This window comes from Macaca mulatta, chromosome 15 (genome assembly GCF_049350105.2).
Source record: "Macaca mulatta isolate MMU2019108-1 chromosome 15, T2T-MMU8v2.0, whole genome shotgun sequence".
Classification (NCBI taxonomy): domain Eukaryota; kingdom Metazoa; phylum Chordata; class Mammalia; order Primates; family Cercopithecidae; genus Macaca; species Macaca mulatta.
In genome coordinates, this window is record NC_133420.1 from 100,719,450 (window position 1) to 100,791,538 (window position 72,089).

At 36.8% G+C, this 72,089-nt stretch overlaps 1 protein-coding gene across 4 annotated transcripts; it reads right to left on the reverse strand.

Moving 5' to 3' along the window:
* Positions 1-2,423: 2,423 nt before the first annotated feature.
* Positions 2,424-51,934, reverse strand: PTAR1 (protein prenyltransferase alpha subunit repeat containing 1). 4 transcript variants are annotated; one of them, XM_015117787.3, is made up of 8 exons: positions 51,830-51,934; positions 42,829-42,998; positions 33,857-33,923; positions 27,494-27,598; positions 25,486-25,699; positions 16,599-16,903; positions 11,619-11,653; positions 2,424-11,534 (listed from the first exon to the last, which is right to left on the reverse strand). In XM_015117787.3, the coding sequence occupies exons 1-8, from the start codon at positions 51,913-51,915 to the stop codon at positions 11,311-11,313; spliced, it is 1,206 nt and encodes a 401-aa protein (XP_014973273.1). In that variant the 5' UTR covers positions 51,916-51,934; the 3' UTR covers positions 2,424-11,310.
* Between the last annotated feature and the right edge of the window lie 20,155 nt (positions 51,935-72,089).

A 72,089-nucleotide genomic window follows, 5' to 3' on the forward strand; every position in this document is an offset into this window, starting at 1 on the left:
TTAATCTTTTGTCTTTAGCTCTTTTTGATTTTTTTTTTCTGCTGGCATTCCACAGTCTTGGTATGATGTTTTTTAATTTATCTGCTTTGAATAAGATTTTAATATATTTTCCAACATTTTTAGTTGTGTTCAGTATGAAGGTTGGTCCTGCTATGATTAGAAATGAGATTTAAATTAAAAAAATAATAAAGTTAGAATCTTATTTACATACTGCTTTGTAACCTACTTTTAAAAACTTAACTTACTATGAGGTTTTTTCCTTGTAATTATAAGTTCTGTTTTTATGAGTGCATAGTATACCTCTACAGGAAAACACTAATTTACTCAATCGATTGTTGCACATTGTAGTTCTTGGTGATTTTCTACTATAATAAATGCTACACAAGATGATTTTTTTATTCACGTGGAATAACTGAAATTAAGACTTATATCAATGCCACCAACTAGATGTGTCCTCACTTAGTTATAAACAAGAGACAACGTGATAGTTTTTGCTCCGAGGAATGTCAGTAGATGGTATGACTACACAACTTACTTGAAAATAAAACAAATAGGGGTGACTGGTGTTACACCCATCCCATGTGGTCACTACCTTTCAGTATTTTCTCAACAATGTATCTAGTGAGGTCACTAGCAATTTTTAAAAATATGAGAATATAAAATATGACAGAGGGTCAATTCAGCCTAGTTAGCTTCCCTACACAGACCTTTTGCTGATCATGCTGCTGTAGTTATTGTGAGAGGTATATGAGAAATCTAATACGAGACATTTGTATATCATCAGACTTTTCCAGTACTAAAAGTGTAAATTCAGAAATACCATTCTGTCTGTTGCTCACATCATTAAGAAGAGGTAAAGCACTCAGAACCCCGACAGCCAGGATTACTCTAAGAATCTGTGAAATCAAAAACAAGATGTAAATTATTGCTTCCTTTTTTTAAAGCTAAGGTGGAGAGGCAAGCAACCTTTCAAATTCTACTTCTGTGACACTGTACACATATAATGATACTACTGCGTTTCTCTTAAAGAAAAGGCACACTGTAACTTAAAGCTGATGCCCAACAGGGCCATTCTGGAGTAAGTTACTAGTAGACAAAAGCTATGCTATTTAAATATCTCATAAAAAATACCTTTTCTTTTTTTAAGTAATAGAGTACCAAAAGCAAAACGTTGAGTTTCCAACATGAGGAAAATTGTGCTATCTGCTAAATGTAGACCAATGACAAAAGGGTTATCATATTTAATAAATTTAATTGGCTAGTGTATCATCTTGGATCTGTTATTGTTCATCTTTCATTTCAAAAAGCATGTTACTAACCAAATCAATTTCCCAGGGAAGCACTTTACTAATACGGATTTTTGTCACACTTCTTATGTAATTTGCTTTAATTCAAATTAAGCTAGTTTTCTTTCCTAGCTTATCAGTGCAAAAACACTACTGCTTTTTTTTTTTTTTTTTTTAATGTTTTATTTTTTTTGGAGACGGAGTCTCATTCTTTCACCCAGGCTGGAGTGCAGTGGAATGATCTTTGTTCATTGCAACCTCTGCCTCCTGGGTTCAAGCCATTCTCCCGCCTCCGCCTCCTGAGTAGCTGGGATTACAGATGTGCGCCACCATGCCCGGCTAATGTTTGTATTTTTAGTAGAGACGAGGTTTTGCCATGTTGGCCAGGCTGGTCTTGAACTCCTAAGCTCAGGTGATCCACCGGCCTGGGTCTCCCAGAGTGCTGGGATTACAGGTGTGGGCCATTGCGCCTGGCCAGTACTGCAATTTTAAACAATTGTAGTACTTTGCCATCATGCAAAATAAATTTGATATCCTGTTTCCTACCCAAAATATACATAATAGTAATGCATTATATAAAATATAATCCTAAATAGTCAAGGGATAAAGTAATATAGGTCTTTCCCATAAAACACTTCTGAAATAATTAAAATTTGAGTTAAAAAAAAGCATCCGCTTTATCAAACACCTTTTGGAGTCTATCTACGTATTATATTGTGTAAATAACGCTGCTATATCTGGCTTATACAGAAGTGAGACTCAGGATTGAGAAAACATACGATGTAACACTAAAATAACCGAGTAATTCTGTGTGCTCTACAGTTTCATTTGAAATAGGTGGGAAAAAGCACATCTAGTCATAATAACTTTCACAAGGCAATTAGTCACTGTTAATGCAATTTAAAAACAACTGTGGCAATTTCTCTAATTTGTTTCTGACATTTCTTTTATGTTCTAGACATAGTGGCATTTTTATTCTTTCTACAAATGTAGGTCATAAAGTTATTGGTTTCATTTACACAACAGTTCACACCTCCACCTCCCTACCACCATCAAAGCAAATAAAATGGAAAGCTTGGTAGACTAGATTCAAGTTTAAAGCACCAAAAGTAAAAACAAAATCACACTTAACACTCATTTTAGGAGATGAAAGGTTTACTTAGAAATTGCAAACATTTAGCAAAGATAAGACAAACACTATTTTCCATATTCTACAGAAATACAATAATTTATATCTGGCTTGGTACATGGTCACATAAGAACAAATCTAATGGAAAAAGAATATTTTATTCTACTTTTCTGACACTTATCACAATGTGATAAGTGCCAGTAAGTCCTGGAAGACAGCTGCAGAGGAAGATTAGAATCCCAGGGCTGTTTGTTAATATACATGATTATATTGTAAGAATAATATAAAAACAAAATAGGTAAGATATACAATTAACATGCAATTTAAGCTATATTATTTTGAAGAAACAGGACAGAATTTAGTGAACGCAACTTGAAAATTTGTTAATAATGTATTATAATCAGCATATCACAGTATTTTACATGGTATGGAATTATTCCTCCTTAAATAATGCTTGGCAAATTGGAACAGGTTGATCCTACTTCTAGAGCATATTAAAATGAAGATGAAGGAAAACAAGCGGATAATTCTATTAGATGCTTTTCTAACTATTTTGAATTTTTAAAGTACCATAAATACATGCCTACCTCACCATCTCCAAAGTTAAAATAAAGTCATACTTTGTACTCTATGAATCTGTACTGTCCGGTATAGTAGCCCTTAGCCATATGTGACTATTGAGCACTTAAAATGCGGCCAGTCAGAATTGAGATGTGCTGTGAGTACAAAATACACTCAAATCTAAGACTCAGTATGGAAGAAAAAGAAGATAAGGTGTTTCATTAATAATCTTTTATATTGATTACATGTTGAAATGATATTTTTAATATACTGGGTTAAATAAAATGTTATTAAAATTAATTTTGCGTGTTTCTTTTTTAATATGGCTACTAGAAAATTAAAAATTATGTTGTGGTTCACATTATATTTCTATTGAACAGTGTGGATATAGATAATCTATAGTCATTATATTAGCCTTAGAATTTAGCATCATACTTTAAGCACTCTGGGGTACTAACTCGAACTCCCAGAAACCCATAAGCACACTCTGCATATAAATTATTGCAAAATTCACTCTTATCTCTCTGCAAGATATGCATTTTAAGTGAAAAAAGAATTCACAAAATATTGAATCCTTAACAAATGTCAATTAGTATATGGAGAGAGCTAAAGGACTTCAATGTAGACTGTTATACTGGGGAAAAATAGATCAAGAAACATAGCAGTGCAACAGAGGGAAGACCATTAGTCTCTTCAGTAAAGTAAGTTAGCCAAACTTACCTTTAATGGCCAAGGCCTGACCCTGCACCACAGATTATATACATAACTTTTCCATTTAAACATAAACTGTAAGAAAATCTTAAAACAATATTGATGGCAGCTAACTTAAATTTTCAAGCAATGTAAAATTAACAGGCATGGTGAATTCTAATGGCAGAATATAGTAGCTGAGAACTTCTTTTAAATGAAAGCTCCTCCATGTTAAATTATGCAATTGACTAGTGTCCAAAAAATTTGAGTAAAAAAAAAAATTAGACGCTATTAAAAATCATAACTGGCCTTTGATATTTTTTCTTCCTCTCCTTTTTAAATCTTTTGTAGTGTAAAAGTATTTGGCATACTTATAATACCTTGTCTTTTATTTTTTCTAACTCAAAAACAATAAGTTAATCTAAGAATGCATTCCATTATTTTCCTAAAAACAACATATGCCAAAATACAATACTCACAGTGCTCACCTCAGTCAGCAGCCAGCATCATAGTCATGCATCAAGAACCTCGCCAGGAGGCAATGCCTAATTACATTTGTATTATACACTCTGTTCCTCACAGTTCAGGTAGGAATGTTTATTTGTGTTTTATAAAACTGTTTAATCTTTTTACATTAGGTAAACTCTGTCAAAAATGCTTTGAAAACCACAAATTAACAGATGCTGAAACTACTGTATCATTCATAAAAAGTTCTCCCTCATGCCAAAGATGTTCGGAGAAAACAAGCAGAAGTTTATTGTAACTTCACATTTTACCAGTACCACTCTTAAGATGCTAGAAACAAGTAAGATTTAAGGAAAAATAAAAAGAACCTAAACCCCGATAGTACTGGATATACCAATACAGAGACTGATTGCAGAAGACTACAGTAGTTCTCTCTAGAGTTCAGCGAACTGCTTAAGACATTTAATTACATTTATTAATATGCCTTGCATAAGAAAATACTACTTAAACTTTCACATCTCCTATCTTTCAACTATGTTGTGTATAAATAATATTTTTATTACATGTTACTAACTCCAGCCTAAATAAGCCTCATAAATCATGTCAAATGATATAATTTTAAAATTCCACACATATATTACTCTACAAATATACTCCTTGGTGAAAAGATGTCAACAGTCTCCTTTCTGAAAGCTGTTAGTTTGCTGTTAGATCAATCACTGACTAAGCATTTATTGAGCATCTACTATAACTGTACCCAGTCTTCAACTAATAAGAAAAAAATACCTGCTCCAAATGCAAGATGAAATAGTATTTGTAAGGGAGGATAATTTACAAACTTTTCTAATAGAATGCTCTTTGAATCAACATCTGAACATATGAAATTATGTGACAAATAAACCTAAATTTATTACGTATCACTTTATAAAGATAAATAAGCAATCGAAAGTGTGCTGCATAGTACCTTGAGGAAAGTGACTGCCATACATAAAATTAAGGCTGATTCCTTAAAGGTATGGAAGAAAAGCCAGAATGTTATTGTTTGTAAATGACTAAAGACTTAATATGAAAAGTTTACATAACTATCTCGTTAATTTGGGCAAATGAGCACTTATGTTAGGTTTCTAACTTTGCTGGAAGATGTTGCTCTAATAAAGAAAACTGCTTTAAATAGGAGCACTTTAAATAGGAGCATACACAAAAATAGAAATCCTTTGTAAATTTCACTTGCAATGTTGTGCAACTGTATATCTTTGCCTTGTGCATTTGAAACTGATTATGTATTTTATGCAAAATGGTATATTTTTCCCAAAGCTAAGAATATGGACAATGATGATAAGACAGCTAAGCTAGTTTTATCTTTCTAGCTTTTATAAACTCTGACTTGTTGAATTCCTACAATGTGCAAGGCAGTATGCAATGTGTTGAACATATATGAAGTCTACACATAAAACAGAGGGAAACTGAAGTCTTTGGAAGCAAAATAGTTGTCAATTTGAAAACCAACAGTAATCATTTTCCTCAACAGTATTTCTAAAAGTTGAGAATGATGTCAACGAAAACAAAATACAATTATTCCCACCTCTACCAAAGATGGAACTGTAATACAGAAATCATTTCCACAGAAGACACAAGAATGTTCATACTAGAGCCATAGGGACCAAAGCAGCAAGATGAACAACGAGGCAGTCACAGAATATCTACTAGCTACTGTACTGGTAATAGTTTATAAAAAATACGATCTATACTAAAATTTAAGAGCTAATAATATATTTAGCATATTTTTGCCTTTGCTTTTTGCCACTGAATATAAAATTTGTCCTAAATTTACTAAATCTTCTACACCCTGAGGAATAACAACAGACTAATAAAAGTAATGTCAGGGTTAGCCTTCTGGACCATTCTATTGTCCAGAAAGCACAAATTATATATAGCTAATATTCTTGGAAGCACAAAGTTTCATCAGCAGACTAAACTACTGCCCTGTATTGTTCTTAGCAAAGAGTTTGGTTTTACAGTGTTAACATGGCCTGGTGAGAGTAGAGAAGTCAAAGTTGGGAGCCTGAGGTTTCCTCTCCCACCTAAGATCCACAACTGATACACTGGTTTTCTGTCTTCACCATGAACATGGCATATTGCTGCCCTTTAGGAATATATTATTCAACAGTTCTCTGTAAAAGCACTTTGGAATCTTTAGCTATATATTTCTATGAAATTATAGTTGCTATCTTGAAATATGGAATTCCTATCCCTCCCTTCTCCAGATACAAACAGATAAAATGATACATTTAAAATTTCATCTATGCATTTACTTCTTTTCCTCCAGTATCTGAAAGAAAGCAAGTACTGTTTTCACCCTTTCAACTATATTACATTATGCCTGAATTTGAGAGGGAAGGAAGGTCCTAAAGTAAGGCAAAGGATTCATTTAGGACAACATTCTGGCCTTTATTTTAGGGCAGAGTGCCACTGTTTCCCGTTGGACACAGGTTTCAGACTAATCTATTTGTGCACACACCATCCTCTAAATGGGATGCCTCCAACCCCCAAAACATTAGTTGCCAGAAAGAAAGAACTAAATATTGGTAGGGTCCTTAAAATGATAACTAATGGAATAATCAAAGCATCCTGCCTGCTTATATCAGTCTCTCACTGAAGGATAAAATACCCTATGGGGCCATGCCTAGCGATGGGAATAAATAAAACAATGGGCCACAATCAACTGTTTGATAAAACTTCCATCCTGTTTTCTTAAACATTAAATATAATCTTGTTCCCAAAAAAGTAAGAAAGGCACTCAAATTAACACAGTCCTATAGTTATTTTTTAAAAGACACTATGTGATAATAAGGAATTCTTGGGGTTGATTTTTCTTCTTCATTAACTTCCCAGTGCCTCTACACATCTCTCCATTAACTGGGAGCTTATTACAGAGCATACCTAGGTGTGGGGAGGCAGCAACACATAAAGTGCTAGGGTTTGCACAGTTCTATTTGAGAAATTTATTCAAGACAAAAGGTTCAGTTGTTATCAGGTTCAAATTTTCTAGCACACTTTAAATATCTTTAAGTTTTAAAATATAATTTTCCAATAGCAAGATAATAGTTAGCTTAAAACAGCTTTTTAGAAAAAAAAATCATGTTACTTCCCTTTACAACTAAATCTTTAGCATCTTCTATAACTCAGGGGAACTAGGGTAGGGATTATTAGATTGTTATACAGTAGGTGGTATCTGCCATCTTGTGCTATATAACAGAAAATTATTAAACTGATAATTTGTTTGCTTCAATATTAAAAATTCTTTTTACACGCACATACATGTGTGTGTGGCCTAACAAGAATAAATTGGCATGACCTGAACATACCTAAGTGGCATATGATCTACTATGTATTTGCTTTCCTGCAAACTACTGCATAAAAATCCAAAAACTTTTGTTTCCATATCTTGTATCACATAAGCCCTTATTTGAAAACTTAAGTACTTTTAGAGATAACCTGTATGTATTTAACCCTACTAATAATTAAGCCTTTAAGTGAGAACTGTACCATAGGAATAAGAAATATGACTGAAAGTCTGGGCCCAGAGTTTCTTAAGACGTAATAAAATGCTAAAACCTAGAGAAGACAAAGGGGACATTAATATGTATCAAATCCCTAAGCTTACAAAGTACTCACACAGATTTAAGAAATACCTGAAAGAGTCACAGTTCAAGTTGTGGGGAAACAAGGAGAAGCATAAAATGATGATACGTGCACAGGTACAGATCAGTAAGTCACTGAAATCAAAGAATTTCTTCAGTTGACCAAAAGCAGTTCTGCCTCTGTGTGCAGGATCTGTCCTCTAATACCGCAAATGAACAGAAAGTGGTGTTCTTAATGCAAGTGGGTTCTTCAGCTCTACAATTTTTAGTATATGTTATAGTACAGTTAATTGACAATTACAGAGCTGCATTTCTTGGCTGGGATTTAACAAGTTTAAACAAGGTAATGAAATGAAGAAAAAAAAGTCTAAATCAACTTATTCTATAGGCGATAGCACTTCCCACGTATTACGAAACTAGAAAGCATCATTCATTCACAATCCATTGCACTAATCCATCAATTTCTCAATCATCACTCATTCTTATCACTCCCAAACAATCTTTCTCTTCTTCTGTTAGTCATTCATTAATTTAATAAATATTTAATGACTCCTCACAATGTGCAGGGCACAGTAGAATCTGAAAAACACCGTATTGCCAAAACAGGTACACTAAAGTACACTAAGGTACACTAAAAGTGGGGTGAAGGTGGTGGTGGAGACCGTTACAGAGCTTAATGCTTTGTGCTTGTCAGTAGTATTCTTAATCCACAGTATGGTACGATGACCCACTGTTCTTTCAGTGAAAGTTTAATAAAATACATGTCAATAAGCCATCTTTTCCTTTTAACAATTAGTTATAGAAAAATAAGTGAAGACTAACAAGTCCCAGAAAATAGACACATCCTTTCTACTACATGAGCTCAGTCAAAGACATTATCATGCTACAGCTAGCTGGTTTAAATATTAACCACTTAGGAAAAAAAACAACCATATAGGGCAATATTAGGATTTTCTGTGAATGAACAATTAAAAAATGCAAACTCTAGAAATAAAGCAGCACACAAAAGTTACATACTAACAGTATCCTTTGGGTATTTGTATTTTTGCTCTCTACTTAAAACTTTTAGGAAGAAACCAAGACATATTAAAGGACTGCACGGCTTCAAAAGAGTGGGTTAAGAGCCTTAGAAGATATGAAAATAGTTAACAGCAAAGATGGGCAAGATTATCAGTGGAAGGTACACAAAGGCATGGAGCACTATAAAAATTTAGCTAGTGTTTCATAGGGTATTGTCACTCATTTCCTGATATTTTTTCACATCAAAGCATAATAAGCCCTATTACTCAAAATGTGAAAAATGATTTTTAGGAAAAAAGGTAATACTGAGTTCGGCCAGAATCTGGCGACATATTTTAGTGGAATGGGTTGAACCACCCATGTCTTTTCTGTGTAGTTTGCCCCCAAACCCTCACAGGAGCTAAAAATCATAAACTTATGATTTTATCCATAGAGGTCTAGGTGGACCTTGAGGTATTTGATTCAAAATATGTTTTGTACACAAAGGACCATGGAATTATGTTCTTAATGGCATTTTTTCATCTAAATAATATAAAAGCTACAAAAAGGTAATTTTTGACTTGAGAGAAGAACAAATTCTGTCTACTGGGGCCAGGCTAGACAACGTTTCTGGCATTCTTAAGTCTCACTCACTTAAACAGTCTGCCACTCAACAAAACCAGTATGCCCAAGAAAAGGACATATTTCTGCTTTTTTAAGGCGATGTACCTAACTCAAGTCCAGGCTTTCTATAACAGTGAGACAGAGAGGTTTACTTTCCCTACATCTTTATCCCCACTTTGCAAATCACCTAGCCAGTAAAAAGCACAACAGGCAAAGCATGGTTGTCACACTTATTTCTGCCACTGTGACTCCCATTCTGCACAGAGACAGGACAACTGACAGCTTCCATCATTAGGGAAACTTTTGGAAGGGCCACTCTTGTTGATATTTCTGGTATATGAATGTATTTTAGATGAGGTATGAAATTCATTGCAAATAGGGGGTAGAAATCTTGAAGACACACCCCTGAAGTAAGAAAGGAAAGATATACAAAAATGACACATGAAAGTGACAAAAAATATGTAATGGATTGGCAAAACAGAAAGTATATGAAAAGAAGAAACACAGACCATTTACAAAAGGGCAAATATAAGAAAGCAGACATTACACGGCCCATTCCCCACCCTCACCCCACCTACCTGAAAAACTCAGCCCTTGTTATTGAAAACATAAGATACAGCTATAATGTGGATACTTTGGTACCTCATCCCTGATTAAGTTCAGTATAAAAGTGTTTTGTTTTGCACATACTATTCCTTCCCCTGGCATTTGCCAGTAAACTTTAATAGTCACTTCATGATAATTTTGTAGTCTCCATAGTGTATCCTCAATAATTTAGATTTTTAAAAAGGAAGATTTTTATGGATATATTTCTTTATATATTTCTCCCATTTGTTATAAGTAAATTTGAAATTAAAAAGTAGTAATAGCTAAAAACAGCATTCCAGGTTTTCAGAAAGAAAAAAAAAATCAACTGTATAAGGACTGACGTGTTTTGGCATATACCAAATTTGAGGTAAAAATAATCTATCAAAACTAGCAATAAAAATAATTTTCCTTTACTGCAATTACATAAACTCTTAAATTAGTTTTTTTTTTTTTTTAAATAACCATTTAAAAAATGGATTACATTGGAAGCATTTTTTTCATATAAATTCCAATACTTCTGACTTTGGTAATTGGGTAGAACAGGCTAGAGAAAGAGAACTAGTTTATATTTTTACACATTCACCCATCTAGCCATTTGATTCTTAAAACAATTACATCAAGTTATTCAGCATTCATACCAACATTTCAGCATTCATACCAACATTCTTAAGTTGAACTGCAACATAAATGTTTATTTTCAACTTGTTTTAGAGACAGGGTCTCAACTCTGTTGCCCAGGCTGAGTACAGTGGTGCAATCATGGCTCACTATAGCCACAAACACCTGGGGCTCAAGCAATCCTTCTGCCTCAGCTTCCTGCGTAGTTAGGAACACAGGTGCATAGCACTATGCCTAGCTATTTTTTTTTTTTTTTAACTTTTTGTAGAGATGGGGTCTTGCTATGTTGCCCAGGTTGGTCTCAAAGTCCTGGGCTCAGGCGATCCTCCTGCCTAGGCCTTAAATTTTTAATTTTTAAAATAATTTGCCTATGCAGCAATTGGACTGAGGTGGGTAGAGGTGTGTATGTGAACCAATCAGGAAAACCAAATGAGAAGCCCCACTTACAGAAATACAAAGGGTGAGAAGTTCCACAGAAAATTTAAGACACGTTGTTTAGCACGAAGGAACTATACAACTATTTTATCCCCACAGGAATGCCAGTTATTAACAAAATAAATAAAATGAAAGATTTACTATGGACTTTCAACCTAAAGATGAAGAACATATGGTTAGCCAATAATAGTAAATAGTTCATGCAACTATGTAAATAATAAAAGAAAGCAATATTGCACTAAAAGGGGAACCTTGTAGGACTAATTCACCTCTTTCATTGACTCAAAGTAACCAGCCATTTCCTGTATGCACTGGCAAACCTGGCTTGCTCCACGTTCCGACAGGTGGACAATATTTGATCAATGAACCTGTGCTCCATTTCTAGGCCTAGAGAGTCTGGAGCTGGTGTCCGCTTCAGGCGTTTGGTTTCCTGGGAATAGCCTTGCTTGCTAGAGTCATTCAGTCCATCCACTTCCATTGCCTGAGACAGTTGGGAGCCTGCTGGGATAAGGTGCAAGTCACTCAAAGTCCCCCCAGGGCTGTCTGCAGGTGACAACTGGGTCATGCTGTGAGGAAACCTACCATTTAAGTGATGCTGAAGGTAGAAAATATGCCGCCTGCGATAGAGAGGGGAAGGAAGAGAATAAAGAAAATCACATTTTTTTCACATTCCGGAAAAAAAAGTTTGCAATTTCAAAACATACAGTATTCAGTTCACTGTCCACTTCATAACCAAGTTATACAGGGGAAGGAGGAAAAACAGTAGCAATGATGTTCCAGGATATTTGGACAAAGAAAGTCTTATAACCCCAGCTTACAGGTTTGTTTGTGAGAAAGAATACGGTCCTAAGGTTTTTCATAAGCATTTACTGAGATGACAATGACTTGGAGATGGTGCTCTATGGTAACTATAACATAAAACTAGAAATATGTGATAGTCTTATTTCTGCTACAAATTATAAATATAAAACAAAACCAAAAACGAACCTCATTGATATCCTGGAAGAAAAGTGATTCAGAAATAAGGGGATTGAACAGTTCCTTTAGAGGCTGAATCTGTGGCCTCTATCAAATACTTTAATAAAAATAACGTATCTGTTGTAGGGGGTCTTATTCCCTAAAAGTCAACTGAACTTTACCCTAAATCCATCACCAACTACAGTTTTAAACATCCACATGCACTGGGGATGTGCTGAGCTCTGAGCAAAACATGTTAAAAGATACAGTTCCTGTTCTCCCTTTGAGAAGAGCAATTCTCCTGCCCTTAGAACCACCTAGAATTGTTTGTTAAAAATGAAGATTCCCGTGCCTAATCTCCAAAAATTTCAATTCAGTGGGGGCACATCTATGTACAATGAACTGTATAAGCTCTAGGTTGTTATATCTCATCATTCACATTGGCAACTCTAAGCCCTTAAAAGAGAATTCTATTCATTTTCCTTGCATATTCTGAAGCAGACAGGGAGCATATAATGTACCAGTTTTACAAGGGGTAAAACTTAAAGGCCAGATAAGCTGCCTAATGACAATGAGTCAGCAGTAGAAAACTGGCCTATGGCACAACTAGTTTATATTATGCTTTGCTCTAATGTGCTTTGCAGATATTGTTTTGTTTTTTTTTTTGGTTTTTTTTTTTTGAGACAGTCTCGCTCTGTCACCCAGGTTGGAGGGCAGTGTGGCACAATCTTGACTCACTGCAAGCTCCACCTCCCGGGTTCACACCATTCTCCTGCCTCAGCCTCCCGAGTAGCTGGGACTACAGGCGCACACCACCATGCCCAGCTAATTTTTTGTATTTTTACTACAGATGGGGTTTCACTGTGTTAACCAGGATGGTCTAGATCTCCTGACCTTGTGCTCCACCCTCCTGGGCCTCCCAAAGTGCTGAGATTACAGGCCAGATATTGTATTTTTTACAAACCGAAGGTTTGGCAATCTTATGTCAAGCAAGTCTATCAGCACAATTTTTCCAACTAAATGTGGTCACTTTTTGTCTGTGTCACATTTTGGTAACATTCCTAATATTTCAAACTTTTTCAAGATTATTATATCTGTTATGTGATCTGTGATCAGCGATCTTTAATGTTACTACTATAACTATTTTGGGGTGTCACAAACACACCCATATAAGATGGTAAACTGAACCAATAAATGTGTATGTTCTGACTGCTCCACCAACCAGCTCTTCCCCCATCTCTCTCCCTCACCCTAGGCCTCCCTGTTCCCTGAGATACAATATTGAAATTAGGCCAATCAATAACCCTACAATGAACTCTAAGTGTTCAAGTGAAAGGAAGAGTCACAGATCTCTCACTTTAAATCAAAAGCTAGAAATGATTAAGCTAAATGAGGAAGGCATGTCCAAAGCTGAGACAGGCTGAAAGGTAGGCCTCTCATGCCAAGTTGTCAATGCAAAGGAAAGTTTTTGAAGGAAATTAAAAGTGGTACCCCAGTGAACACACAAATGATAAGCAAAACACAGTCTTACTGCTGATATGGAGAACGTTTTAGTGTTCTGGATAGAAGAGCAGATCAGCCACAACATTCCCTTAAGGCAAAACCTAATCCAGACTAAGGCTCTAATGCTCTTTAATTCTAAGACTGAGAGAGGTGAGGAAGTTGGAGAAAAAGAGTTTGGAGTTAGCAGAGATTGGATCATGAGGTTTAACGAAAGAAGCCATCTCTATAACATAAAAGTACAAAGTGAAGTAGCAAATGCTGATGTAGAAGCTGCAGCAAGGTATCCAGAAGACCTAGCTAAGATCCCTGATGAGGGCAGCTATACTGACAAGAGATTTTCAATGTAGATGAAATACCCTTCTATTGAAAGATGCCGTCTAGGACTTTCATAGCTAGAGAGAAATCCATGCCAAGTTTCAAAGGACAGTCTGACTCTTGGTAAGGGCTAATGTAGCTGGTGACTTTAGGTTGAAGCCAGGGCTCATTTACCATTCCAATAATCTTAGGGCCCTTAAGAATTATGCTAAGCCTACTCTGCCTGTGTTCTATCAACAGAATAACGAAGCCTGGATGAAAAGACATATGTTGACAGCACGTCCATTTAAAGAATGGTTAACTGAATATTATGAGCCCACTGTTGAGAACTGCTGCTCAGAAAAAAAGGATTCCTTCCAAAATATTACTGCACACTAACTATGCACCTAGTCATGTGAGAGCTCTGATTGAGATGTACAAAAAGATTCATGTTGCTTTCATGACTGCTAACACAGCATTCATTCTATAGCCCATGGATCAAGGAAAAACTTCAACTTTCAAGTCTTGTTAAGAAATACATTTCATAAGGCTGTAGCTGCCACAGATAGTGATTCCTCTGATGGATCTGGGCAAAGTAAATTGAAAACCTTCTGAAAATGGTTCACCATTTTAGATACCAATTAAGAACGTTTGTGATTCATGGGAGAAAGTCAAAATATCAACATGAACAAAACTCTGAGAGAAGGTGATTCCAACCCTCATGGATGACTTTGAGGAGTTCAAGACTTCAGTGTAGTAAGTCACTGCAAATGTGGTAGAAATTACAAGAGAACTAGAATTGGAAGTGGGGCCTGAAGATGTGACTGAATTGCTTACAATCTCATGATAAAACTTGGATGGATGAGGAGTTGCTTTCTACGGATGAACCAAAATAAAAAGTGTTTTGTTGAAATAGAATCTACTCCTGGTGAAGATGCTGTGAAATGAACATTGTTGAAATGACAACAAAGGATTTAGAATATGACACAAACTTATTTGATAAAGCAGCAGCAAGGTTTAAGAGGACTCCAATTTTGAAAGAAGTTCTACTGTGGGCAAAATGCTGTCAAACAGCATCACATACTACAGAGAAATCTTTCATGAAAGAAGAGTCAAACTTCATTGCGATCTTATTTTAGGAAATTGCCACAGCCACCCCAACCTTCAGCAACCACCACTCTGATCAATCAGCAGCCACCAACACTGAGGCAATACCTTTCACCAGGAAAATACTGCAACTTGCCGAAGGGTTGGATGATCGTGAGCATTTTTTAGCAATCTAGTATTTTAATTAAGATACATAGTTTTTTTTTTTAGACATACTGCTGTTGCACACTTCTTAGACTACAGTGTAATGTAAAAGTAACTTTTATATGCACTGGGAAACAAAAAAATTGTGTGGCTTACTTTATTGCTTTATTCACTTTATTGCAGTGGTCTGGAACTGAACCTGTGATATCTCTGAGGTGTGCCAGTAGCTTAAAAGATCTATCTTCTCTCTTGAAAACATGAAATAAGTGACTTGGTTTTAAGAGAAAAAGAGCATTCTCTACTAATGAAGGTGCCAAAGAGGGGAGATAATCTTTTGTTATGAATATATTTAGTAAGGAAAAGCAGCTGACCAGGTCTCCTCAAATAACCTACAAGATAGACTAGACTGAAGAAAGAAAGAAAATCTCAATAACTTTAGAAATAGGCAATTTTAAAGAATGCCTACCTCCTTCCTGCCTAGTGCAGGCAAGTCTTTCATTTACAAATACAATGCTATGGCCTAAAGTAGAATCTGTATTTATGAAGATGAAGACGCCTCCAAATAAAGGAAGATCCAAAAGAAATGAAGCTGGGAAGGGATCACATACGTGACTTCATTCCAACATACTGTCAAATGTACTCACAACTGAAGTGGATAGATTGCTAACCCTTTTTCACTTTTTGCTACCAGACTTTCCCCTCTCTCAAAGATAAATTCTCTTACACTTTAAACAAAAAGTGTCAAGAGATTATACTTCAGGTAAGTTAATTTGCAGACCATCAGGGTTGGAAAAATGATAAAGCATACCTTATTCTCGGGGTCTAATCAAATCTCAATCCTGACTGTGCATCAATATTATGTGTTGAGTTTTTTCTCAAAAAAAAAAAAAAAAAGGCCAGACATGGTGGCTCACGCCTGTAATCCCAGCACTTTGGGAGGCTGAGGCAGGTGGATCACCTGAGGTCAGAAGTTCAAGACCAGCCTGGCCAACATGGTGAAACTCCATCTCTACTAAAAATACAAAACTAGCCAGGTGTGGTGGTGAGCGCCTATAATCCCGGCTACTCGGGAGGCTGAGGCAGGAGAATCTCTTGAACCTGGGAGGCTGAGATTGCAGTGAGCCGAGATTGTGCTATTGCACTCCAGCCTGGGCAAGAAGAGCGAAACTCTGTCTCAAAAAAAAAAAAAAAAAAAGAGAGAGAGAGAGATGGCAGCAATTCATCCTAGATATGCTAAGTATTAGTATCTCCAAGGAAGGAGTCCAAAAACTTTTGATTCTGTTTTATTTTGGAACTAACACAGGTTATTCTACTGCACAGTCAAGGCTGACTATCACCATCCTAAGCTGCAGGCAGAGATCTACATGAGCAATCTCTTATTAATGATGATGATGATGATGATGACCCAAAACCTCTTGTATTCACTCAGGCAAAACTCAACAATCAGATGACCATGTTTACCCAAGCAGGCAGGAATCAGGTGTAACTAACACCTTCTGCAGCTCTCATAAGGACACGCATAGTTTTGTGTAGAAAATAGATTTTCCCTTTTCTTACCTATGACACCAAAGGGTTTCATGTCCTGGGTAGGAATCAATAAGATCAGTGCTGAATTCAACTTCTTCTTCTAGAAGATGGTGAAGATTAATCCTTGGTTCCTCTGTTGAAACTGCTGCTTCTTCATCTTTTGGAAGAACTAGCGCTGGCTCACTTCTCAAAGGATTTTGCTCCATCACAGAACTGTCTATCACAGTTTGGCTAATCAAAGACTTTAGCAAAAACTGGCGGTAGTGAAATCCACTGTGGTCTGAAACGTGCATAGATGCCCAATGTTTAGTAGAAGACAGTTCATCAAGAAGAATCTTGTAAGAAGAAAAAAGGGAAGTAAGAAGAAGAGTTCCGAAAGGTTCTTCTTTCTCCATTATTGCCTCTGATTTCTCTTTGATTTGTTCCTTTTTTGACAAGACCATTCTTACCAATATTTTGTACACAATGTCCAGCACAGTGCTCTCACTTAGTGGAAGTTTAATACATGCAAATTTTCTCTTCCCCATATAAAAGTGATAGATTTTTTTTTTTAAGATTAAAGAATTTAAGAACTCATTTGTCATCCTTGCCTTAGACCTTGACTACTCACATTCTGATTGATACACACAGAGAAGGAAAGACAAATTCTAAAATAATGATGAGCATTAGGGTATTCATTTACAAGTAATGCTGATGTAAAAGGAAAAATATAAACTCAGATTACTTTCATATAAACTTTATTTTACATTTAATAAATGTGTATAATATCTAACTTATTCTGTCTTCAACAATAGGCTCAGTGAAATTATTTGTTCTTCAGTATAAGTGCCATGAGGGCAGAGACCATGTTTGTCTTGTTCACTACTTAATTATAAGGGATTAGTAGAAAAACATGATGCACTAATAATAAGAATGTTTCAAGAGCTCGTGACTTTAACTATTTGTCTCAAACTTATTTAACAATAATAAATGGGTTTTAAAAGAAATGAAATAAAATTCAGCAGTAAATTGTTTAAATCTTTGTGATACCAATATCTTGCAAACTGAAGAATTTCAAATGAAATGCTTTTTTAAAAAGCAGCACTTATGCAAAAATAATTTATTTGAGAGTGTCTTGGACAGGTAGCAAACATAAATCAGTGAAAGGTATATCAAGTGCCTACCACGTTCCATCAGAGGATTTTCAGACCAGCTAAGGAAAAAAGATACACATTTGTGAACAGTTAACAATATAGACAGCATAATGCTGAATGCCACCTTTACCTGTCTGTCAAAGGTCCCAGACAAATGCCTTCTCCTGTACCATGATCTTTTTTCCATTTCTTACACCATTTTTCTTCCCCGGGAATCTTTCCTTTTCCTGAACCCCCACAGTACTTATGTATTGTATCACATTTATTAAAGAATTTCAGTGCATCTCTTCATTCCCATTAAACTCAGTGAGTGGGGGCTTTAAGATATTTATTCATTGCTATTTGATACTTCAATCCTCCTATACCTACTGACATCAGAGTGGATACATAAATATTTTATGAAATGAATGAATGAACAATTTAATAAATAAGGCAAATAGTATAAAGGAGTAAGATTACTTCCAGCCAAGACAGTCAAGTTGTATCAGTGATATGTTTTAAACATCTCCTTTAAGTTCCAATGAGTTTATTCACAGCCACCTAAATTTATTACAGAGGTTAGAGCTGGCAAGTCTCTGAGAAATGGAAAACAGTATCTTTATTTGATTTTAAAAGGCGAGCAAAAAATAGCACCAGATAAACTCCTACCTGAAATAAAAACTAATCTTACGTTTATTACATTTTTGAAAAGTAAACCTGTAGAACATTCTGGCTATAATACAGCAGCTTTTTTATTTTGGCATGGCTTCTTAGTATGGATTGAAAAGAGTACTCTACTTATTTAAAGTGAACTTATATAATATGAAAAACATTTAGATTATTTCTAACTGGATATTTCTATGTATAAAATTGCAGTTTATTATTTAATTTTGAGGCAAAAATGGCACATAAATAAAAGATGTTCTGGCTGGGTGCGGTGGCTCATGCCTGTAATCCCAGCACTCTGGGAGGCTGGCGGATCACCTGAGGTCAGGAGTTGGAGACCAGCCTGGCCAACATGGTGAAACCCTGTCTCTACTAAAAATACAAAACTTATCAGGGCGCAGTGGTGCATGCCTGTAGTCCCTGTTACTTGGGAGGCTGAGGCAGGAGAATAACTCGAACCTGGGAGGCAGAGGTTGCAGTGAGCCAAGATTGCTCGACTGTACTCCAGCCTGGGTGACAAAACGAGACTCCATCTCAAAAAGGAAAAAAATATACATATATTTTCAACAAAATCACTTTCTTAAAAAAATTATTAGGCTTTTAAAGAGAAAATTCACTATATTCTTTTCCCTAAGACATAAAGATGCATATTAAATGAAAGAAGAAACTTTAACTGGAATTTCAGGGCATTTTCTTGTTAGAATAAAAAGATATAAAGATATAGGGAATGATTTTTTTTTAAAAAGACAGCAATTACTTTTAAGTGATCCAATTAACTTTTAAGTGATCTAAAGATACTATATAAAGATATGGCTTTAATGTACGGTACTGATGGGATAAATGACCTTTATGTGATATACCTTAAATATCTTCCTTTTCCTATTTCCATATGAAAACATGAGTAAGTGAGTAAATAAACTACAAGAAAACTGCAGATGCAGGGCTATGAAAAAGAGGGATAACATGTTAAAAATGAAAGACTACTAAAAATACATATGCTGTAGGTCCTGTAAACTTTTAAAAATAACATTTGGGCTTTCTTCTGATTATAAAAGTGATACAAAATGATCAATATAGAAAATTCCAATAATACGGAAAAATATAAAAAAGCAAACAAAAATCCATTATTTTGCTGGCCAGAGATCACTACTTGTAACATTCTGGCATAAAACAATCTTTCAGGTTTTCTTCTATGTATGCACATGCACAGAGTTTATTTTTAACAAAAATCTGGGATATTCTTTTGTACTAATTTTATTCCACTTCAATTATAAATATATTCCTATGGCATTAAATATTATTTTATAATTTTTAACTCATAAAATATTTCACCCTCAGGATTATCAGAATTTAACCATTCCCCTGTTTGTTTCTACTCTTGTTTAAGTAACACTCATATATAAATCTATGTACATATCTAATTATTTAGGAGAAATTTCTAGAAATATACTTGCTGGAACAAAGAAAAAAACTTTATAAGGTTCTTAGCACATACTGTCAAAGTGCCCTGCAGAAAGGCCATATAATTTATACTCCTATTGGAAGTACATGTTAATGCTTATTTCCTAAATTCATCATCAATACTTTAATCTTCACTAATTTAATAAGAATCACGTTTCATTTTAATTTACATTTCCTTAATTATCATTAAGGCTAAATATCTTTTCTTGTGTGATTACTTTTCCTTTGTTTCTTCATTTATGAACTGCCTATTTTGCCTAATTCCCTACTTTTATGAATTGTCTAATTTACTATTTGTGATAGTCATTATTTTTCTTATGAGTTTGTAAGAGGTCTTTACATATTAAAGATACTAAGTCTCTATTTGTCATATGTGTTGTAAATATTATTTCAGTATATTACTGCAACTGATTTTTAAAATTCTTTTCTTTTTTTTAAAGATTTGGAGTCAAGTAAAATTCTTTTTTTTCTTTTCTCCCTCAGGTCTATTGAAGTGTAAATGACAAATTAAAATTGTGTGTGTGTGTGTGTATATATATGTATATGTGTGTGTATATATGTATATATGTGTGTATGTCACATATATACACACATATACATACATATATACACACACACACATACATATATATGATGTACGGCATATTGTTTTTATGTATACACTGTGAAATGATTACCACAATCAAGTGAATTAACATATCCATCACCTCACATAGGTTATTTTATTTTTTGTGATAAGAACATTTAAGATAACGCTCTTAGAAATCTTTAGGTATACATTATTAACAGTAATTACCATGTTCTACCATTAGACCTCCAGAACTTACTCATCCTAACTGAAACTTTGTACCCTTTAACCAGCAACTCCCAATTCCCTACCATAACCCTACTCCTGCAATCACCATTCTACTCTCTACTTCCATGAGTTCAACTTGTTTAGAGTCCACCTATGAGTGACACCATGCAATATTCATCCTTCTGCGCTTGGCTTATTTCACTTAGCATAATGTGAGTCTCTTTTTTCTTCATATGTTTTTATTCCATTTAAAGTTCAATTTGGTATTTTAGATTAAAAAAAAAAAAAACCTAACTTTCTATTTTCTAAAAAGTCAATCAATTGTACCAGCATCACAAATTGAACAAGGAATCCTTTCTCTAATTATGTGAAATGCCATATTCATCATTAATAAATATGTACATATTATGTACTGGAATTTGTTTCTGGACTTTATATTCTGTTCCATTACTGAGTCTATTTTTGAAATAGCATCACAATTTTAATTATTCTGTCTTATTAAACATTTAAGTATCTAATGGTAGAGTGTTCCTTATCGTTTTTCCTAACAATTTCTCAGGTATTCTTTAAGCTTTATTCTCTCTAATGTACTTTAGAATCATTTCTGAAGTAAAAAAAAAATCAGTGTTTTTTAATATATTCACAGAATTGTGCAATCATTGCTGTTATCTAATTTCAAACGTTTTTACCACCCCACAAAACCCTGTTCCTATTAGAAGTTATACCCCATTCCCTCCTCCCCAGCCTCTGGTACCCACTAATCTGTTTTGCCTATTCTGAACATGTTATATAAATGAAATCATACAATATGTGGCCTTGAATCTGACTGCTTTCAATCAGCATGTTTTCAAGGTTCATCCACATTACAGCATGTATCAATAGTTCCTTCCTTTTTTATGGCCAATATTCCATTGCATGGATATTCCACATTTTGTTTTCCATTCCTCAGGTGAGGTGTTACTTTTTGGCTATTATAAATAATGTGGCTATTAATGTTCTCATACAAGATTTGGTATGGAATGTGTTTTCACCTCTCTTGGGTATATACCTAGGAGTAGAATTACAGTGTCATATATGGTAATGCATGTTTTTCTCCAAGAATATGATATATATAAACTGTAGTTTTATTAATATATAGTAATTCTATGTTTAATTATTTGAGGAAATGCCAAACTGCTTTCCACAGTGGCTATACCATTTTACATTCTTACTAGCCATAAAGAAGGGTTTCAGTTTCTCCACATCCTAACCAACATTTATTATTGTCCATATTTTGCTGTGAAGTGGTATCTCACTCCCTGTGGTTTTGATTTGCATTTCCCTAATAGTAAAGATGTTGAATATCTTTTCCTGTCCTTATTGGTGACGTGGGTATGTTTTTTTTGGAGAAATGACTATATGTGCTTTTTTTATGTGAAGCCCTATATTAACTTGTAATTTGCCAGTAGTAATAAACTACCTGACTATGAGTCTTTCCTGCCACACTACCCTCAAATATAAATATTTTAAAATTTACTTAAATGTCTGTTTAAGCATGCAGACATCAGAGAGAACATAAAATAGAAAATTAGTGTCATAATTCCACCCCATACTACTTTTAATCAATCTTTATTCTTTAACTTTTTTCTGACTAGAAAATGCTTTTATAAAAAATACAAGAAAAAAATCTATAATATTGTTGTGTGTATGTATAAATACCTGTTGAGCATTTATCATGTGCCAAGCACTGTTCCAAACACTTTAAAGTATTTGCAGTCTCATTCAATGCTAATAAATACATTAAAAATTGTATTAGGCTACTGGGTGCGGTGGCTCATGCCTGTAATTCCAGCACTTTGGGAGGCAGAGGCAGGTGGATTGCTTGAAGTTAGGAGTTCAAGACCAGCCTGACCCACATGGCAAAACCCCATCTCTGCTAAAAATTAAAAAATTAGCCGGGCGTGGTTGTGGGTGCCTGTAATCCCAACTACTTGGGAGGCTGAGGCAGGAGAAGTGCTTCAACCTGGGAAGTGGAGGCTGCAGTGAGCTGAGACTGTGCCACTGCCCTCCAGCCTGGGCGACAGAGCAAGACCCTGTCTCAAAAATAAATAAATAAATAATAATATTAGGCCTACCCTAATATAATCTATTGTGAATATTTTCCTTTAAATCATCTTCTAAAATATAATTTTTAGTCATAACAAAATATTCCAAAGTGATGGACTGTAATGTAACAACTCCCTCATTATTGAAGGGCTACAGATTTTCTAGTTTTTCACTACTACAAATGCTACTTTTATACATCAAACTTCTATATTTAATAGCCAGTGTTTATTGAGCACTTAGTTAAGGCACTTTGATAGCCACTTTATATGAATCCTCCAATTCAATTTGCATCACTCAGTGAGATGGGAATTATCGTCACCCTCTTTTTCCGGATGAGAAAACTGAAGGTATAAGAGGCTAAGCAACTTCCTCAAGGCTGCACAGCAAATTGGTGGTAAAGCCAGAATGCAAAGCAGGTCTACATGACCACTGAGTGAAGCCTCTAATCATTCTACCATACTTCATTTTCCATTATTTCTTTATGATGAATTCCTGGAAGCAGAACTCTAAAAATAACACCCTATTTTAAAAAGTGTGATAAGTGCTGCCATGTTGCCCTTCAGTAAGATTATAACAATTTGAATAATGCTTATTTTCATACTCTTACTAATACTTGAGGCCAGCACTTTAAAAAGTCATTTTCAATTTTTTAAGTTAAAAAATGCCCGCTCATTTCATATATATTTTTAAGCTGATCTAGACTACTGGTATTTTTGTGATTACTTCCTGTAATAGACAAAGCATAGCAGTAAATGTTCTAGGTGGGCCCAATGGCTTATAACAACAGAAAGGGGATTTGGTAAATTTAGGACTCCTTACTGATAACAAGAGCAAGAGATGTTGCAGTGGCAAGTGGGGAATGGAAGAATGGTAAGTCCTCCTCCAAGGGCAGGTCAAGGAAGGGTGATGACATCTGAGCCCAAGAGTGGACCCTGGCAGCTGAGCTCACCATTAATGAGTTATCCTTACCACCAGATAGTCTCAAGTAACCAAGAATTTCACTTTGGCCCCTTGTTCCTGATTTTATGGAAATGCCACTTGAAAAGGTTCACATCACGGCAGAAAAATTTCCAAAGACTTCTCAGTCAACCTGTGCCTTCCTTTTTATCTCCAAGCCTCCTCATATCTTTTTCCTCTTCCCACACACCATCAAGTCATAGATCTGAGATGACCACCAAGCACTCCATATCCCTGACTACCCACCAAACAACTTGTAATCACGCCTCCCGACTCAATATATCTTCCTTCCTCCGGCAGCTATTTCCAACAAGCCCATCCTAGATGAAGAACCATTTTTCTGTGCTCCCATTGTATTCTGATGTTTTGTAATTGCTGGTCTACTTTCTCCACTAGATTTTCAATTTGTTGAGAGCAAACACTTTTGTCTTACTGCCATACCCAGTATACAGGACAGTTGGTGGGTATGATGGGTTTTATACTTTTTCATGAATAAACTGCACTGAGTTGATCAAGCAAACTGGCAGCCAATTTTCTATCTCTAGAGGAACAGAGAAAGGAACTAAAATTGAGTGAACCTCTATTAGATGCCCAGTAATTTACATCCATTAACTCAATTAACTCTCACCATAATACACTGAGGCAGACAGCAGAGTCCCTATCTTATAAATGAAAACAATAAAACCTTGCTTTCCACATATAGCTGGTGGGGCCAAAATCTGAACCTAGGTTGATGTGATTTGAAGCCTTTGCTCTTTCTATTCCATTAGGCGGCCACCCCTCCTGAAACTCAAAGCCACATAAACTGGAAGTGGAAGGCTTCTCTTCCAGAATTATTGGCTTAAAATCCTCTGGAAGTAAAAAGTCTCCTATTTGTCCTAGCCAGGAAACAAAGAGGGAAATGGGAGCATGGGAAGAGGGATGTAGGAAGAAGAGGGTGGTAAGTTAAAATTATGTAACACTTCCCCACTTATCTGAAAGCACCAGCTGGGGCACTTCGATCTTCAACTTGACCTCTTTTAACTGTCTCAAGCCTGAGAAGCTTTTTAGATGAGCACCCTAGATTCTTATGGCACTGTGACACCATCAGAAAAGAAAAACCTGAGACACTGTAGTATATTAAGAAGGAGCAAAAGGGACACCTGGCTCTCATTCTGATGAATAATAAGTGGTACAACTGTAGCTAAGTCTAAGCCATTAAAATTCTCTGGAAATCTCCATCTCCTCATTTCTAAACTGAAAGGATTAGGCTGTGAGAGTTTGCAAACTGGCTCTGCATTCAAATAACCCTGAGTCAGTGGAAAATACTGATCTCTAGATCGACCCTCATTCTGTCTTAGTAGGCTTGGAGTGGGACTTAGGAATCCCCAGGTAATTTACAGGCTCAGCCAATTTTAAAAACACCTGGGTGAGATCGTCTATTCCCTGCCCTCCTCTCCCTCTTTTCAGAGGACGAAAGTGTGAAAAGACAGCCAGCTGACTTAGTATATTGTCACATAACCAAACACTACCAAGAAATAGCAATTCCAGTTCTATAAGGCTTAATAATCCCTTCCTGTTTCAGGATAAATTGAGTTATGCTCAATCTTCCTCAATTGGTTAAACCTGCCTTTGCTTTACCACTGCACTAGCCTTAAGACTGCCAAAAACAGCACTGGTGGGGAATGCAAGATTTTCATTGAATTACAGGGTTTCTCCAGAGGTAGCAGCTGTCACGATTCTCTCAAGTTGCCAGACCATCAGTTTCTCTACTCCTTCAAAGCTCTTCTGAGGATGAACTACTACCAGAAGATTTTAAGGGCAGACAGGCAGTCTGCCCAGGAGACAATAATATCCCTACCTTGACATCTAGCTTGGCCAAGTGCTGTAAAACCCAGATGCGATGGGACCAAGCATTATAGTTGCTTGGGTATCTCCCTGCTGCTTCACCACAGACCTCCATCTCTTCTTGTATGAGTCGCTGTGCCCTTTCTGTGGGAATTGTTCCCAAGTTTCCTTTGGTCATAAAGGAAGGCAAGGAGGTTTCCTGAATTAGCTGTTGTAGCACCCATCGCCTGTTAAGGTAGCATGTGGGAAAGAGAACACAGAAAGAACATAAACCAGAGAGAAAAAGAACCAGTTTTCATTGTCCCTAATTTAATTTCCATTCAGAGACAATGCAAAATAATACCTGTTTATAAGTCCAGATTTTTGGAGATGGGGAGGGGTTGTTTTGTTTACGATGATATTAAATTTAGCAGTATGGATGAAGGGTGGAAAATGGATAAACAGGAAAATTAAAAAAAACTTTAAAATCTGTAATACAGAGAATGTCATTACTTCTAAAATGACAATCCCAAAACTCCACTTGGCCAGGACAGGTAAAGGCAATTGGTGTGTGTGTGTGGTGGTGGTGGTAAGAGGTTATAAATTAATGGCTGATAAATACTACAAGGAGTCATGATTCACATCTTTAATTATATATGCATGCCTCACCCTATGTGCATTTGTTTGCAAACAAGAAGTTGCATTCTGATAGCTTTCATTCAGCAAAATTCTGTATTTATAGTATAAAATCTGGAAAGTAACAAATACAATTCATTAAACCATTAAGGAGGTGTCAAAATATCCTTAACCACAAATTCTCCCTTTGTCTATTTAAGATTTGCATTAGCATGTATTTACATAAAAAACACTAAATAGTGTTTCAAGCTACTTAATGGGTTTCGTTTGTACCAATAATTTACTGATACAAAAGCATTTTTTAGACTAAAGATTTCAAACCCAAAGGTACAGGAAACTGAGTAAGAAAACTCATTTTGTCATTTTAAAATAATGGAATTTCTTATTTAACAAAACATTGCTTGATAAAAAAATTAGACAAGGCAATAAACTGATGGATGCATATCTGACAGTTCCTTTCCCCTGCCACCATCCCTTTCCAAACCCCCATACACACAGTCATACACCTTTCTGTGGTATACTACCTCAATTTCTAGTCATGAAGAAAATACAACTGACTATGTGGTTTGGAAGAAGCTGACCTGCAATGTTAACTAAAGGCATGATTACCACTAAAACACCTTGCACTGACATAAGATCCTAAAAATGCCCAGGATTTAAGAAAAATTAGAGTGGCTTAATAAACTGAGAATTTCAGAGTAACTTCTTTATTGGTATTGACCAGCAAGCCCACACCATCCCACTTTGATCAAATAAGAGTAGTTACACAGGATTCATCAGGAAGATGCTTCCAGGTGGCCAGGATTTTGAGAGACCTAAATTGCATTCTGGTTATCTGTCCCAGGCTTTTAACCTAAAAATGTTCTTTGCATGTATGGTTTTTAGCAACTTTAGCGCAGGGTACACAGCATTCACCTCAGTTGCCCTTAGCTTTCTCTGTAAGTTAATTTTAATAACCACAACCATCACCACCACCATCTTTACCAGGAAAATAACCAAATGCTTTTAAAATCCATGTTGCTCATTACAGTTGAGTATCTATAAATGCAATCTCCACAACTGCTTCAAAGAGTTAATAATAGCTAATATTTATTATTTAATATGTGCCAGGCACTGTGGGAGTGTTACATGCATTAACTCATGTAAACTTGACTGTTAACTATATGAGCCAGGTGTAACTATTATTCTCATTTTACACACGAGAAAACTGAGGCTTGGTGAGTTAAGTAATTTCCCATGAACACTTAGGTAGCAAGTTATATAGCGCCTAGATTTAAACTTAGGTAACCTGACTTCAGAATTCATGCTCTGGAACCAATATGTAACCTTGCCTCTCACATGTCATGTTTCTTTCTCCAGCCATTCTGAATCCTAAGTAAGAGTACTATGTTTTAAGTTAACCACACCTGTGAATCCAAGTTTCTGGACTCTTTGGAAACTTAGTTAAGGCGAGTTTTCCCAGATGTAAATCCTTAATTGGATTTAAAGTGCCAGAGAGGATTAGCTCTTTCCTGTAAAAAAAAAAAAAAAAAAAAAAAAAAAAAATTAAACATTACTTTTTTCTTACAGCCAAAGGTTCTACATGGCTTTTAATATAGCCTCATTGTGAAGTGAATGTCTAAGAATTTTAAAACAAAAAAAGAAAGAAAAAAAGCCCAAGCCACTCTGGGATACAAAACACTCATAAATGTGACATGCAGTAATCAAGAATGTATTCTCATAATCCCAATATAACAAATTAATAAGCAGAAAGAGAAGGTCTTAAATCAACAGGTGAAATGTTAGCTATTTGTGTGAGGGCAAAGGGGTTTTCTGGCCTATCTCATTTCCGAAAGTTATGAGACCTGATAGTCGTATCTACAGGGCAAATCCAATACCAATCAAGAATTGGTCTAGTTTCCTAAATAGGACTTGACATCATCTATTTCATTACAAAACCACACATACAAGAAACACAATATGGTTGGGGAATCACTATTCTAACCAAATTACCATTTTTTATTTTTGAATTTTCCCTATCACACATACATTTTAACATATAATTGTATATCCTGCTCTCATTATATCTTAAGAATTTTCCCATGATTCTATATAATTTTTGTAATGAACATTTTAAATGATCAAATAGTTTTCATTCAGTAGCTATGCTTTTCCCTTATTGTTAGACATTCAGGTTGCTTCAAACTTTTTGTTATTTTAAAACAAATCGGGGGGCGTGGGGGGGAAAAGCTTTGTGCTTATGACTTCTTTCTTTTGTATTCTTACTTTGGATAAGTTTCCAAAAGAGCTAACAACAGGGTAAAATACTTACATGGCCCTTGATATACTAGGCCATTCCTTTTAAAAATATTAATATAAGCAGAAGTAAAAGCAATGTAATGTTTTGGTTGTTTTTAAAACTGTTCAAGCCCAACCAAAGCTTCAATGTAATCAGTTGTCCCTTGGTATCTTGTTGGGGCTTAGTTCCAGGACCTCCCACGGATACCAAAATCTGCGAATGCTCAAGTCCTTGATATAAAATGTGTTGCTATATAACCTACATACATCCTCCCATATACTTCATATCATCTCTAGGTTATTTATAATACCTAACACAATGTAAATGCTATATAAATAGTTCTTATATTGTTCAGGGACTAATGACAGAAAAACAAAGTCTGAATATGTTCACTACAGAAAGCAATAGTTTTCCCAAATATTTTCTATCTGCAGTTGGTTGAATCCATGGATGCAGAACCTACGGATACAGAGGACCAACTATATAAAGAATGTCATACAAGAGCTTTCCAGGCCGGGCGCGGTGGCTCAAGCCTGTAATCCCAGCACTTTGGGAGGCCGAGGCGGGTGGATCACGAGGTCAGGAGATCGAGACCATCCTGGCTAACATGGTGAAACCCCGTCTCTACTAAAAATTAAAAAAAAAAAAAACTAGCTGGGCGTGGTGGCGGGCGCCTGTAGTCCTAGCTACTCGGAGGCTGAGGCGGGAGAATGGCGTGAACCCGGGAGGTGGAGCTTGCAGTGAGCCGAGATCGCGCCACTGCACTCCAGCCTGGGCGACAGAGCGAGACTCCGTCTCACAAAAAAAAAAAAAAAAAAAAAAGAGCTTTCCATACCTGTTTCTCAGGTAAATACAATTTACGTTTAATTTCTCAGGTAAGTTTTTGATAAGTGCTGACATTACACTCTCACTGAATTCTCAATGTATCTACAATTTTATAATAAAATCAGATCATTTGTTATTATTTATTAATCTTAAAATGTCCTTCCTGTGGTAGGGCTGATAATTCGTTTATTTTAGAGAAGTTTAAGCCAGAGAAAACCAGAATCCAGCTCTTACACCATATCTACTTAGATGAATTTAATTTCTAAATACCACAATACATTTTCTTTCCAACAGTGACATACTATTTATAAAGTTTTATTTCATAAAGAAAACAACTATTTTCCTTCAATGTTCAGGAAACCAATTTGTCATTATGTATATAAAATATATATATATAAAATACATTTTTTTTCTTGGAACAGCCAATTGCTTTTGCAGTCTTGGATTCTTTTCCTTCTGAAATCAGTAACATTTTGTTCATACAGTAAGTCAGGATATCTATAAAGTAAAAGGAGGAAAATATTGCTCTATGTAATTTTAACCACTTTTGAGAGCAATGTTTCTCAAAGTGAACCCTGACTGCAACATCAGCATCATCTGGAACTTACGTGAAATGCAGAACTCAGGCCTCAGCCCAGACCCCACTGAGTCAGAAACTCAGGTGGGCACAGCAATACACGTTTTAAAACAAGCTCTTTAGATGATGCCCATTGACTGGGCATGGTGGCTCACGCCTGTAATCCCAGCACTTTGGGAGGCTGAGGCGGGTGGATCACGAGGTCAAGAGATTGAGGCCATTCTGGCCAACATGGTGAAACCTTGTCTCTACTAAAAATAAAAAAATTAGCTGGGCATGGTGGCGTGCACCTATAGTCCCAACTACTTGGGAGGCTGAGGCAGGAGAATCACTCGAACCCAGGAGGAAGAGGTTGCAGTGAGCCGAGATCGTGACACTGCACTCCAGCCTGGCGATAGAGTGCCACTCCATCTCAAAAAAAAAAAGATGCCCATTAAAGTTTAAAAAACAACTACTATAATGAATTGATTGTATTAGGCTTAATTTCCATTTGCTAAATTTAAGACCTCTTATTTATAACTGCCTACCTTTATTCCCATATATAAAGGGAGATAATCAAAATTTTCTTCAAAAAAGAGGCACTTACCCTATAACTGAGTTTTGACAAAGTTTCTTAACTTATGGGCACTCCCTTGGGCGACCACTGAGGTACAGAATTTAAAAAAAAGAAAAAGAAAAAAAATATGGGCACTCTGGTAATATCTTTATTTTGAATTAAGCAGCATTTTTGGGAAGACATCTTAGCTTGAAACAACCTCAATCAATGTTAATATATGGACACTGAAAAAGATCACCCGATGGCATCAAGCAAAATTTTTATATCAATGTGATAAACATTGCTAGGGGTAGTACTGAACATTTGTAGGTGTTGGATATTGATGAAACAAGTTTTTCAAAAACCATTTAATTCTAGCACCCACATTTTGGTTTCTAATACCATTCTTTAATGATGTTAGAAATGGCTGATTCTAGGACCAGGACAGGAAGTACACAAGATGAGCCTGGAGCATCTTATAGAGCCAGAAAGTAAGGAAGTGCTCAAAAATACATGGTGGGATATGAAAAAGGGACACGGGGAGCAACCGAAAGAGCTTCCAGTGGCCACAGCTGGAATGATTTCAGCAACAAAATAAATAACATAGTATTGGATTATACCCCAGAGTATCAAATGGCTATCCATCAGCCCACTGAAATGAATGAATATATAAATAGGAGACAATAGACAAATATGATAGGTGGTAAAGTTAACAGCAATCACATAATCGTTTTTTATCTATAAAAAAATTTTCCCTAATACCTCAATTTTTTTTTTTTTTTTTTTTTTGAGACGGAGTCTTGCTCTGTTGCCAGGCTGGAGTGCAGTGGCACGATCTCGGCTCACTGCAACTTCTGCCTCCTGGGTTCAAGCGATTCCCCTTCCTCAGCCTCCCAAGTGGCTGGGACTACACGTGAGCGCCGCCACACATGGCTAATTTTTTGTATTTTAATAGAGGTGGGGTTTCCCCATGTTGGCCAGGATGGTCTTGATCTCCTGACCTGGTGATCTGCCCACCTCAGCCTCCCAAAGTGCTGGGATTACAGGTGTGAGCCACCACGCCTGGCCAAATACCTCAATTTTACAGACGAGGAAACTGAACCCTGGAGAAGTTCAGTAACTTGCTCAGGTTTCTTAGCTCAAAATGTCAGAACCAAACATCAAATCTGCATTAAATAAAGTTACCAATTTAAACCAATAGGCTATGAGTACAGAACATGAATCACTGGAGTTTGGCATCAACTATTCTAGTTGCTCAAAGGTGTTTTGCTTACTCTAAGTACAGAGACTGATGAAGAAAATAGGACATTATTACTAAGTCAATCTCTTTCATCAGGTAAATCACCAATTTTCAAAGCAAAAAAAAAAAAGTAGCAGTCTTCTTTCTTTAAAAAAAAATAACCAGCTAAAATTTTAAATTATGTGTATCACTCACTGTAATCACAGGAGGTTAGTTCAGAAACTTATTTTTGCCTCTATTTCCTTCCCCTAAGATTGCAACATCCACAAATTGAACTAGACGTCTATTGCATTATCCTTTAGCAGTTTGAAAAATGCAGTCAAAAATCACTCAATGCCTTCCAGGATTAATATAGAAGAGATCCACTAACAATTAAAAATAAAGTTCTGTGTATTTGATATGCAATAGAGACCGTACAGGGTTAGAGAAGTTTCCTATGAAGTTAGCAGTTTGTTGTTCAGAATGTACCTATGATTCGATGTCTTTATATGTCAATCAATCTTACTAATACATATTAAAATTTACTAAAAATATCCACAAAGGATTTTTAAAAAATCAAGATTCCCTTTCTACTCATCTAGCACAAAACCTTACTAATCATCTAACTAGAGTAATTTTCAGGATGAACCATCATAAACACCCCTCAAGTTCGATTTATGGAGCAACTTCCCTTCATAAGAACAAACCACACATATTTTTTTTTAAGTTTAATAGAATCATAAAAAAATTCACCTAATTCAAATCTTTTATTTCACAGATAAAAAAACAAAACTCTTGAGAATCAGAAGTTATACTCAAAGTCGGCTGCTAGTTAACTGATGAAACAGGACTAAGTTCCATGAATCTTAAGACCAGGTTTTTTCCTCCTATGCTCAACTGGTTTATAGGATATACAATGAATAACATGTGTGTATACACATAGGTATACAGGTGTGTGTGTGTGTGTGTATGTACCTATCTATGCATACATGCTATGCTAGTGAGAATTTTTTTGTTGAAGGAGTTTTGAATTCCTCTCTATAGGTGAGGAATATAAGAACATGAATAAAAATGGCATTCCTACTTCCCTATTACTCTGATTTTTTTTTCACTGAATTTGATTTCTGTGCCCAATTTGCAAACTGCATATCTATTATGTACAGGCACTAGAGTTAGATGCTAAGGAAACAAAGGGGAAAAAAAAAAAAGACATGGTCCCTACCCTTAAAAAAGCTCTGAATTTTAAGTTCATGGTACCTTCCTAAAAGTCTCCTTTGCTGATTCTTCCTCATCTTGCAAATGCTAGAACGGTGCTGTCCAATAGAAATATAATGTGAGTCACAAATGCGAGTCATATATGATTTAAAATGTTCTAACAGCTATATTAAACACAAGTATAAATATATTTAATTCAATATATCCAAAATATTATAATTTCAACAAGTAATCAATATAAAAATTATTAATGAGATATTTCCATTTTTTGCTAGTCTTCAAAACATGATGTGCAGTTTATCACTTGTGGCACATCTCAGTTGAGACTAATCACATTTCAAGGGCTCAATAGCCACATATGGCTTTGTGGCTACTGTCCTGGATTGTGCAACCCTAGAAAACTAGAATGTCTCAGGGCTCAGTCTTTGAACTGGTTCTTGTCTCTAGCTATGCCCACTCTTTTAGTGATCTTAAAACAGTTTCATGGCTTTAAAACCATCTATATGTTGGTAACTGCCAAGTTTACATCTGGCCCAGACCTTTTTCCTGAACTTTAAATTAATATACAACTACTTGGACACAAATCTAACATGTCCCAATCTGAACTGTTGACCTATAACAAGCACCCCCTACCTAAATCTACTTCTCTTCCAGACATTGCCATTTCAGTAAATGGCAATTCCATCCTTTCAGCTACTCAGGGAAAAAGCCAGAGTCAAGCATGACTCCCTTCTTTCTCATCCCATACACTTTCCACTACACTGCAGTGCTTCTCAAATACCAGTGATATAATGTTATATGCCTCACAAGCCAACCAGTTATGCCGACTGCCCATTACTCGCCCACCCCAAAAAATGAAGGAAAAATAAAAGCATGTAACAAACAGTATACTGTAACTCAACATGACAATTTATATTTCAGGCAAGAAAGTTTATGAAGACATCACTACACAAAAAGGGGCAAAATGCATATTTAGAATTGTCACAGATATAAAGAATAGGTAGAAGAAATAAGTGTAAGATGTTTTATATTTCGTTTTCAAAAGCTAACAACTTATGGGGCTAATATGTCTTCAGAAATTTGGACAAACTTTATCATATCACTAATGAAAATGACATACCTCACGTTCCATGCAGTGGTAAAGTCTGGGTTTAGAAGCAGCAGGGTACATGTGACATCTATCAATTCTAAAATAAAGAGAAGTCATATTAAAAACAAATAGTCCTACCTTTGAAAGCTTGGCTTCTCATTCTTTAAGGTTCTCTTTCTCTCTCTCACATTATACTAATATATATCTCATGTCATACTAACTTTAATAATAAATACGCTCTTCTAAGCTGTCAGGGATATGAAGATTACCCTCAAGACCCTCTCCTACTTTTGGTAAGTGTAACTCTCTTAAAAGCTGACACAAACAATTTTACAATATGCCTATAAGGAATAATCTAATTAACCTCTTCCTTTTTTTGGTGCTTTTTGGTACTAATTTAATATTTACCAAGGAAAGAAACAAAATTTCTATGCCACTATTCATTTAACTTCACAAATATCTCAAGTATTGACGGTGTGCGTGAATTTTCAAAAGGAAAAAAAAAATCACTCAGAATCCAACCCACTTAACATAATTCATTTACAATCTCCTGCAAAAATTATCCTTTCTTGCACGTATTTTTACATAGGTATAGCAACGACAAATGTACAACTTTGTTCTATATATTTCACTATTATTTCATATGTATCCTCCTATATTACTACAGTATGTATTTTTAACAGTTGCGTAACAATCCCTTAGTCCTATGTACTATCAATTACCTTACTCTTTAGGCTGTTTCCTGTTTGTTTCTAATGTTATAAATAATACTACTATAAACATTTTTAAACAAACTTTTTGTCTTGTAGGCTATTTTCTTGGGATATATTTCCTGAAGCAGAACTACTATGTCAAAACAACATAAAACTCAGTATGACTCCTACTAAGCATTTCCAGATTGTCTTTAAAATGGACTGTATCTATTTATACTGCCAAAAGGAACATGAGTGTACTTATGTCCCTATAACTGACCTATATATATTTTTAGAAATGAATGTGACAGATAAAAAATTACAAATTCATTTATTTTAATTTACATTTGCTAATAGGAACATTTTCATTGCTTATTACATATAGTTCATCTTATGAACTGGCTATTCACATTCATTAGCTATTTATTTACCATGGTTTGACAGAATTCCTATATATTCAAATAAGCACCATAAGCCTGTATTTGAAAGAACAAAATTAGCAAAGTTTAGACATATTGTCTTTGTCTTACTAAAACTGAAAAGAATTCTAGGATTAAGGTTATCTATCTAGGGGCACAGTACTAAATTAAGGCAACCCTATCAAGCTCTTATTAAATGCCATGTAATAAAATAATAAAAATAATTATTACCATTTACTTAGCATTACTGTGTATGAGGCATCGTAGTAAGCACTTCATTTTATATTATTTCACTAAATCCTCATAATCACAATCCAAAATATTCTTATCCCACTTTACAGATAGGGAAACTGAAATTCTGCAATTTAAGCAATTTGCCCGTAGTCACCCAATTAGCATGTGGCCAAGTCAACATCAAAATTGTTTCCAACAAGTCAATTATGCTGCAAACAAAATGTCTACCCATAATAATTGGGACATTTTCAGTGTTTAAGTAAAATATAAACTTTTTAATATCTAAGAGCAAATACACATAAACACATCCAATAGTCATTTTAAAATACTCTAGTTAACAATAAAATCAATTATTTTATTCTATCTTAATAGGAGATTAACATTTACTTGGGGCCCATGATTTCATTCCTAGTGAGCATACTGAAATATTCAATTCCAACTAGCAACAAACAGTAGGATCAGCACACATTTATTTTGACCTCTAGGTCATTACATACATTACAACACGTTATGCCTATGAAGAATAATTAACCTCTTCATTTTTTTACTTTTAGTAGTTTTTGGCACTAAATGTTTATCAAGAAAAAGAAATACAATATTCTATGTCACTATTTAGTTTAAATCCATAAATATTCCAAGTATTGACTATGGACAAAGATTAAAGTAGGCCCTTAGGACTGAGTGCTTGAATGTAATGATAAATAAGACCTAATTTTGCCTCTAGGTTATCCTCAAGTTGGAGAGACTATATAAACAAATAATTATATAAGGCAAAATAATTATGAAGTAGAAACATAAACCACATTTTGGGGCCCACCAAAAAAGCTGCAATTAATTCTTAGTGGAATTATACATGGAAAACTAAATAAATAAAGTGGTCACGGCACCACCTTACCATACTGGAAAAAGTATGAGCAAAGATAAAAATGCATGGAACTTCACACACAGTTTGCTCTCCAAGAGATTATGGATACCAGAGCATGACTACAACACAAGGTAGTGGTAAAATGTACCAGGAAATGAAGCCTTCTGAAACCTGGTCTCAATCTCCTGATCAGCTTGGCCTTCCATTACTTTCCCTCACAGGTTACATTCCACCTGAGTCAAACCCCACTATCCTATGAACACACCTCCTACCCGCCTACCTTCTTTTCTCTGAACAGAATTCAGATTTACCTGCTTGCTATTCTTTCTGCCTCATGTCTTCCCATCTCCTAATATTTAACAAAAAAAATGTTTAAAGCCTTTCCTAACCTACCTAGTTGGAAAAAATCTTTCATCTCTTTTTTTTTTTTTTCCTTAGAGATGGAGGCTCACTTTGTAGCACAAGTTGGAGTGCAGTGGGACAATCTCGGCTCACTGCAACCTCTGCCTCCCATGCTCAAGCAATTCTCATGCCTCAGCCTCCCCAGTAGCTGGGACTACAGGCGCGTGCTACCACATCCAGATAATTTTTTGTATTTTAGTAAAGACGGGGTTTCACCATGTTGCCCAGGGTGGTCTTGAACTCCTGAGCTCAGGTGATCTGCCTGCGTCAGTCTCCCAAAGTGCTGGCATTACAGGTGTGAGCCACTGCACCTGGCCTCATCTCTGTTTTGTGTGTATCTTACTTTTGTTACTTACATAAATACTGTCCTCTTAATTGGACCATACATTTTTTGCAGGCAGGTCCTCTCTAATACATCTTCAAATTATTCATTCACTCAACAAATTTTGTAAGCATCTACAATAAGCCAGGTATTGAGCTGGCTGAAGATGAGTAAGCACAGTCCCTGGTCAAAAGCAGCTCCATGTCTGACCACAGCTCAAAGGAGTGGTAAGAGGATAAGCCTTCCTTAAAGCCATACTACCTGGGTTTGAATCCCAGCTTCTCCACTTACTACCTACATAACCTAACCTCTTGGAACCTCAGTGAAACAAGGATGGTAACATCAACCTCATGGTGTTGAGAGCAATGAAATTCATTCCACTTCTCCACAGCTTTTTGACACATAGTGAGTATTCAATATATTGTTCACTTAAACGCCATCACTAACTGACCAAGAAATGAGTATTTTCAAAATAAGTAAGGAAGTCTGGAATAATGAGGAGGTTGTTCCCTTAGTAAAACTGTCTAAATTTCCAAACTTGTAAAATAGGCAGCAATAACAAAAAAACCCTTCATAGTCAAGTAGTTACATGGAAAGGTTTGTAAATGATGGGAAAGCCTCTGGAATTTCTTTTGACATCTACAATTTTCTAAAAAGTGATTATTCTACCTAGGTAAACTGGCATAGTCCCTTGGAATCTCCCTTTTTACATTAAAGAAAATATGTCTGACCAATGGTAGTTGCTGTTTGTTTGTACTTCTAACACAATTCCCCTCCTCCCTCCATCATAAGACAAGAAGTTCATCCTCCATGAGAGACTTCTGTACAGCAGCACAAGGCAAAAACTGACACAGCAAGTACTTAAGTCCCCGCTTTTCATTTTATGGTTATGTGAAGATACAGGAAGACTTATCAAAGTAACATTTCCTCTACTGGCAGGTCCCTCCCTAATAGAACAACAGCAGCTACCGGGTTCAGACACAGCCCAGCTCCATTACTTACTGGGAATTCTTGGGCAAATCACTTAATCTCTCTAGGCCTTACTGTCCTTCTCATATGTAAGATGGAGCTATCATGGGGATATTAGATGACTAAACCCTTGAAGTGTTAGTACAGTCTCTGACATACAGTAAGGACTGAATGGTAATTCCTGTTACAAAGCCTGTATTTCCTAGTCCAGTTCCACAAATGATATTGGGACTGGATGCCTCCAGAGGGAGCAAAAGAACCTCCTAAGCTGGATAAGCAGTGACTGCTGAGCAGAGGGATACTTTTTGACTTTTAAGAGTCTTGGAATTTAAAACATCAACAGCCTTGACCACCATCAGTGGTACCTAGTAACATATACAACCACAAGCCGTTCTCTTCTCCTCTTTCACAAACTGCTAAAACTTCCTCATTCAGGACTTAGGTTCAGACAAGACTTCCTTCAGTAAAGATTCTAGTCTGATATAAAAGATAGGGGTAAAGTGCAATGACAGAAATGAGAAAGGACTAGGAGAAGTAACTAGATTAGAAGTATCAGACATAATTAAAGAATGAGATCCTCACAACAACCCTCTGAGGTCTTGATTAGTATTTCCTTCTTTTGGTGTGCAAATAGGAAGAAAGAGGTTAAGTAATTTGCTAAGTCATTGTTAAGTGACTTCAGTGTGCTGACGAGTTCAATTTAAATCCAGGTCTGCTGTCCTGCAAAGCAGATGCTCTTTCACTCTACCACACTACAGGCAATTACTTTGCCTTCTGCAGATCAGGACTGAAACAAAGACCTGAAAAAGAACATGTATAATCAATGGTTGTAACTATTTCACTCTCTCAATTTCATCAACAATATACCATTTCCTCTGCAGTTTCACCAAAAAGATATGAGCTATTGAAATCTCGAAAGTCTCTTGAAATTAAACAGGTCTCTCTCCAAACACTAGAACATATACCAGCAAATAAATGTTTCTTTGTTACACACACTACAATATATGCCTAACCCATCGTCATGTCACAGGGAGAAAAAGAATCGGGGCACATTATACATAGAAAAGTAGCTAAATTTCAGATATAACAGGGAGAAGATAAAAGGATGCTACAGAAGTTGGAGAAAAATCAATATGCTTTTCTTGCTGCACTGCATTCTAGAAATGGCCCAAGGCCAGTAGTCACCTGGTAATGGTCACTGGATTTGACAACTGTCTCTAACAGAGAAAGGTTTTCGTGCATCTAGAAATAAATTCAAGGCCAACTTGAATCAGTAATTCTTTTCCTCCAAAATACATTCAGGTTACCACAAGAAGTGAAGCTTGAGGTAAAGCTATATGGTAAACACCAGAGAGGCCTTGTTTATTATAGCACACAGTCACGGAATCAATAGCCAGATTAAGCTAAAACCTCTTGCTTACAAACTCTTATTACTCATTTGACAAATGTCTGTTGAACACGTAAAGGTTCTGAGTAAACAAAAATGATCCACAATCCCTTTTCCTATAAACTCACATTCCAGCCAGGAAAAAGGTTGTTTAAATAATCAGCTAAAATACAGTGTGACAAGGGATACTATTATGCAAGCCATCTGAATAAAGGGCTCCCATAAGAGAGCAGAGAATAATTTTTGCTTCCTGAAGCAGTCAAAAAGGCTTCACAGTGTTAAGTGTGTGCATGTGCATGCACGTGCATGTGCTGGCAACCACACTGATAATGCCAACATTAAGACATGAGCCTGGCCTCAGCAAAGGCATGGAAGTAAGGCAGTAGTACACATAGAGTCAAAGAATGGAAGAATGTTGCTTGTGGCTGCAATGAACATATGTATCAAATAGCTGCTAACATAAATGCTTCTAGGGTTCAAATGAATGTCAAAAAAGCACCAAAGGAAATTTGACAAGAAGTGTCAACTAACACTCTGCCACAGTGTCTCAAGAGCTTGAAAAGGCTGTGATAAACTGGAACAGACGTGCCCAGTTAAGAAGAGTAGAGGCTATATGTCCCAGCCAATTGTTGCCAGGTAGAAAGTCGTATACTCAACCAAGCCTTATGATTTTTCAAATGAAGACAGAAATCAGATTTATCCAACTAATAAAAAGTAATTTTTAAGACATTATACAAGCCACACCAAGTTGAGAATCTGCAACCTCTGATGCTGAATATAAACTGGAGGAAAGACTGGGGACAGACTGTGAAGGGCCTTGAATACCATGCTAAGGAGTTTCAACTCTACATTGATCCTGTGTGTATCATGAAATACGATGAGCATATAATGTATTCCAGAAAAGCGTCAGTCAAACTGTTTTTAAGAAACGCTGTTCAAGCATGTCTGAAATGACTGGCTACTGGCATGATGGACATGGGTCACAAAAGAGCCTGGAAATTGGGTAGACCGGTTATGAGGTAATAAAATTTGTCTGGATGAGAAATAACGAAGGCCTGGTCAGCCAAAGAAATGGAGCGCAAAAGATAGCTTTTAAAGAGAGAGCTCAGATACAGACTAAGTGAGGGCTGTGGAAAAGAGAGAGGAGCAAGAAAAGATGGCAGGAGGCACATCTGAAGAGTTGCACCAGAGAGCTCTGTCCAGAAAGAACTCCAATGCTGTGGTCTTCCCTCCTGCTTCTTATTTCTGTTATGGATTTCTCAAACATCAGAATTACAGAATCAGTCCTCTCCCAAACTGAATGTGGGTATTACTATCGCAGACTTAAAAAACAAACAAACAAAAGTCAATCTCTAACTAACTAAACAGGGATAATTCTTAAACATCTAAGGAATTCAGCAGGTTAATGAAAACAAGAATTCAGTTTGGTTAGGAAGAAAAAAGTGTATCCCAGGAGTAAAGGTCACCTTCATTTGCAGAATACATTTTTAGGTAGATGCCTAGGATTCTGGCATGATTGATCACACAGACAGACATTCAAAAACTGTTACTGAAATTGTCAGCTTTCTTCACTTGGGCCTTCTTATATGTATATTCTCTATAACAGTTTTAAAGGTGTAGCATTTTAATGAAATAATTGGTTTTTCCTAACATTTTTGACATGTTTTTCTTAGCAAGATTCACCTCTGTGCTCTAATTGCTTCAGTTCATAAGTCTGGCAGAATACTCTTTTATTTTCAGCATTTTCAGATATATTTTTCTGTCAAACCCAAAATTCACTTCCTTATATTTACTGATAATACAATATATAACCTGAGTAGTATGTGATACCATACTATCCATCCCCCTCAAAATAGTGAAATCAAAAACTGCTTCCATGAGGACACAGGCTAGGATCAAATCAAAAGCTGCTTTCGTACACATGCACAGTTGCATCTGAATTCAAAGTTTAGATGCCAGCTATTTGTGTGAGTGAGCTTAACCATTTGATCTTCTGCAAGGTTCCTCTTGAGCCTATTAAAACTACGTGGTAAGAAGACACAGCAAAGCCTGCAATACAGCGTCCAGAAAGACAAAAACAAGAGAAATGAAGAGGACTTGGAAGACCACAGAAAGAGGGTAGGTTGAGCTAGCATACATAAATGGGCAACTATAGCCTCTCACTTTTTAAAATTCAGTTTCTTTTCTATAAGATAATCATTCTATCCCCCAACTAAAGTTAGTTATACATTGGTTCGATTACACATTTCTGTGCACCAGAACATAAACAATACGGCTTTGACAAAAAATAACTTGATGGCACCATATGGTGTTACTTTTTACCTCAGTGTCATTGAAAACTACAGCACGGTGATGGAATGCAGAATTAAAGAGGGTCTAACAACAGATAAACTTGCTTACCTTTAAGTTTATCCCTAAACCCATGCCTTAAAAGTTTATGCCATAAATTTGGGCTATGACTAAACTTAGGCACGGCCTTCTAATAAGAAAATATATAACAAAGGATTGAGTGAAACAGTCACACAGAAAATAGAAACCACTGCTCATTAAACCTTCAGAGTCTTTTTCTATGGTCTAAAAAGGGAAAAGTGTTATTAACCAATTAATGACAGTATGTTACAGATAGTGTGAGAGAAATTCAAGGAAATCAGTATGTCATACAATAGGCAACACTCTTCTCTACATCTCTCACTCCCAAAGAGATTGTTTGTCACTCAACTGTTAGCTTCTTGAATAAAGCGACCATGTATTTATTCATCTTTTTATCCCCCACAGTACTCAGGACACCATCTGGCATAAGTAGACCCTTGGTAATGGCTACCAAACTGGCAACTAAAATTCTCAAGGAAACAAAGTTCTTATTCAAAATCAGCCTCCAGGCATACTGAGCGCTTTTGAAGGTACTGTCGGACGAGGGAAGGGGAAGAAGCTTTACAAAAACAGTAAAGGATGTGGTGTTAAATGAGTCTTCTCCCAAAAAGTGAGACCTGAGGTGGGCATACAACGATAAACAGAATTTGTACACATGGAGGCTAAATATGGCAGAACACCAAGAAAAGAGACCAGATGGAATGATTAGGGATTGTCTGATGCAGTAAAAAAAAAAAAAAACTGTCTGAGAGAAATGGAAGAAGCAAATGCTGGATAGTTTTGTTTTGCTCATTTCAGCACAAGAACAGTACACAAAGGGCCAGAGCTCAGTTGGAATTTGCAGCGGAATGGCGCATCCATAAATCACTGGGCTGGTTCACAATACCACTACCATCCCATCATGCCTACATTATCTCATCTGGACTGCTATGGAAATGAGTTTTGCTGCCTATAAAATACTAAAGGTTTAGAAACCAGAGACTGAGCCTGTAGGGACTAGAGTCTTCTTCAGTGACATTCAGATTATTTTCCTTCAAATTAAATCTTACAAATGACCCCAATAAATAAACAGATAAAATCTGAACTGCTCTTGTTACAGGAGGTGCCCTGAAATTCTGCTTGAGGGCTTCCATATAATCACTGTGGTTGTAAAATTTGTACAGGTGAGTCCAAACTACTCACTTGACAGAAAGGTTAGCACCCACCGAGACAGTGAACAGAAGAGCCAGAACTAGAATCCAGGAATGCCAACCTGGATTGGCATTGATCAGACAAGGGCTCTTCCTAGTATATTCCGTGTCACTTTTAAAAACTAAAAGAAGAAAATATGATTCATACTTACCGTCTCTGTTCAGCCATTGCTTTCTTGTTCTGTACAAAAGGAGCTTGTTGTGGACATATGGTAAAAGGAACTTGACACACCAGCTCTCCACACCCAGTTTGTTTTCAACCAGGACTATAGGACTCCGGTTATACCTAGCTTCAGGACATGGGATCAGGCCAATTTCATCTCTTAATATGTAAAACATAAAAAAGAATTAAAAATAAGAATACTAACCTTTTCAACATTTTTCTAATTTCAGAGTATTTTAAAAACCCCACATATTTCCCCCTTCCTTGAAAATATTATTTAGCTCACTTACTGGGATTGGTAGATGTTAATAGTGGCAAGGGTATGGGAAAACGAGTATGCTGTACTCTCTGTAGACAGGAGTGAAAACTGGTCTTGCCTTTGGATGGTAACTTAAAAAAAAAAGTCTTTCAAAATTTTGAATGAACATACCTTTGATCCAGCAATTCAATTGCTCAGAAATTATCCCATACCAAAATACATGAATCAGATGTTCACTGCAATGTTGCAACAAAACTAGAAACAATCTAAATGTTTATCAATACAAGACTAGTAAAATAAATATGGCCCATCCACATAATCAAGCCATTAAAAAACAATAAGGTAGATCTGCATATGCTGATATTAAAAAAGTTGCCAAGATATATTAAAAGAAAAACAAAAAAGCAAAATGCTGAACACAGTGTACAGCACAAATTCTTTTGTATAATTTCTTTAGAAGATATATAAATGCATTAAAAATTTTCTTGGAAGGATAACAAGACATTTTTGGAGAGAGAAAGGTGTTAAGGAAGGATTTTATTTTTATACAGTTTCAATTATCTAATAACTTGTATGTATTTCTATTTTTTTAATGTTAACAAATGTGTTTATGCTTGCTTGCTAATAAATGCATATGGACCAGAAACAAAGAATCAAAAAAAGTTATTTTATCAGTGAGATTTTGGGCCATTTTTTCTTCTTTATACTTTCCTGAATTAAAAAATCACCCAAATGTTAAAACACAAAATACATTTCAGAATTCAATCATTTTCATTTGTGGTAGCATCTATATCCCTCAATCCACTTCAACTTAAGCTGAAAATCTGCATTAAAGGCAGAGATTTAATAAACAACATGTGGGGCATTTGACTTACTTAGTAAATGAACCAGCAAACATAAAAAATGTGTGCAAAACACACTCACATGCCTTTCAACTCTAAAGGAAGTTATAATTCTTGCCTACACAAAGGATCCTTTCTCAATCAGAATGTCCTCTGTTTAATTAATGAATAACGAGAAACTTTTTAACAATTAGAGTAGTTGAAATAAATGTTTTTACAGTGTCTATATAGATATTTTAAACATGTCTTTAAAAAGCAGAATGATGAACTGGTTTTCGGAATTTGTGTGTGATATTATGTATTATGTCCCTGGCATCCCCTTACCAAAACCACAGTGGTTTGATAGACCTAAAAAGAGGGAAACTGGTTCAACTACAAAGTAGGAGAAACACCCTGTCTTTTTGTTCGGCCACTATCACAAATTGGTAGGAGGCTGTGGATTTAAAATCAAACCCCTCCTGGAAACTAAACTGGATAGCTTAGAGGTAATCTACTTTCTACTGATCACTTCATTAGTGACACAGGGATTTACCAATAAAAAGGATATCTTAGGGGTTGCAAGACACTAACAATTCTTTCAAGCTAATTTAACTCTCAAGAAGGCTGTGCGATCTATGGGTTTTTATCCTTACAATTGGCTCAGTTGACTCAAAAGTGTTTTGATATACTATATCAATACTATCATAAGTTTTCTGATTAACTACAATGTACTGGGTACTTTGTTAGGTTTTAAAATTCAAAAAGAATAAAGCAAAGTGGTCTCAGACTTCAAAGAGCTAAAGTCTTGCTGGGGAGCTGTGTCAATATCCATAATAAAATGTTACCACTTTACCACTCCAATAATATAAACAAAGTCCTATAGGAAGAATATGGACAAAGCTGAAAGAGTACGTGAGGTCAATGCCCAGTATTTCAAAATATATTTTTGCATCTCTATTTGGTGGTATCCTGAAATCTATCTAATTCATTATTATGACCCCTAGCCATATCTGGCTATATTTGACTAATATATGACTGAATCTCTGGTATTTTCTGATGTTTGTGTTTTACTACATGAAGAATATTAAAAAATAAAGTAAAAATAAATAAGTAAATAAGTAAATAAACTCAATGTGATTATTTCAGGAAATTCTGTTCTCTGAGATATAATAATCTACTTACAACACTTCAAAGAACTGCAAGATTCAACAATATAAATGTTATAGTAACAAGAATAAAAGAATCCTGTTTCCAGGTATGGTTTGTTTTTTGGGGGGATTTTTTTTAACTTTAATTCACAATATAAAAACCTATCTTGCTCACTAATTAAACTAGGATTAAAATGCCCAAGTAATAATTTGGTATCTAAACTACAGAAAAGAGCCATCTGGCACAATAAAAAAACACACTGCTTTGACTGTCTGTTCTTTCAAGAAATACTTTATAAAATAAGAATGGCTTGGATATAGCAGGTACCCAATAACTGCTTCCTGAAAAGCTGATTATCCTTGTACTTTAGTGATAATATTCAAATTAATAGTTTTCACTTCTTGACCCTCTAAAAAAACATTATCTCTGATTTTCTCCTAATAAAGTATACTGAAAACAGCATGTGTCCAAGTCCTGGATGGAAATAGGTATATATACACATACACACATATACATACATATCAATATCATGTCATTTTGGCTTCTATAGACTTCAGTTTCCTCATCTGTAAAATGGTAGAATTGTATTATATCTCCAGTAAGGAAAATGGGCTAGATTTCACCCAGCTTTCAAATTTTATGACTGAGAAACTTAGCAGCTATTTTCATGTAAGGAGAATAAAAACAGTCTTAACAGATAATGTAGAGCACTAGGGGGAAAACACACGAAAAGAGGTAGTAGGGTGTAAAGACAAATATACTTGATTGGAAGTCCAGAGTTCTAGTTAGTTTCCATGCTATCTACTGACAAGCAATGAGAATTTGGCAAGTCACTTGCCATCAGTACCCTCATCTGAAATACAGGAATAGTATGTTCCCTGCCTGTTATGGAAACCAAATAATGTCACGTGAAGAAAGTGGCAAACTACAAAATGCTAGGCAAAGATGAAATACAGTACCATTAATCCATTTAAGAGCCTTTAGTCCACCAGTAGAGTGTGTTGGTTAATAGATAATGGAAAGCCGAGGCAAAGAATTTAAGCCTTTGTCAAGTTATGTGACCCTAAGATACAGTGTTATGTTGCTTCCTAAAACACATTACATGTACTTTGTAAAGACAGATAGGTCAGTAAGCTTCCAAATAATAGTGTGTTTGACTTCAGACTTCTGTGTCTCATCCCATAAGTCACAGTCCACTTTTTTCTAGCCAAATTCGAATAGGATTCCTTCCAGAATCATTTTAAAGTTGGAAGGGACTGCATTTCTCTGTCATTTAATCTGATGAGGAAACTGAGGTCCAGTGAGGTTTATGAGGATTACCTAAGGTCATATTGCTAGTGGCTAAGTTAAGAATCGGGGCCTCCTAATTCTTAGCCTAAACCCACGAAACTAGAACGAAGAGCAAAACAGGATTTAGATCAATTCCTTCTATTTTTCTGTAAATTTAAGTTCTAATTCTATACTCAAGAAACACTGGGAAAACTCAGGAAAAACAAAAACAAAAACTAAAAGTCACTTGCAATCCCTCTTTAGCTATTAACATGTTTGGGTATATATCTTTTTTTTTTTTTTGAGACAGGATCTTGCTCTGTCGTCCAGGCTGGAGTGACGTGGTACAATCCTCACTCACTGCAGCCTCCAACTCCTGGGCTCAAGAAGTTTATATATATATACATATATATGGAGAGAGAGAGAGAGAGAGAGAGAGACCCACTATGTTAACCAGGCTGGTCTCAAACTCCTGGCCTCAAGTGATCCTCCCACCTCAGCTTCCCAAAGTGTCAGGATTACAGGTGTGAGTCACTGTGCCCAGCTGGGTATACATCCTTTTTTCCTAAGTATTTTCAAAAACTGGGATCATATTGAACATATTCTATAATCTTTTAGGGAAAAACTGAGCAATCCGCATTAAATATTTTCCCACATAATCAATTTTGATATTTTTAATGGTTGCAATGAATGTGCTATAAATATCAAACATATCTCTAGTTATTTCTTTACAAAATAGTCTTATGAGAGCAATGTTTGCACTCTTTCACTACCAATAAATTTCACTCTTTTACATTGTGAGGTTTCTGGCCATTTATATTCCTAGTATTTAACAAGGTATTCGATTACCTGCATAACTAAGAAGATCGTAGGATTTTTAAAGATATAATGGTTTGGGACGGCAATCAAGTTCTAATGGTACTCACTTTTTAGGTTACCTTCATCACAGGCTGCTCCAAAGGCAGAGCAATGTGGAATAAACCAGCACATTTACTTAAGATCACACTATGATACATCTCTCTGAGTGCCTCACATCACAACCGGGATCCATTCACTGGCTTCCAGATGATGTTCACAGTTCATGTAACACTGATACTGACTTTGTTCCTCATGTTTAGATAGCTTGTCCTATCTATACTTCTCAGAAACACCACCAACTAGAATACAGCCACTTATCCACAAAAGTTGTATCAACCGGCTTACCTTCTGGGAGAGATGGATGGTACCCAAATACTAAAACTGAATCCTGTAATGTGGAGCAACCAAACAGAAAACAGTCCAAGGATTCAGGAAATGGTAAAAACATTTTAAATCTAAACAGTAGTTATTTTGGTTTTGTTCTGCTCCCACCCCCCAAAAGAAATGGAATTCTTTCCAGCATGACCAAAAAGGAAAGCTAGTAAAACATCTAAATGAACTGACCCTTGCATATTGATAATTAAAATTCTCCTGGTGATTTAGATACTTCAGAAACCTTATCGGCTTTCTCATTAATTCCAAAGATTATCAACTTAATGTTTCACTGAAATTGTATTACTGACCTTATTTAGAAAAAGCTACACAAATTACTACTGTTTATTGTTTGTTATTTGCCATGCACGGTTAGGTTTTACATATACTATTTTATTCTGCACAATAATCTCATAAAGTAGGAATTCTGATCCCATTTTACAGATGAAGAGTCTTGTCTGTCTACTCAGTTAATAAATGACAAGCAAAGATTCAAATCCAGTTTGACAGCTTAGACTGTCACACTCTAAACTCAAATTTTTACACTATACTACACTATTATTTAAATAAATAAAAATCAGATACAAGAAGCCCAGTAGACTCTGGCTTTCTATTCTTCAGTTCACCTTGCAGACAATCTAAAACTGCCTTTCATTATTCTTTATTAAATAATGTTCACTGGTGCCTACCCATTGCCTTAGAAGTGTGCATCCATGAGCCAGCTTTTCTTCACCCCTCATGTCTCATTCAGTTTAAATGCTATTGCCTCAGAAAGAACTATCTTGACCTCATACTCTAAATTAGGCCTCCATGTTGTTAATCTAAGTACCCTTCTTACTTTTTCTGACTCTTTTCATAATCTGTATGTTGACTGCTTAACATCCCATTAGGACAGGGACCATGTCTGGTTTGTTCATTAAGCCACCCAGCTTTGAACCCTGTATACCCAGAGACCAGCATTGTGCCTGTCAAACAGACACAATGATTCTGTAATCTTTTGCAGAATGTATAAATGGAATGAAAGAAATTAAATGAGAGTCAAGGATTTCCATAATCTGGCCCTACTGTACCTTCTCAGTCACAGTTTGCTTAAGTCAATTCACTGTTCCCTATGGAGGTCTCTGGCTCCCGCTGAGACTACAAATCCTACCCAGACTTTAATATTCGGCTTAAAACCCATTTCCACTTAGAGCCCTATCCCAGACATAACCAGCCTCCTCTCCACTTCTATTAGACTCCTATAGCACTTGCTCACCATGCTGCTATCCAGCTTTTATTATAAACTACTTTGGAGTGTTAATTTACTATTCATGCAGTTGGTCTTAGGTCTCATCTACACCTGCACTACACATCACAGTAGTCACTGGGCACATGGAGCCACTACATACAAATCAATTTAAATTACATAAAATTTAAAATTTGGTTCCTGTCCATATTAGGGACATTTCAATTGCTCAATAGCTACCATGGCTAGTGGCTACCATAGGGAACAGCACAAACATAGAAAATTTCCACCATTACATAAATTTCTGTTAGTGCCTTGGGTTCAAGAACTGTATTTTAAACTTGTTTCACATAGTAAAGATGGTACCCACAACACCTCATAAACAGGGAGAGTTCAATATTTAATAGAAAAAACAGTAACTTGCTGAATAAGATAATTTTAACATGACTATTTACATTGTAAACTGTTGTCTTCTACACTAGCACAGGGTCCATACACTAAGTTAAAGACTATCCCTAGGTCAAGTTTACCGTTTTAGAGAATCCGATATGATTATCTAAGAGTCAACCATAAAAACAGCATTTATATAGTATTATCCAGTTTATAAAGTGCTTCATATTCACCAATTATTTGGCCAATATATTTTTGGTGAGGAACAGAGATTCAGGGAAGGTCTAATATTTATTGAGTGGCAACTAAGTACCACTGTGTGAGGTGATTTTCCTGTGTTCTCATCAGCCTCACAAGATCAAGAGGACACTGAGGCTGAGAAGGTACCTATTCACATCATACAGTAACAACACCCATATCTCACCACTGCATCCTCAACTCCTTCTGGCTAAATATTTCTACATAAACAAACAGTGTATTTAATGAAGTAGATGTTGGCTAATAAAATTACAACCGACCTTAAGTTTGGAGAAGGAAACTTTTATAATACTGAATGTGTAATTAGATACAGTAAAGTTAGATACAAATGTCACAGATAAACAATGCTTTTTTTTAAAAAAGAAAAGAAACACAGCCTCTTTATTTTGGGAGTAAATGGGCTAAATTAAGGGAAGAAAGTGCAGGCAATTTTCAAAAACCCAAATTATAAAGCACTTAAAAAGATGCATAGTAATATTATTGAAAATAGTTTTACTGTGGGGAATATGTACTCAAATATAGCTGATGACTAGTATTAAACAGTGAGGTAAGCTATTCAAATGTTTAAGATCCATATTACAAATCATTTCATTATTCCGAATATCCAACTTATCTCAAAGTTTTAAATCTCGAATGAGCCAAACCCTTATTACTAATAAATTATACATTGAGAATATATTGATGAGGTTTCACAGTAGAAAAAGGATTAGGGAGGGGCATTAAAGTCCTTTAAGAGTTTCCGTAAATGTGATCCACAAGAACTGGGACGTGTTCCAAACTGCACTGTTAAACTGCCAAGCCAATGAACATTCAATCTTGGTTTCTTCAAATATAATGATGCTCTTTTAGTCTACCTCAAAGAAGAGAACATAAGATGATTACGATATTTTTTATTAGACTTCTAATCTCTGCTGTAATTTCTTCTAGAAAAATAATACCAGTGATGAGAAAATACACTCTTGATTTGTCCAACTTTTTTTTTTTTTTTTTTTTTTTTGAGGTTGTCTCTTACTTGCACTAAGGCTCCCATTCTCAAAAAGAAATCGAAAGACTGATATACAGCAAGGCATCAAAGCATTCTTTAGAAGGCTCAGCAACCACTATGGATACTGCCAGGAAATCATTCCAAACACTCTCATTTTGAAAAAGGCAGCAGTCATAAGGGGGAGGGAAGTGGATGCTGTCAGAGGTGGCAGGTGTGTTTTGAGGCCAGCAGTGTTTTGTTTTTAATGTGGCACAGTTGCACGTCTCCAATTCTGTGCCACAAGGGAGCAAACATCCGAGAGCTTCTTAACTCTTTTACAATCATCTCCTTGGAGGAAAAGAACACTTTGGTAAGATACAAGTTTGGCAACTTTTTTAGGCAGAAAAGCTGAACCTGTTAGAATACTTAAAAAAAAAAAAAATTGAGTTCCAGTCTAAAGAATAAAAGTAAAAATAAACTCCAAAAACAACTAAAGTGAAAAGAATGCAGAACTGAATGCCATGTTTCTTTTCTTTGAGGAGGAAGAGGTATGGGAAAGGAGGTACACTGTTGCTTCTTCCCTACACCTTTGTATAATGGAGATCTCTCTCTCTAATAGTTTTCTTTTCACTTGTTACACAAAAGCAAAGTGTTACAAAAAGTAGACTCTTGTGGTATCTTCCAAGAGTACTTCAAGTAAAGCGGAAGAGATACATGTGTCAGTTCTGCAGTGTCCCGTTAAAGAGGGCAGCAGTGCTGGGATAAAAATGAGTTAACATGCTCCTTGTAACTATGAATCCGCTTATGCTAAAAAGTATCGAGGTTTCATTTGCATCATCCCAGACTCCACACCGCGCCCACAGAAGCTTCTCTTGAGAATGCTCCGTTCACCTTCAAAACACAATGTTTTATCGGAGTCAATTTACAATTTTGTGGCAAGTAAGGCGAAAGTCAAAAGCAGCCTCAAACCACCTTTAGTTAGTAAACTGAGGGGTTTAGGGCTCATTAAGACTAAGACGATCGGTTACCCCCTTGCCAATGACCGGGATGAATCTCAAGAGTTGTGTTTACAAGGTATGCACAGACCCACATTGTTGCGTGCGCCCGTGTACCTTAAACAGAGGAAGGATGTGGACCTACGGGGGAAGTCTTTGGAGTTTCGTGAACTCCTATGAAAAGGTGGGAAGGGAGAGAGAAAGTCGTTCCGTTTCGATTTTTCGAGGTCACTTCTAGGGACTCGTCCGCCAGCGCGTCCCGGTAGCGGAAAGCCCGGCCAGCGGCGCCCGACGCGGCTCTGCCTCCTCCCTAGAAGGGCGCGTGGGCCAGGACCCGTGGTCAGCCCGCCGCCCGAGGTCGGGTGGACGCTTGGCCCCGCCCCCGCCCGCTCCCGACGACCCTCGGAGGTGGCGGAGGCGCGCGACTCACATGTGCGGGTTCCTCCTGAAGGCGTTAGTGATGTCCTTCACTACCCGCTGCACCAGCACCGCCACTTCCTCGCTGGTCTCGGCCATGTTGGCGGCGGCCGCGACTGTTCGGGCGCGCCTCCGCGTGAGCCTGGCCGCCAGCAGGAGTTCCGCGGAGAGCGCGCGCGCGGGTGCGCCGGCTAGGCCGCGCCCCCGTCGCCGCAGCCGCCGCCGAGCACTTCCGGGTCAGCCTGTCGGCGGCCTGGGCGTGGCGTTAGGTAGAGCTGGTGGCCTCCCAGTGAGTGGAGGGGTTCGCCTCCGCGCGAGTAACGGACTTTCAAAGCGTCAGAGAAGATGCTGCACGTGTGTTTGCAAAGTTCTCTCAGGCCGCCGATTTTCTTATTTTAATTTTTAGGCCACTCGGGACCGAGGAGAAAGGGAACCTCAAGACACACTCCACGAGAGTCAGACACCTGCCTGAACACCCCTGGCCAGGTCCGCGGGCACTCTTGAAGGAATGTTCAACTGAGGGTGCAGGGCCTCTTAACAGTTAGTCTAGTCCTGGGCGTTTTTCAGAGCTTGTCCGCTTTATTTTCCCAGCCAGAGAGATGAAGAGGTCCAGAGGCGTTGCGGCGGAGCGAGTCCCTATTTGACCGCATTGGTGACCTCCTTTCTAACTGTGCCAATTTTGGTCTCTGAACCTGAAAGCAGCCCTTTTTAAAAACATTAATTAAAATTCTTAAATTTATTAAAGGAAGACAAAGGAAAGTGAAGGAAAAGTTATTTGCCATCTGGATGTAGGAAGTAGAAATGAAATCGTTTTTAAATTTTTCGATTTCATTTTCTACTACATTTGGTAGCCTTTGCGTCAATTTTGGAATTTAAAAAAAAGTATCAAGACTCTGACAGGGTTTGCTCATAACAGCAAAAATAAATTTTTGTAGGAAAAACGAGCTTTCTAGTTTATTTAGGATTTTGAAATGCCATAACTAAAATTTGTGTGTATCCGGTTTTCTTTTGCTCCTCTGTGGTAGAAAAATCTGGCTGCCTTTAGTTCAGTTTTATTCTTCCACCCGTGAAATCTGCATCTTTGGCCGGGTGCGGTGGCTCACGCCTGTAATCCCAGCACTTTGGGAGGCCATGGCGGGCGGATCACGAGGTCAGGAGATCGAGACCATCCTGGTTAACACGGTGAAACCCCGTCTCTACTAAAAATACAAAAAAAAAAAAAAAAAAAAAAAAAAAATTGGCTGGGCGCGGTGGCTCAAGCCTGTAATCCCAACACTTTGGGAGGCCGAGACGGGCGGATCACGAGGTCAGGAGATCGAGACCATCCTGGCTAACACGGTGAAACCCCGTCTCTACTAAAAATACAAAAACTTAGCCGGGCGAGGTGGCAGGCGCCTGTAGTCCCAGCTACTCGGGAGGCTGAGGCAGGAGAATGGCGTGAACCCGGGAGGCGGAGCTTGCAGTGAGCTGAGATCCGGCCACTGCACTCCAGCCTGGGTGACAGAGCGAGACTCCGTCTCAAAAAAAAAAAAAAAAAAAAAAAAAAAAAAAAAAATTAGCCAGGCGTGGCGGGCGCCTGTAGTCCCAGCTACTCGGGAGGCTGAGGCAGGAGAATGGCATGAACCCGGGAGGCGGAGCTTGCAGTGAGCCAAGATCGCGCCACTGCACTCTAGTCTGGGGGACAGAGCGAGACTCCGTCTTAAAAAAACCAAGAGAAAAAAAAAGAAATCTGTATCTTAAAAAACTTAAAAAAAAAAAAAAAAAAAAGAACAAGTTCATGGTGTGTTTAATGTGAACATATGCGGAGCATTTGTGGTCGTTTTTATGATTGTAAAACTAAAAACTATCCATTGCATGTAAAGTGAATGAGAAATATAAACGAAAAATATAAATTTACTATACTCAGTGGTCAGTATTTCCTGTGGGTATGTTTATAAAGGCTGAACTTGGCCTTCTAGTTGCAAAAGAAGTGAGATAGGATCAGGCGCAGTGGCTCACACCTGTAATCCCAGCACTTTGGGAGGCAGAGGCGGGAGGATCACGAGATCAGGAGATCGAGACCATCCTGGCCAAGACAGTGAAACCCCGTCTCTGCTAAAAATACAAAATTAGCTGGGCATGGTGGCACATGCTTGTAATCCTAGCTACTTGGGAGGCTGAGGCAGGAGAAGCGCTTGAACCCGGAAGGAGGAGGTTGCAGTAAGTGGTGATCGCACCACTGCACTCCAGCCTGGCAACAGAGCAAGACTCCATCTTAAAAAAAAAGAAAAAAAAAAGGAGATAGAAGTTTCACAAAATTGTAGCCAGTGAGGTGGGACAGATTTAAGAATTAGTAAAATCGGCCAGGCACGGTGTCTCATGCCTGTAATCCCAGCACTTTGGGAGGCCGAGGTGGGTGGATCACCTGTCAGGAGTTCGAGACCAGCCTGGCCAGCACGGTGAAACCCCATCTCTACTAAAAATACAAAATTAGCCGGGCGTGGTGGTGCATGCCTGTAGCTCCAGCTACTTGGGAGGCTGAGGCAGGAGAATCGCTTGAACCCCGGGAGATGGAAGTTGCAGCAAGCCAAGATTGCACCCTGCACTCCAGCCTGGGCAACAAAAGCAAAATTCCATCTCAAAGAAAAAAAAAAAAAAGAGAAGAAAAAGAAAAGAGTTAGTAAAACCAAACAAACTTTAACCAATAACAAGTTCTGGAGTGAAACAGTGAAAAGAGTGGAATGTGTGTATTTAGATTCCAAGGCAAAAGGCAACTTTAAATATCCTGTTTAAGAATGTAAGACCAGTTCTTAAATTAAAATTCTTAAACTTAGTAAGTTTTCTTAATCAGGATCTTGCATCCTAATGGCAGTGGGAAATAAATCCCAATTTCTGGAGGCAGAGATCAAAGCAGCACACTCAGAAATAATGATTTTCCCCCAAAGACTTTATTTAACAGGGAAAAAAGCAAACTTTGTCCCCAAATTTTGATGTAAAACAGGTATTTCAGAAACAGAATTCCTCTGTATGATTCTGTGTATGCCCTCTCCACATGAAAACTCTTTATAGTAATTTTTTTTAAAAGAAAGGGAGCATAATTAGAACTCTGAACCAACTCTCTAATTTTACAGATAAGAAAACTGAAGTCCAAAGAAGTTAAGATTTGAAATTCATGAATCCTCAATAATGATATATATATGTATACAAGAATAGGGTATAATAAAGTTAGCGTGATTTTGTCGAAGAACAAGATTTATGTTCATTTATTGATAATAAAATACAGTAAATAAATGCCCAATGAAAGGGGATTGATTAAATTATGAATTTATATGGTAAGATGCTATTTAGATGATTGAAAATCACATTATAAATAGAAGAATATATACCAAAGTGTTAGAGGTATTTTCATAGGACAATTTGACTATGCAATGTAAAGAGCAAAGTAACACTTGTAATTTAAGATTTTTTTTTTTTTTTTTTTTTTGAGATGGAGTCTCACTCTGTTATGCAGGCTGCAGTGCAGTGGTGCAGGTTCAAGCAATTCCCCTGTGCCAGCCTCCTGAGTAGTTGGGATTATACACACACGCCACCACACCTGGCTAATTGTTCTTAGTAGAGACTGAGTTTCACCATGTTGGCCAGGCTGGTCTCGAATTCCTGACCTCAACTGCTGACCACCCACCTTGGCCTCCCAAAGTGCTGAGATTACAGGCTTGAGCTACTGCACTTGGCCTAAGAAAAGTTTTTTAAAGTATATATTAATAAGGAGCTGATATATTTGTTAATTAGCCAGCTATCTCATGTGCATACTAATTTTCTTACAGATATATTGATTTTTTAAGTGATCATATCTATTATTATCATTTACATGGTTGTGAATATATTTTGACAGTCTTCCTACCCACTCCCAAAAACCACACGTTTGTTATTTTAGAAGACTAATTGATGATAGAGGAAAATGTGGATATGTAATGACCAAAACAAGTACCAAATACAAATACGATACAATATAATCCTAATTTCACATATACAGTATAATTTGTACATAATATAGATATAATTGTACATATATATAAAATAGATGGGGGGCTACAAACTAAAATGTTAACAATGATTAGCTCCGTATGATAGAATTGAGATAATTAAGACCAATAAATATATATTGTTTATACTTTTCTGGCTATCCCAAACTTTTACAATGAAAAACCTAATGTATGTCTTGAGGGCCCTGGAGGGAAGGAGGACAGTGAAGTAGTTTTAATGACTTTTGTGAAGAAATTAAGATGTCTTGTCATCCGTTTCCATCTTTGCTTTGTATTATTCTGCTTACATTACTGACATGTTGTTTATCACTCCATTTATTTTTATTTGAATCCCATTTTCTGATAACATCTTACAAAATAGAATTCAAATAGTACTACATATGTTCTACCATATGCTAGCTATTATTACAGAAAGAACAGCCTTATTTCCTCCGTTACAAAAATTAAGTAGCCAAGTGCAGAGGCACACTTCTGTAGTCCTAGCTACTCTGGAGGCTGAGAGGATTGCTTGAATCCAGGGGTGTGAAGATCAGCCAGAGCAACAAAGCGAGACCTCATCTCAAGAAAAGTAATGCTCAATTTTGAATGGCTTATTATATTGTCATTGTGGTTACCTGTATCTTAAATTTTGCCAGACCTCAGCCCTATCCACTATCTTAAAATCTAAAATTTAAGAACTTACTAGCAAAGAAATAGGAGAAGGGTAACAAAATATTAACCAAGAAGCCACAGTATTGATGTATTTTATGAATTCTTAAGAAAAATCAACAGAAATGATGATCATCTTTAAAAATTTTGTTAGGCCAGGCATGGTGGCTCACGCCTGTAATCCCAGCACTTTGGGAGGCTGAGGCGGGCAGATCACGAGGTCAGAAGATCAAGACCATCCTGGCCAACACGGTGAAACCCTGCTGTACTAAAAATACAAAAAATTAGCCGGGGGTGATGGCAGACGCCTGTAGTCCCAGCTACTTGGGAGACTGAGGCAGGAGAATGGCGTGAACCCGGGAGGCGGAGCTTGCAGTGAGCTGAGATCGCACCACTGCACTCCAGCCTGGGCGACAGAGTGAGACTCTGTCTCAAAAAAAAAAAAAAAAAAAAAATTCTTAAAGATTATTTCAAGAAAAGTAATAGAATTTAATAAATATACTTTAAAAGATATGTACATTAAATTTAGGACATTTGTATACTCTTCACTTTGGTGTGTTGGTTTATTTCCCCAAGTATGACTTACTATATATTCAAGAACTATTGAAAAATATACAAAACCACTCATGCGTGGTAGTGCATCTATTGTTATAATTAGTTGATATTTCTAGCTCTTTATTATTCCAGTTGTTGGGATAAAAATGAGAAAATACATGTGATAGCATCTTTAAACTGAGAAGCACTGTTCAAGTTATTATTCATTTCTATGAATAAAGAAAGTGTCATTACTAGTAAATCCATATTAAAACATAATAGTAAACTAAGGCTAAGCTAGATAATTTCAATAGGAAACTTGTTTAACACTTTTAAAGAGAATTTTTGTACTGCAATTATAATTAATCTAGTTAAAGCATGAACTTTTTCTGTGCTGACAAAGTACATAATGTTATCAAGATGATAATAATGAAGATGACTTTAAATGACCAGTTTATGCTGATGTTAGAACCCATGAAGATACAGGGATGAGGATATCAGTTACATAAATGGTTTTTGTTGCTAAGTGATGTTTTATTTTATTTGATAGTTCCAAAATATCATCCTTTTCCTTTGCCCTGTTCTTCCTTCCTACCACAGAGGCCCAGGAGACTCATTATGTCATCTTTAGAAAAGAACAGGAGAAAATGTCTAGAGAGAAAGCGCCATTCCAAGATCTGCATATAGAAACAGCTAAGGAGATGGGTATCTCAATGATGCGATTAGTTTCTCATGTACAGTACTGAAGATGTCAGACTGTCGTAAGAATTTTCTTAGTAATAATGCCTTTTAATGGATGACTAAATTTTTAAAGTATACAAATATGAGTACATCCTTAAGTTTTTTTCCTGTATATTTTTCAATGTAACTGTGACAGAGGTGAAAGCCATAGACAGGTTCCAACATAACTGGAAATTTAGAAAAAGAGTAGGAACTTCATTTTGGCCACAGTAGAGGTTCAGTCTGAAGCCTCTTCAGTAACTATCTAAAAGCAAGACAAGGCTATACCTCCTTTTATCTCCCTTCTAAAGTTAATTTTTCCATTCAGGAATTTTCTAATATACCTTACATTTCAGTTTCTTTCTGTTTCTATGTTTTAAGCTACGTCTGCAAAATATTAACACCAGGTCAAAATTACCCATAGGAAATGATGAGCTTTTTTTGTTATTTGACTTATGCTCTTAACTTGCAGTATAATATTTATAGAGACTGATAGTCTGAATTTTAAGAAGGAATGTCAAAGAATAAGACTCCAAATGATGTCTTCTGACTTTAAGCACTTTAATTTCTATGATAAGTCCTCTGAGTCATCCATGTGCAAAAAGGGCAGTACAAAAGATAATCTCTTGGGTTTATAGGAGGAACAGGCTAAACACTATCCCTGAGAAGACAAGACGCCAAACAATTTGATTTATTCCATAAATTTTAATGAGTGATACTGTGTGTTAGACATTGTGCTAGCTGCTGAGTATTCAATGGTGAGAGAAACAGACATGGTTCATGCCTTCTGTGGGACTTACAGTCTGATAGAAGAGATAGACAATATTCAAGTAAACAGACAAATATATAATGAAAAATTGTAATAAATGGCACAAAAGGAGAAAGCAGGGTACCGTGATAGATGATAAAAGTGTCAGGGTAAGGACATAGCTTTGGAGGCTGTGGTCAGAGAAGCCTGCTCTGGGTGGTGATGTTTAAGCTGAAACCTGAAAGATGAGAAGAAACCAGCCCTGTGAAAAGCAGGGAAAGAACTCACCAGTGGTGAAACATTAGGGTGAAGGCCTAAGAACAGAAGAGCTAACTTAGCATGTCTGAGGAATTGAAAGAAGGCCAAATTAATAACTTTTACCAACCTTACAACGTTTGTAAAGTGATTTCAGATTCAGGATGGTGGTTACCCAAATGACAACAATGAACGTGACTGCCTAGTTACAATTTTTTCCCATTCTGTATACTCTGTGTTCTTTATTGTACTATATGAACAGTTTTTTGGGCTGAATGTTAAATATATTTGCAGAATAAAAACTTAAGTGTTATGAAGTATATCAGTTAAGGTCCTGTCAGGAAAACAAGTCACACTCTGTATTCTAAGTAAAAGAGGTTTAATATAAGTCATTCGAGGCTTACATACCTGTTGGAAGGGTGAGGTAGAAAGTCAGGGGAACTGTCGTCAAATATCTCAGTCTTCAGCAATAAAACAGGTGGCTATACCTTGTCCAGAAGTTACTGCAAGTCTCAAGAACCTCTAGGAAGCTCCTACCAGCCCTTTTTATAGCACCTACTCAAGTGTTTCTCAAGAAACTCAGCCAGAAGTGTGTCAAACCTCATGTTGGTTCTCTGTACATGCTTCTCCTTGAAACTGTCTCTGAAGAATAATGGTCTCTTCTTTCTGCTTTCCAAATCTTATGTTCTTACTAGCAAACTCTGCTACGCTATGAAGGAGAATTTAGAAAGAGGTAATGATAATGCCTGGGTGACAATCCCAAGTTGCCAACAGACAATTCAGTACAGTTCACTTATTTTGCTTTGATGAATGAAAAAAAACTGTGAGATTCATTAGGGGTAAAGGTAAGAGAAGCCACTTGCCCTTGGTGCCTGGATATATGTATTCTGGTTATGGAAAATATGACATAAGGCACTGGATGGTGCTTCAGATTGCATATCGATCTTGTAAGACAGCACCACAACCCGCATTGAGCTGTCCAATCTAGCACTGTATTTGAGACTTCAATAGGTCATTCTACTGCCTAATTAAGTAAACTGCTTTAGAATGGTGGGGTATGTAATGGTCAGTGAATCCCATGGGTATGAACCCTATTCCTATGCTCCTTTTGTTTTAAAATGAATTCACTGGTCAAAAATTAGGTGTGCTAGTTATGTACTGTTGTGTAACAAACTTCAAGCTTAGTGACTTAAAACAACATTATTATTTCTGGCAGTTCTGTGGATTGACTGGGACCAACTGGGCAGTTGTTAGTGTTATGTGGTTATAGAAAGATAATGGCTGGGGCTGAAGTCATCAAAAGCCTTGACTGGCCTAGATATCTGATTGTTTCTTTACTCACATGTCTGGTGCCATGGTGCTTCTTGTTCTCTCTTTTCAACTGGCATCTCGTGCTCCAGGGCTTTTCAGAGCGGAGTGAGCTCAGGAAATGATACACAGCAGCTAGCTTCCAAAAGGCAGGAAATGAGAGCTTAGGTTGGTTAAGGGCATAGCATCAGTTTTGCAATATTAAAATGGTCAAAGTGGTCACAGTACTTCCCCAGAATCAAGGGAATGGAGGAAGTCCCATGGGATAGTGTGAAGGTCATGTTGCAGAAGAGAATATGGGATAGAAGATGGTGCTTTGCCTGTCTTGAAAAGAAAACCTATCATGTGTTAAATGGGGTACTGTATTAGGCTATTCTTGCGTTGCTGAAAAGGAATACCTGAGGCTGGGTAATTTATAAAGGAAAGAGGTTTAATTCACTCGTGATTCCACAGGCTTTACAGGAAGCATGATGTTGGCATCTGCTTGGTGTCTGGGGAGGCCCCAGGGAGCTTAAAATCATGGAGAAAGCAAAAAGGGAGCAGGTGTCTCACATGGTGAGAGCAGGAGTAAGAGAGAAAAGGGGGAGGTTCCACACGCTTTTAAACAACCAGATCTCATGTGAACTCAGGGCTAGAGTTCCCTAATGAAGGGGATAGCACCAAACCATTCATGAGGGATCTGCCTCCCACAATCCAAACAACTCCCACCAGGCTCTACCGCCAACACTGAAGACAACATTTCTTTTTTGAAAAAACTGTTTTCATTTTTATTTTTGGTGAGTACATAGTAGTTACATGTATATATTAATGGGGTAGGAAATGACATTTCAACATGAGATTTAAAGGACACATATATCCAAACCATATCAGGTATCATGAGAGTAAACAAGGCATTCAGTATATCTATGGATAGTAATGAAGAAGAAACTGGGGCAGGAAAACATCAAACTGCTGTCCCGATGATGGAAGAATCCATCGTAAGCAACCTGCCATCAGGTAGCTTGTTGGTTCCTTTTGGTCCCTTCTGTTGAAAGCTTGGGCACCTAGCAATGACTCTAACAAGATCAGCTTTGCATGGGGGTTGGAGGGGGAATAAAACCTGAATTATTGTGCATAGTATAATCTCTATGGCCACTATTATCATGAGCCCATAAAGCAAACATTGTCGTGGCTAGGGAAAGAGGCTGAGTATTAGCCATAGAACATTTTGTACTGATTATTGAACATTTTCTGCAATGGATGGCCTTTTTTGAGCATTCATATGGAACATAAATAACACCAGAATCTATGCCTATACAGAAAGGTCTCTCCTCATACCTCTTCCCCAAACTTCTTTATCATCAATTACCAAATTTTGCTAATTCCTGTATAATTAGTTCATACATTGTATTAGTCAGGATTCTCTTAGAGGGACAGAACTAATAGGAGATATATATCCTATAGGATATAATACATCCTATTTATATATATATATACTGAGAGAGAGACAAGAGTTTATTAAGTATTAACTTACATGATTGCAAGCTCCCACAATAGGCTATCTGCAAGCTGAGGAGCAAGGGAGCCAGTACGAGTTCCAAAACTGAAGAACTTGGAGTTCAATGTTTGAGGTCAGGAAGCATCCAGCACAGGAGAGAGATGTAGGCTGGGAGGCTAGGCCCATCTTGTCCTTTGAGGTTTTTTCTGCCTGCTTTATATTCGCTGGCAGCTGACTAGGTTGTGTCCACCAGATTAAGGGTGGGTCTGCCTTCCCTAGCCCACAGACTCAAATATTAATCTCCTTTGGCAACACCCTCACCAACACACCCAGGGGATCAATACTTTGTATCCTTCAATCCAATCAAATTGACACGCGGTATTAATGGTCACATAAATATACCAGAGTCCCTGACTATCTAAGCAAACTGTTAGACACTGTGCATGAATCAATGTTGATCTACTCCTCTGCCATGTCTTCTTTTAGTGTAAGTGGACTGCTAGATATACAGTGTGAAGTTCTGCCTACTTGGAGAATCTCGCTTCTCAGTTATTAAAGAGTATTTCTGAGTGAGACTGTCATGCTAAAGCTATCCACTTTTGGGTAGTACCAACGTATTGTGGAGAGCTGTTTGGAAACCAAACGAGGCCCAAATTTTCTCTTCCTCGGTCACATGTCATAGAGAATTCTCCATGCGGCCATACATGTAAATTGAGGGAGAGATATCAATGCAATAGGGGTAAGTACGGTTATTCCTCTGTATCTGTGGAGGATTATTTCCAGGATCCCTGTGGATACCAAAATACAAACTCATGTCCTTTATATAAAATGGCACAATGTTTATATATGTCCTATGCACATCTTCCTATATACTTTGTATGTATGTATGTATGTATGTATGTATTTATTTATTTATTGAGATGTAGTTTCACCCCTGTTACCCAGGTTGGAGTGCAATGGCGCGATATCGGCTCACTACAACCTCTACCTCCCAGGCCCAGGCGATTCTCCTGCCTCAGCCTCCCGAGTAGCTGGGATTACAGGCATGTGCCACCACATCTGGCTAATTTTTTGTATTTTTAGTAGAGACGGCATTTCACCATGTTGGCCAGGCTGGTCTCAAACTCCTGACCTCAGATGGTCCACCCACCTCGGCCTCCCAAAGTGCTAGCATTATAGGCGTGAGCCACTGCGCCCAGCCTATACTTTAATTCATCTCTAGACCTCTTAAAATACCTAGTAAGATGTAAATGCTATATAAATGGTTGTGATACTATATTGATTCTTTTAATCTGTATTATGTTTTTATTTTTTTCTGAATATTTTTGATCATCATTTAGTTGAACCCAGGAATGCAGAACCCACTGATACTGAGGGTGTCTGGGTCATTTACTCATGCAACTTGTGTCTTTGGGAACTGCTTGAGCATAATCTTGTATATCTCTTTACAGCATTGTGGTCCTGAGTCAGGTAACGCCGTAGCTCTCTATGGACAGTTTGTGTCACATGACTAGTTAGTGTTTCTTAGTCAGGTATTCAGTCCTGGGGGCCCCGCAGCAACCCCAGAACTGTTTCTCAAAAGTATAATGCTTATCAACAGAAAAGAGTTGGCTTTTCCCCCAAAACCCAAGGGGTATTGCCATGGCATTTTTTATTTGCTGCTGTTAGAACATTTCAATGTGCTCTTTCAGCACCATTCAGTCTGCTGAGTCATATGGCCCAAGATCAGCTTGCATAGAAGCTTAGAGCTGCAACAGAAGCTTCTGTTGCTCTGGAATCCATTCAAATCTATGGGTTACTCAGTAAGTGACTCAAAGTAGAATATTCAACTAGGGTATATATCACAATCTGAATCCAAAGTGTCCCGTGTGTCTCCTTCACAGTGGTAGAGTGTGCAAGATGAAGCAACTTGCCCTTCACCTTGGTAGAAATGTTGTGCCATGCCCCAGCTAATAGACTCCTAGAAACTTCACTAAGGTGGCAGGCCCTTGAATGTTTTAAGGGTTTATCTTCCATTCACTGTGGTGCATGTGTCTAGCAAGGTATCTAGGGTACTGCCGGCTAATTCCTGCACATAAACTTAAATCCCTCAAAGTAATAAGTGAGTAAAAGCCCTCATTATACTCTCATAGACTCCTGCATATATCACATGCAATTAAACAGTTGTCTAATTAGTTCCATATGTTTATCCATCTACAGAATGTAAACTTCACAAGGGCTGGAACTGTATTTGTCCTGTTTATTTTATGTACCACTGTGTACATTGCATTGCAATATGGTGGGCTCCGAGTACTTAAATGGATGGATGGATGAAAGGAAAGGATGGGAAACAATAAGGAAGGGTAGAATAATCTACATGTATAAATGTAACAAAGAAACAGTAGGGGAAGTCACCTGGAATTTAGAGGCCTAATCATGAGGAACCTTGAGGCCATATTTTGGCAGTGCCGAGGCGGGCTGATCATGAGGCCAGGAGTTCAAGACTAGCTGGGCCAACATGGTGAAACCACATCTCTACTAAAAATACAAAAATTAGCTGGGTGTGGTGGCACGTGTCTGTAATCCCAGCTACTTGGGAGGCTCAGGCAGGAGAATCGCTTGAACCTGGGAGGCAGAGGTTGCAGTGAGCCAAAATTGCACCACTGCGCTCCAGCCTGGGTGACAGAGCAAGACTGTCTCAAAAAAAAAAAAAAAAAAAAATCTGAAGAGTTGGAGCCACTGAAAGCATTTATGCTTCTTTGTTGAAATCTACTCATTCTTCAAGAGTGCTCTTATTCACTTACACATTGTTTTAGTTACACAAAAATATATAAATGCACACACACACACATATATATGCTTCTACACTTCTGGGTTTTATCACATAACAAAATGAGATAATCCATTTCATCTTTATTGTTGTTTCCCTGGCACCTGGTACAGTTCCTGAATACAGTAAGCACTGCAAATGTAGTGCTGAGTCAGCTGAACAAACAAAGACCCAATTCCACTGCCACCTTTCCCATGAAGCCTTCATTAATCACCTCAGTTTGAAATGTTCTCCTAGAAATAGGAACACTTTTACACAGTTGGTGGGAGTGTAAATTAGTTCAACCATTATGGAAGACAGTGTAGTGATTCCTCAAGGATCTACAATCAGAAATAGACCCAGCAATCCCATTACTGGGTATGTACCCAAAGGTTTATAAATCATTCTGCTATAAAGACACATGAACACATATGTTGATTTCAGCACTATTCACAGTAGCAAAGACTTGGAACCAACCCAAATGCCCATCAACGATAGACTGGATAAAGAAAATGTAGCACATATACACCACGGATAAAGAAAATATGGCACATACACACTATGGAATACTATGCAGCCACAAAAAAAGAAAGAGTTTATGTCCTTTGCAGGGACATGGATGAAGCTGGAAGCCATCATTCTAAGCAAACTAACACAGGAACAGAAAACCAAACACCTCATTTTCTCACTCATAAGTAAGAGTTGAACAATGAGAACATATGGGCACAGGGAGGTGAACATCACACACCTGGGGCCTGTCGCAGGGTAGAGGGCAAGGGGAGGGATAGCATTCGGAGAAATACCTAATGCAGATGATGGGTTCATGGGTGCAGCAAACCACCATGGCATGTGTATACCTATGTAACAAATCTGCACCTTCTGCACATGTGTCCCATAACTTAAAGTATAATAATTTAAAAAAAGAAAAGAAAAAGAAATGCTCTCCTATAATCTTGGACTCCACTATACTTTGTATAGCCTTTGTTTGGCACTTTTTATATATGACCTTGTTTTACAGTTATTTTTGTAAATCTCTAATATCTTTTTCTAAGTTGAAGTGGTTGTCAAATTCATTTTTGTAACCCAACAACATGGTACAGTTCCTTATATGAGGCAGATATTAAGTATATATGTATTGAATGCAAAAAATGAGGCAATGTATTTACTTTTTTATTGTTCATGTTATGAGTAGCAAAGAATGTAATAAGAATCATAATTCTTAAAATGTATCAATTTTCACAATTACCATAGATATATTTTATTCTATAATTTGATGTTATTTTTCACCAATTGTGTGAGCATGGAGAATATAGGAAAACCTTCATTTTGGAAAAAGTTATAAATAATTATGTAAGTATTTTTAAAATTATTTTTTAAATTAAGATAGTCACAAAACATAAAATTCACCCTTTGAAATATATAACTTAGTGATTTTTAGTGTGTTAACAAGGTTACACAACCATTACCCTAATTCCAGAATATTTTCTTTCCTTTTTTTTTTCTGAGACAGACTCACTGTCTGTCACCCAGGCTAGAACGCAGCAGCTCGATTTTGGCTCACTGCAACCTCTGCCTCCTGGGTTCGAGCAATTCTCCTTGCCTCAGCCTCCCAAGTAGCTGGGACTACAGGCACCTGAAAACACGCCTGGCTAATTTTTGTATTTTTAGTAGAGATGGGGTTTCGCCATGTTGGCCAGGCTGGTCTCAGACTCCTGACATCAGGTGATCCACCCACCTCGGCCTCCCAAAGTGCTGGAATTACAGGCTTAAGCCTCTGCACCCAGCCAGAATATTTTCATTATTCTTCTCCTCCACTCCCCCTCCCACAGGATGTAGTTTTGATGGAGGTTCTTGCTTTGTCTCTTCAGACTGCTTTTTCTTGACCTTTAGCTTGCCTTGTAGTCTTTTGCTAAAAACTGGGTATAATGTGTGGGATAATAGAAAAGTTATAATGTGGCCAGGAGCTGGGCTGTGTTTAATGTTTGCTGAAACCGTAAGTGCCAGTGGATTCAGTTTCCTCAGGTGTACTTGTATTTTTCTTCCTTGTTATCTTTAGGTTTTCCTAAGAACTTCTTAGATGGAATCTGTGTCCTGTCACTTTTTTAGTTGAAATCTATTGGTATAAACTGGAGCCTTGCAGGTGTGGTGGTAAGGTCCTGTGGGAGAGGAATCTATAATTTTATGATTAACTCTAAGTCATTTAGTGGGTCTGAGTCCTTGGACTTTGACCTTCAGTAGTGCTTCTTAGCCTTTTACATTTCTCCTGTTAGGTGAGATAAGGAAGCTAAGGGGGCTGGGATTGGGTACTTGCCCTTTCTTTTGTCAAAAGACCTGGTAGCATCATTTCACTTGGAGCACTGGTTCTTATTATGAAGATTGCTTTGGGTATGTTTCAACATGCCCCTCCCCTTGACTAAAATGTGAGGGTGTTGTTCTGGGGTCATCTCTATGAAAGCCTGGTATGGTTCCTGGAAGTAAAATACATAAAAGTATGGGAGACCCCTAAGACTGGGCCCCCAGGGATTTTCTCAGTTTAGAGCAAGTCCACACTCAGACTCCAGCAGCTGGTCAAGATTACCACTAAATGTTCATACCAGTTTATGGATTCAATGTCTTCTGCTCCAGGCAAGCTGATATCAGCTGTATTTTCTTCTCTCTAGATTTCTGGGTGGCAGTTTGTTCTGTGACCTTAATTTTTTAACAGGTCTCAGAAAAGTAATTTATTTTCAGTTTCACCTTTTGTCTTATTGTAAGGATGAGAGTGAAGACTTTGAAGCTTTTACATGTTGGAGCAGAAACCAGAATTCTTCCAAACCTTTTATTAAAGGGCTAGATAGGATGTATTTCAGACTTTGTGAGTCATATGCTCTGTTCCAATTACTCACATCTACTGTAATAGCATGAATGCAGCCCTAGCAATGCAGAATGAATAACAGGCTCTCTATTTTGCTGCTGTTTCATTTATTTCTGTTCAATCTTTACTATTCCCTTCCTTTCATTTACTTTGGATTTAGTTTCCACTACTTTTTCTAGTTTCTTCTTTTTGGCTACTTTTCGTTTCAAAAATTTTTATTTCAATAGTTTTGGGGGGACAGGTGGTTGCATGGAAAGGTTCTTTAGTGGTGATTTCTGAGATTTTGGTGCACCCATCACTGGAGCAGTGTACACTGTACCCAATGTGTTGTCTTTTATCCATCACCCCTCTTCAACCCTTTCCCCCAAGACCCCAAAGTTCATTGTATCATTCTTATGCCTTTGCATCCTCATAGCTTAGCTTCCACCTATAAGTGAGAACACACCATGTTTAATTTTCCATTCCTGAATTATATTCACTTAGAATAATGGCCTCCAACTCCATCCAGTTTGCTGCAAATGTCATTATTTCATTCCTTTTTATGGTTGAGTAGTATTCCATGGTGTGTGTGTGTATATATATATATAATACATATATATAAATATATGTGGTATTTTCTTTATACATACACACATATATACACACAGATATATATAATACATATATATAAATATATGTGGTATTTTCTTTATTTACTCATTGGTTGATGGGCATTTAGGCTAGTTCCATATTTTTGCAATTGTTAATTGTACTGCTGTAAACATGCATGTGCAAGAGTCTTTTTCATATAATGACTTATTTTCCTCTGGGTAGATACCCAGTAGTAGGATTGCTGGATCAAGTGATAGTTCTACTTTTGGTTACTTAGGGAATCTCCATACTGTTTTTGATAGTGGTTGTACAATTTATATTCCCACCAGCAGTGTGGAAGTGTTCCCTTTGTACCACATTCACGCAATATCTGTTTTTTTTTTTAATTTTTTAATGATGGGCATTCTTGCAGGAGTAAGGTAGTATCTCACTGTGTTTTTGACTTGTATTTCCCTGATAATTAGTGTGTTGAGCTTTTTTTCATGTTTGTTAGCCATTTGTCTAACTTCCTTTGAGAGTTGTCTATTCATGTCCTTTGCCTACTTTTTTGATGGGATTTTTTTTTCTTGCTGTTTTGTTTGTGTTCCTTGCAGATTCTGGAATTAGTCTTTTATTGAATGCATAGTTTGCAAAGATTTTCTCCCACTCTGTGGGTTGTCTGTTTACTGTGCTTATTATTATTATCATTAATATTATTATTTTGCTGTGCAGAAGCTTTTTAGGTTAATTAGGTCCCATTTATTTATCTTTGTTTTTGTTGCATTTGCTTTTGGATTCTTGGTCATGAACTCCTTCTCCAAACCAATGTCTAGAATAATTTTCCTGATATTATCTTCCAGAATTTTTATGGTTTCAGGTCTTAGATTTAACTTTCTGATATATCTTGAGTGGATTTTTGTATAAGATAAGAGATGAGGATCCAGCTTCATTCTCTGCATGTGGCTTGCCAATTATTCCAGCACTATTTGTTGAATAGGGTATCCTTTTCCCACTTTATGTTTTTCTTTACTGTTGGCTGTATTTGGCTTTATTTCTGAGTTATCTGTTCTGTTCCATCGGTCTACATGCCTTGTTTTCACCAGTACCATGCTGCTTTGGTAACCATAGGCTTGTAGTATAGTTTGAAGTTGGGTAATGTGATGCCTCCAGATTTGTTCCTTTGGCTTAGTCTTGCTTTGGCTATGCAGATTCTTTTTTGGTTTCATATGAATTTTAGGATTGCTTTTTCTAGTTCTGTGAAGAATGATGGTATTCTGATGGGAATTACATTGAATCTGTAGATTGCTTTTGGCAGTTGGTTATTTTCACAATGTTGATTCTCACAATATTCATCCATCCCATCCATGAGCATGGAATGTGTTTACAACTGTTTGTGTCATCTCTGATTTCTTTCAGCAGTGTTTTGCAATTTTTCTTGTAGAGATCTTGCACCTCCTTGGTTCGGTATATTCCTAAGCATTTTTTTTCAACTATTGTAAAAGGAGTTGAGTTCTTGATTTGATTCTCAGCTTGGTCATTGTTGGCATATAGCTACTGATTTATGTATATCAACTTTGTATCCCGAACCTTTACTGAATTTATTTATTAGATCTAGAAACTTTTTGGACGAGTCTTTAGGGTTTTCTAGGTATACAATCATATCATCAGTGAACAGCAACAGTGTGACTTCCCCTTTACCAATTTGGATGCTCTTTGTTTCTTTCTCTTGTCTGATTGCTCTGGCTAGGACTTCCAGTACTGTGTTGAATAGAAGTGGTAAAAGTGGGCATCCTTGTTCCGTTTCTTAAGGGGAATGCTTTCAAATTTTCCCCATTCAGTATAATGTTGGCTGTGGGTTTTTCACAGATGGCTTTTATATGTTCCTTCTATGCCAACTTTGCTGAGGGTTTTAATCAAAAAGGGATGCTGGATTATATCAAATGCTTTTTCTGAATCTATTAAGATGATCATATGATTTTTGTGTTTAATTCTGTTTATGTGATGTATTACATTTATTGACTTTCGTGTGTTAAACCATCCCTGTATCCCTGGTATGAAACCCACTTGAAAATGGTATGTTATTTTTTTGACATGCTGTTGGATTTGGTTAGCTAGTATTTTGTTGAGGATATTTGCAGCTATGTTCATCAGGGATATTAGTCTGTAGTTTTCTTTTCTTTTATTTTCTTTTCTTTTCTTTTCTTTTCTTTCTTTCTTTTTTTTTTTTTGAGATGGAGCTTCACTCTTGTTGCCCACACTGGAATGCAATGGCACGATCTTGGCTCATGGAAACCTCCACCTCCCGAGTTCAAGCCATTCTCTGCCTCAGCATCCGGAGTAGCTGGGATTACAGGCATGCGCCACCCTGCCTGGCTAATTCTGTATTTTTAGTAGAGACGGGGTTTCTCCATGTTGTTCAGGCTGGTCTCTGTAGTTTTCTTTTTTTATATCCTTTCCTAGTTTTGGTATTAGGGTGATGCTGACTTCATAGAATGATTTAGGGAAGATTCCTTCTTTCTCTATCTTTTGGAATAGTTTCTTTAAGATTGGTACTAATTCTTCTTTGACTGCCAGAATTCAGCTGTGAATCCATCTGGTCCTGGACTTTTTTTGTTGGCAGTTTTTAAATTACTGTTCTAATGTCACTACTTATTATTTGTTTGTTCAGAGTTTCTATTTCTTCCTGATTTAATCTAGGAGGGTTTTATATTTTCAAGAATTTATTAATCTCCTCTAGATTTTCTAGTTTATGTACATAAAGGAGTTCATAGTAGACTTGAATGATCTTTTGTATTTCTGTGGTATTGGTTGTAATATCTCCTGTCTTGTTTCTAATTGAGCTTATTTGGTCCTATTTTCTTGGTTAATCTTGTGAATGGTCTATCAAATTTGTTTATCTTTTCAAAGAACCAGCTTTTGTTTCATTTATCTTTTGTATTTTTTTGTTTCAATTTTCTTTAATTCTGCTTTGATCTTTGTTATTTCTTTTCTTCTGCTGAGTTTGGGTTTGGTTCATTCTTGTTTCTCTAGTTCCTGGAGGTGTGACATTAGATTGTCTAATTATGCTCTTTCAGACTTTTTGATGTAGGCATTTAATGCTATGAACTTTTCCGTTAGCACAGCTTTTCCCATGTCTCAGAAGTCTTGATTTTATTGTTGATCCAAATATCATTCAGGAGCAGATTGTTTAATTTCCATGTATTTGTATAGTTTTGAGGGTTCCTCTTGGAGTTTGGAACTCCAAATTATATTCCATGCAAATGGAAACCCAAACCAAGCAGGAGTAGCTATTCTTATATTAGACAAAACAGACTTTAAAGCAACAACAGTTAAAAAACACAGTGCGGGACATTACATAATGATAAAACAATCAGTCTAACAGAATATATCATAATCCTTAATATATATGCAACAAACACTTCTATGTCCAGATGTGTTATTCCATTTGCGTAGAATATTATTCCACTGTGGTTTGAGAGTGTACTTGATATAATTTCAATTTTCTTAAATTTATTTAGACTTATTTTGTGGCCTATCAGATGATCTATCTTGGAGAATGTTCCATGCACTGGTGAATAGAATGTATATCCTGCAGTTGTTGGGTAGAATGTTCTGCAAGTATCTGTTAAGTCCATTTGTTCTGGGGTACAGTTTAAGTACATTGTTTCTTTGTTTACTTTCTGTCTTCATTACCTGTCCAGTGCTGTCAATGGAATATTGAAGTCCTGTACTATTATTGTTTTGCCATCTATCTCATTTCTTATGTCTAGCAATAATTGTCTTATAAATGTAGGAGTTCCTGTGTTAGATGCATATATATTCAGGATTGTGATATTTTCCATTGGACTGATCCTTTTTATCATCATATAATGTCCCTCTTTGGGTTTTTTAACTGTTGTTGCTTTAAAGCATGTTTTGTCTGATATAAGAATAGCTACTCCTGCTTGCTTTGGGTTTCCATTTGCATGGACTACCTTTATCACCCCTTTACCTTAAGTTTATGTGAGTCCTTATGTGTTAGGTAAGTCTCTTGCAGACAGCAGATAGTTGGTTGGTGGATTTTTGTACATTCTGCCATTCCGTATCTTTTAAGTGGAGCATTTAGGCCATTTACATTCAATGTTAGTATTGAGATGTGAGGTACTGTTATATTCACTGTGCTAGTTGTTGCTGAATACCTTGTTTGTGTGTATGTATGTGTTATTGTTTTATAGGCTCTGTGAGATTTACGCTCTAAGGAGATTCTATTTGGTTTTTGAAGTTTTGTTTCAAGATTTAGAACTCCTTTTAGCATTTCTTATAGTGCTGGCTTGGTAGTGGTGAATTCTCTCTAAATATTTGTTTGTCTG

What these genes read in the sequence shown, in the direction of transcription:
- PTAR1 (XM_015117786.3), bottom strand. Translation starts at nt 51,915, where the DNA reads ATGGCCGAGACCAGCGAGGAAGTGGCGGTGCTGGTGCAGCGGGTAGTG. An exon ending in GCAATGGCTGAACAGAGACG is followed by an intron (nt 33,924 to 42,828) that starts GTAAGTATGAAT and finishes TCTTTATTTTAG; the next exon opens with AATTGATAGATGTCACATGT. An exon ending in ACCACTGCATGGAACGTGAG is followed by an intron (nt 27,599 to 33,856) that starts GTATGTCATTTT and finishes TTTTTTTTACAG; the next exon opens with GAAAGAGCTAATCCTCTCTG.